Consider the following 72,089-nt stretch of genomic DNA (forward strand, 5'->3'; position numbering starts at 1 on the left):
TTAATTTATGTACATAAAAATTGTAAGTATATATATATGTATATACTCGTATATATATTTAAACATAGTAAATGTAAACTATTATTCACTTAATGCATAATATAAGTTTTTATATACATACACTATATACACAATATATATAAATGTACGTATTTAAACAAATACGTAATGAAAACTTCATCCCTCACGTATTCTAGACTTCTTCATTTTAGTTTTTCATTTTATTATTTCTTTTTTTTTTGTTTTTAATTTTATAACTACTATCTACAATGATATAATTTGTTTAGTGCACGTAAATATATAGATGATTGAGTTCCAGTTAGAGGTATATAACACTCTTAACCACTATTAGTTTGGAGAATTTTGTATGCATATAACCGATTTATAGCGTTCGAAGTCTTAAATTCAAATTTAAACAAAGGGAAAAATATTTTTGAAAGTTTCAAAGAGTTTCTTATAAAATTGTATACTCAAAGGAAACTAAAAAGAAAGACAAAAATTGGAATTTTATTAAAGTTCGAAAGCTTGTCTTTCCAAAAGTACTTGAATAAGAATATTAAGTGATATCTTGTTTTTCAGCTCTCTGCTACTTCTTTCAAAAATTATTTGACTGAATCTTCTTTCCTTTTTGGACCAGAAGTTATAAGCAAAAAAACTTTGACAAGCAAAAGTTTTTTTAACTTTGACAAGTTTTCTCAAAATTTCTAATATTCAGTGTATCTCATAAATGGTTGAGTTCTGACACTTACTCCGGAACAACAGTTTTAGACATTTTTGATTCCCCATTAACTGGTTTACAACAAATTTTTGCATATCTTTGTTAATTACCCTGCCTTTGTGGGAGTGAAAACTAATCTATAAAATTAAATTACAATAATATGAAATTTTAATACCAAAAATATAAAGCCATCTACCGGAATAAATAAATTGGTCCAGTTGGGTATTTCATAGATTTAGACATATTATATACAATTAGATGGAACGCAAATATAATGTACATGTACGTTGAGAGTATGTAGACGGCTCTCTCATAGTTTTCAGTTTCTATTTGAGAAACAATGGTTGTACAGACAAAATTATAAGTACATATATACATATTTTGACTTATATGTACATATATAATAAATATACTTATATATTTAAATTTTCCATATATAATTAAGTTCCATGACCAAAACGAATACGAAAAAAATGAAGGCAAAACAGAAATAAAAAGTAAAATAACCAAAAAATATCCTTAATGTACTGTTTCATGCACTCGAGGCTATAATATAAATTAAATAAGTAGTGAAGTGATGATGATACATTGGTGTCCTTTTTTTTTTATTCAAATTGTTTTTATTTTTTTTTTTTTGTTTATTGTTTTCCAAATGGAATTTATTATAATTTTTCTCATAATATTTTTGTCTGTCTATGCTTGTGATATTTTGTTAAATAAATTTTTTTAATTCGGCAGTCATGCACATTTTAGTTTAAATATTTAGTTTAGAAACCTAAAAATTTGAAATCAAAAAATTTAATATGTATTGCATATAAATTACTGCTACATCCACTCTATTGATTCACGGCAACTCTTAATTTTTATATGTTCACTGTTTTGAGAAACTATCTTACCTCTAAAATTTCACTCAGCTCTTACATATATGTAATTTAATAATTTAAAGAAATAGATAATGTCTAAAACATTAATAGGTGAGCTACATTATAGGCTCAACAATAATATCAAATGTTGAGCTGTGGAAGCTCGCAGATGAAGAGCCCGCATTAATACAGATAAGAAGAAGAAAATGGCGCTGGTTGGGGCACACGCTAAGAAGACCACAGGCTGCGATATCGCGCCAAGCATTAGAGTGGAATCCACAAGGAAAACGTAAAGTTGGAAGGCCGAAAATGACTTGGCGTCGAACAATAGACAAAGAAATCATTGAAAGCGGCAAGACCTGGGTACAAATAAAACATCTGGCCCGCAACCGAGTAAGATGGAGAGGCTATGTGGAAGCCCTATGCTCCCCAAGGGAGTGAACAATGGAGAAAAAAAAAAAACATTATAGGCCTCTCACATTTTTGCAACCTACGTCTCTTTGAGGTACAACGCGTTGTTATCGTTCATTTCTCTTTACGATACGTTGAGAATTGTAAAAAATCACAAAATCTTTATAATGGGGAAGGAGGCGGGGCAGTTTGCCGAGCTGTAATATTTCTGCAAAAAATGTGGCCGCCAAATTGAAAACAGAACGAAAAAGTTACTAGCTCATTCTTGTAAGAATTACCGGTTCCCAGTCATTAGCCAGAAGCGATTCAAGCAGTTTTTAATCAGACATTCTAGAAGTTACAACTGAAGATATCATTGCTCAACTGCGAAATCTTAGCGAATTAAAACTCAAATCTTAGCGAATTAAATAATGCAATCAAATTATTGCTACGTCCCCTTCTGAACTAATCTTGAAATTTTCAGTCAATTTAAGTTACGCTAAAATTTTCTTTTTATTATTTTGATTATGGCTAACTTTTGTTACACAAAGAAAAAAATGGATCTCGTATATTCTTTATTAGCGAAAAAAATGCGTGCAAGCGTAAACTTTATCAAATGTTGTTAAAACCCTCAAAATGCTTAAATTTTTAATAAAGTTACGCAAATTTTTCTGTTTTTTTTTTTCGTTTTACTTATTTTTCTGGTTTCTGTTTGTTTTAGTTAAAACTGAATTTTTTTTTTTCGTTTTTGCTTACATGAACTGACGAAAATGCTGACGGAATTTTAAAGGATCTTTGTTTCGTTTTTGCATATAAAATTTTTTGGTTTTTTTTCTAATATTTTGGACTTTCGGTAACGAAAAAAATGTTTGCATAAATTTGAGCTTAGAAGGTTTCAAAAAAAAAAAAATTTAGTGCATTTATCAACATTAGAAGATTGAGGTCATCTTTCAATTAAATTTAGATTTTTTTTTTATTTTGGGTTTTTCGTAAATCCTTAATATTTTTACGATATGCAATGTTTAAATTTTGTTCATCCTTGCAGAATATTCTAGTGAATTATTGAAATTGAATTTTTGGTTTTATTCCAATTCAGTTGATTTTTTAAGATAAAAATAGCTTATTATTATTACTGTCAGCAGATATTTTTAGGAGAAATTGTTAGCTGGGCCAATTGATTGGGATGTGATTCAAGGATATTGATTTTAAGAGGTATACAATAGGCAATATATCAAAACGACACCTTACTGGTACTAAATACCTAAATTAGAATTAAAGGTCTCTTAAGTTATTGGATATAGTAACGGCTTATCAAAATTGTCAGGTAAATATTTTCAGCAAATGAAAGCTTTTAGAATAATTTAATAAATAATGGTGAATTTTATGATAAATTGTTGCAGGGAAATATCAAAAACTATAAAATATTACTGCTATCACGATAAAGTTATTTTAGATCATGTTAAGATTTTCCGGAATGAAAAAATTAAACATAATTTTCGTAGTTTTCGAAAATTGTATTTTTTTTTGAGTTGAAGTCTAAGCCACCGATTTGAATGTAAAATGTTCGTTTTAAAATCTACCAAAAACTTTACATTAATTTTTCGTTGCACAAAGATTTCCAACCGTATTCAATTATTCTATTAAAGAAGTAAGCTTCATTTTCTGTCACTATATTTGAATGTACCTTACGCCTTGACTTGCAATAAAATGTGCTCAGTATATGAAATTTTGGATGACAACAAGAAAATAGTAAAAAAACACTTGTCGTTATGCTGTAATTAAAAGTTTAATGGAAGCCGTTTAAAAAGTGTACGAAAAATGCATGAACACATAAAGAATACCGAAAAAATAGTGTTGTCTTGCAATCTTTATATTTACTAATTATAGATAAATTACTATTTAATACGGAAACAAAATTAAAAAATTAAAAATTAATGATTTTCGATGTGTGACTAACTTTAAATTAGTTAAACAAAATATACAAGAAGTTCTGTGTTTTAAATTAAACTATAAATGTACACACATATGTAAATTTCTCAAAAATAAATTTCTGTACCTATATGTATATAATATTAATTAATAGTAAGTCAAAGTTTTTACCATAATTTTCTTTATTTTCCTTGTTGAATTTTCCTTCTATAACTTTTTAAATAAATTTATTATGATATGCACGAGTTTAAAAATTTAATATCAACAATATCTAGCGAATTAAACTTCTTCAAAACCATAAAGGAAAGCAATATACATAGTTGATGCACTTTAACATTATAAGTATAAACTCAACTCATGATAGTGTTGATATGTTGTGAGAAGCACACTAACATAGAACTTGCTTATTCATGTATTAATTAAAGTACTTTATAGTCTATTTTACACGTTAATAAACAGGAACAAGAAGAAAATTATTAGGATCGATTCAATATTATTAGAAAGTGACAAAAGAAATAATAACAGTTGAAGAAATTTTTTACATGACTTCCATATTGCATAAAATACAATTACTGTCTTGTGTTGTGCCACTCAAAAATTAGTATATAACTCTTGATAATTTATTTTATAAACAAGATATTAAGCTGCGGAATAGCTTATTCTACTTAATAATACAGTGATATTGTTTAATGTTATGTCATACTTAATGCACAAGAATCTGTGAATGGTTGACATATGTAATGTCATCCTGTGTCTTTATAGTCTCTCTTATAAATTACTTATTTCACAAAACTTATGACAGTTATAATACAATATTCTCTTATAATATTGGTAGCAGTGGGATGTGCTGCATTACAAAACGAATGGCTCAATTTTCCGAGCGTTGCAATTTAATTTTCAACGCAGACCCTGCATTCATATTCAAATTGCGATATTCGTGCCTGCTTCTACCCAAAATTTAAATTTTAAGAAAAAATCAGTGAAAATTCTAAATAAAAAAAAAATTCCTATATTTGTATAATAAATTTAAAGTTTAAGGATTAAGACGATACTAATGTGATACTTGTGATGTGGTTTCCAGAAAAAAAAGAGTAAAAATTAAAGTTTTGTTTCATTTTACTATTAATAATGTTGTCATAGGTAAGTATAGCGAAATGTGGGTGAACATAAAACGAAAAATTTGTCACAAAAAACTTAAAAGTTTCTCTTTTTGGTTTTCTTCCTCCTTTTTTATCATTTTGAGGTTAGGTTAAAAAACTTTTGCCAAAAAAAAAATTTAAACTTTTTTAAAGCAGAAAAAAAACAGTTTATAATTCTTTTTTAAAAGTAATTAATCTATAAAGTTAAAAATTACGTGAACACCATGTGTGTATTTTCAGCCATATTGAAAATTTTTAAATCATACAAAATTTATTTTAGTGTTTTATAAAAAGAAGAGAAGACAAAATCCATTTTTCTCTTTTAATATGATTAAGCGTAAAATTTAAAACATAATTGAAGTGATTAATTGATTTTATTATAACTCGAGAGGGCACACTGCTAGTTGTTTCAAATATATATGGGTGACGTTTTAAGCGTTACATCGTAGCCATAAAAATATCAAATTTACATAAAATTATTATTCAAACCATTTACTTTTCTAATTAAATTATTTTTGATTTTTGATTGCAATTGTATTTCAGGTCGTCCATTTAAAGGAGCCAATTTCGATCCATTTATTTGCATATAAGAAGGAGAATTTTGTCAACTGTACACTTTCAAATTTGATTGTAAGCTGTAATTGATGCCCAATAGCTGATAGAGACTTCAGTTGCACAACTTTAATTTAGTAATTACTAGATAGGTTTTAGAAGCGCCAGTCTCAGCATCAAGAATTATATAGGATAAAAATGAATAATCGGCACTAGAATAATGAATTTTTCATGTTTTATTTATATCCCTCCTTAATTAAGTATGATTTCTTTGTATTATTTGCACTATTTTTATATTCAATATGCCCTCCATTTGAAAAAATTCATAGAATTTTATATTCTATTTTTAGGTCCTCATCGAATTCTTGTAAAAACTGCATGGTTCCGGATATTAAAAACGTTTTGAATTATCATGACATAGAATTTATTGAAAATATAAAATTCAGCTTCTACCTGAGCAAAAAAATTTTTCTTAATACGGATAAAGTTGCGTCTTAAAAATATCATACGCATAGTTTAAGGCTATAAATGTCTTGCTCATGAAGAAAAAAATCAAGATATAAATTTGTGTAAAATGGATTTTTAGAAAACAAATTCTTATAAATTTCAAAAATTAGAAAAAGGAGTAAAATCATCATTCGCTTATCATACAGCTTAGAGCTTGGTCTTACAAGCAGAAGATTTACTAGTCTTAAATTATTAAGGGGCACATAGTAGATTAAATTTAGTCAGGGTGGTTCTCTGTAATTTTTTCTTTAAAATTTTCTTCAAAAATCACCTATATAAATGCGGAATAAGTAATAAAAATCATAATTTCAATTCAATCATTAATTTAAATTTTATTATTTTTACACATTTTCTTCTTATTTTTTTTTTTTTTGTATTTTTTCTTTAATTTCGTGATTTTTAAATTTATTTTTAATCATTTTTTTTTATATTTTTCCATATTTTGTATTTTTTTCTTCTATATAATAAACAAATAATCTCAATCATTGTGTATGTATGTACAATATTTTTATAATAATATTTAGTATTTTTAATAATAATAATTATAATAATTTTTTTTTTAATATTTACAACAATATAATATGCATGCGTGTATGTGTGATTGTGTAAGTGTAAATCTAAAATATTTTATTTATTATTGTTTTTTTTTTGTTATTTTTACATAATTTTATTTAATTTTCAATTATTTTTATTATCAATATATTTTCTTTGCGTTTTTATCTTAATTCTTTTAATAAATAATAATTAAATTTTGTTCTATTTCTTAACAAGAAAAAAATATTTTTATTTTGAAATATTCTATTTATTCTATTTATTAATAATAATTAATATTTTTATAATTTCCCTTGAATTTTATATTTAAAAACCTTAAATTTGTGTGTTTGGTGTGTTTTCGAATGTTAAGTGTGTTTAGTGTGTTTTTGTGTTTTATTTTCGAGGCAATAATGTTTTTTTTTTAATTCGCTTTTCAATCAATTTGCAAGTATGTTTTTTTTGTTTTTAATTATGCACAAATAAATATTTTAATTTTATTGTTCTTTCTACAGAATTTGTATTTTATTATTTAGTTTTTTTTTTATTTATAATATTTGAAATATTAAGAATTATTTTTAATTGTATTTGTAAATTTCACATTTTTAAGTGTGTATTGAAAAATAGTTATGAATGTGTTTTGTATATGCGGAGATTAAAAATTTTACGATAAAACGTGAAAAAATAAAATGAAAAATATTTGTTTTTTAAGTTTTAATGATTAAAATTTCCATTTAATTTTTTTTTTTTGTTGATTTCATTAAAAATTTATATTAAAATTTTTATATTAAATAAAGAGAAATGAAAGATAAAGCATTCAATATATTTAGTTGTTAATTAAGACAATTAAGAACAATTGAAAATCAGTGTTTTTTTAATTTTAATAAAGATTTTGCTGCCAATTCCAATTAATCGGACTTATCCGGTAGAGTAGATATTTAAGAGTGCCTACTGTGTATTTAATTAATATTTCAACTGTAACAACTCAATTTTTTATAAGTATTTTTAGTAGTCTGCTGCAATTAAAAAGCCAGAAAATCTCTATATTGTGATTAAAAGAACACTGATTATCACCTTTGAGAGCTTAATTACTAATATTTTGGTTATTTTCATAATTTGAACAAATACAAAGGAATATATGAAAATTTAATAATATGGCAAAAATATAATTTCTAAAAACACAAAAATTGAATATTGAAAAATTGGAATAAAATATGAGAGGTGTATGAGAAATCTACATTTAATTTAAAAGCAAATTCAATTTTAAAAGCGGATTTTAAAATTTTAATATTTTTTTTTTCTTAAATTTTAATATTATCTACATATTTATATATAATTTTTAATTTTCTTATTTGTTTTATATTTTTACATTTTATTTTAAAAATAAATAAATATATTTTTTGTAATTATTTTATTAAATTATTTTAATTTTCCATTTATAATATTTTATATATACTTAAATTTAAAATTATTTTTTGATTTAATTTCTTATTTCGAATTTTAGTTATATCAGTCTTGAAAAATATTTTCAAAAAAATTATTTAAAATTATAATTAAATTTACATAAAAAAAAATTATAAATTTGTGTTATAAAGACAAGACAATTCCAAATGGCGATATTTTACAATTTTACACTATTATAGTTATAAATTATCCGAAAACATACTTAATTTACTTTAATAATTCTTTTTTAATCTTAGAATTTTAGTAATACATACATAAATTAATTACAATATTAATGGAATCAAAAAATTTTAATTATTAAATTATTAAATTGCAATAGGAATTTTTCATTTTTTAAAATAATAATGACAAGATTTTGAAATTTAATTAATATTAATATTTTTTTGTATTATTACAAATTTCTTAAAATTTTGAAAAAAATAATAAATTTTAATTTACTTTAAAATATCAATAAAATCAATACATTAATTATTTTCATTTAATAATCTTATGAAATTTCTTTTAATATCAAGGCGTAACCACAATATCCGTACAACAATTTCCTTCCAAATTAGAATCTTGATTTTCAATTTTAAAATTTTTATTTATATTTAAACTATTATTAATATTATTACTATTATATAATAATATATTATCAGAATTTTCATTTATAACTAAATTTGAACTAATTTCATCATAATTATTATCATTTGTCATAGAAATTGGACAGGAAATAGCAACTATATTATTATCATTTAAATTATCATTACTATTTTTATTATTATCATGACAATCATTATTATCATTTGTAATAGTAATAGTATGATGATTATGATTTTGTATTGATTCAACATTTAAATTACTATTATTACAATTTTCGATTTCATCCTCGATTTTCAATGATGACGATGATAAAGATTGTGCTGATGATGCTAATGATGATAATGATGGTATATTTGATAATAATGATAATGATGATTTTATATTATGATTTTGAAAATTTGTTTCTTTTATTAATATTGTTTTTGTTGCTGTTGTTGTTTTTGATGCATTATTATCATTATATTGATGATTAGGAATAAAAATTGATGCAGGTGAATTTATTTGTTGCTGTTCTTGTTGTTTTTGTTGTTGTTGTGAATTTATTGATTCAATCATTTGAAATTCTTGTTGTTTTTTAGATTTTTGCTGCTGTTGTTGTTCTTGTAGTTCCTGTTGTGGTGAATATTTGAGGCACGATTTTATTTCAATATTTCTATATTTATATTTAGAATTTTCATTTGTTTTATTATTTGATTGTGAAATATTTTCATCAATTGTCGTCTGTTGCTGCTGTTGTTGTTCTTCTTGTTGTTGTTGTTGTTCTTGTTGATTATCTTTATGATTTTGATGCTGTTGTAATTCAATATTTTCATAAGGATAGTATATTTTTAAATCAATAGAATCAGCACTATTATTATTATCACAATTATTAACAGTTAGATTTTCACTTAAATTAAGTTGTGATAAATGATTTTCACTGTCAATCATAATGCTATTACATTCATCTTCTGCATTACCGTTATTGTTGTTATATTGTTGATTTAATGACGTTATTATAGAATTTTCAGATAAATTTCTTGATGTTGATGTTGAATCATTTATAAAAATATATCGAAATTCTTTATGTTTTTCATATTGATTTTCACATTGTAAACTTTTATGATATTGATTATTATTATGATGTAATAATAATTGATGATGATGATTGTGATGAGAATGTGAAATCGAATGATGTATATTATGATGATGATGATGATGATGATTATTATTTGTTGTTGTAAAATATAATAATGCTTCATCATAACTTGGTAATCCAGTTGCAATTGTATAACATGGTGGTGATTCCATTTGATAATAACCAGTTTCATTTGTTCCTGTTATTCTATTACCATTACATACTGTTATACCATTATTATTTGTTCCATATTGTTGTGAATGATAAAATTCCGTTGATGTCATTTGTGAACGAATATCTTTGTCTGTAAATATAGAAAAAAAATAAAAAAATATTTTAGAATAAAATTCAATATTACAAAAAAAATTTCGAAAATTCTTCAAAAAATAATTTATTTTTTTTTTATAAATAAATAATACATTGAATAAAAAATAAAAAAGAAAGATATTTATTTGAAAAATATTTATTTAGTGTATAGAAAAGAATATTGTTCATAATAATTTCAAGAATAGAAGAACTTAAGAATTTCCGAAAAAAAAACAAAGCTAGAAAATATTTGCATTCTTTCATTTATTCAAAGAATTTCATGAAAATTCTTTTTCTAATATTGTTCTGAGACGACACACAATAGAATTGAATTAAATTCAGAAATAATCGAAATAATATTAAAGAAATGAGGACACACACAAAATACTTGTACATATATGTATGTATGTATATAAAATGAATTGAAAGTTATCAAAAGATAATAAACGGCAGGATAACATAAAAAAAAAATTAAATATTTAATAATACCAAAGGACAAACAAAACAGAAAATAAATAAAGAAAAGATAAAATTAAAAATACAATACACACATACATACATTCTACATTTATGAATAGTTTTAATGTGTGTGCGTAAATTTACATATGCTTCTACTATATTACTCGTATACATACACTCTTCTCCTATACATTTTTATTCTTAATTTTTTTTTTATTTTGTTTATTCTTTTATTATTTATTTATGTAAAAGAAATGGCTCGGAAAATGTAAATAGTGTCCGGCTATCTTATACTTATATGGAAAAATAAATAGCAATTCAAAAAATCCAAATATTTTATTCAGAAGATTTTGCCAAAAAAAAAAAAAAACGAAATAAACAAACAAAAAATAGTGACTTATACGAAATGAAGAGGGAGTGAAAGAGTGAGAGATAGCAAAAAAAAAATAGAGGAGAAAAATACTTTTGTTTTGGTTTTATCATTTTTTCTTTTTATTTTTGTTTTCGGATTTTCATTTAAATATTTAAACAATTCTTTCTACGATTTTCATTTCTCTTTCATTCAATTCCAGTGTTGAATAAGCTATTAATTTAAGGTCTAAGTTAGACAATGTACCGAACAATTTTCGAGAAATCCAATGTGTACCAATTAATTTTTCTTGAAAATTTCCTAGTTAATTTTTCTTTTTTGTTTAGGAAAATTTACAATATTTTAAAATATACGATAAAAATTTGGTCTTGTAATAAGAAAACTCCAACAATTTGTGCGGTATATGAAAAATTTTTCAATGGAATCTAGTATGGGAAGAGCTATTGATTTGGCCAAATGTAAAATAAAGCGAAAAAATTGTATTGAAACCCGACGTTAAAAGTGACCAATTGCTGCTTTTTCTTGTAAGGAATCCTGTAATCAAAGTACTGAAAACAAGCCCGATAATCCGATATTTGTACAAGATCGAACCGAATTGCTTGACTGCTTGACCATTTCTTTATTCTGTCTATTTTTAATCAGTTCCGACAGTAACAAAAGAAGAAAACTTTCTGATTTTTCCTTAATATTTTTGCGCCATACAATTTTCGACAAACACAAAAGGAAAAACAATAGGAGACTTGAAGGACCATTCAAAAGAAACAAAAAAAAAAAAAAAATCACACACACATCAAAAAGGATTTTTTTTTTCAATTTTTTTCACTACAATATTTTTGGTAGAGAAAATTTCAAGAATTTATAGCTCATATCTATGAGCAAAGAAAATTGGAATTTAAACAGGAATTTATTTTATAACTTTATGGATATTGAGTTGGAATTTTTTTTGTTGTTGTCCTTTAATAAGGATTTTTATTTCTATATGAGTTTTTTTATTTGCTTTTGATTTTTTTTTTTCTGATTATTTTTGTCAAATTTTTTTTCGATTTTCATTCATAATCTTGTATATTTCCTCATACATGCGTCTAGTAAAGTTATACATATATAATATATAAAAATAAATTGCCCTTAAAATATAAAATTAAGGAAATTTTATAGGCAAATAATATAGAAATAAATAATTTAATTTGTTTAATGTTCAAAATTAATTCAATTCAAAAAATTTTTATATAAGAAACTCGTAAAAATTATTAGAACGTATGCACATCTTCTGATTTATTAAGAGTACCTCATCATCATTAAATTGGTAGTTTGACCCATCATAAACAACATTGAATATTTCTAAAGATATTTTTTTCAATTATATTTGAATTAAATTCAACATTTTTTAAATGTTCAGTGATTTGTTCAAATTTTACATTTTTTTTATTTTTTTGGGAAAAATCATATTTTTTTTTAAATTATATTTAATTTAATTTTAGAAAATGTTTTTTTTAATAACATTAAAAATTTGATTTATGTAAAAGATTTATAAAAAAATTCCATAAAAGTTATATTTAAATTTCAAATTCAGAATGGAAAAATATTTGAAATTCAATTGTTCAATAGCTCGTATGGGTATCAAAACTGGGTATAACAGCAATTACATCGAATAAGGTAGATGTAAATGGTTTCTTTTAATTTAGAATAGATGGATTGCGTGTTTTCGAAATTATTTCGTAACAATTTTTAGAAAAGATCGTTGTGAATTCCGTACACTTAAGGAAGTATTACGATTGTCATTATAGAAGAATTCAAATGTCGAATTTTCATGGTGTAAATGCATTTTTTTCGTATTGGAGAAGCTCATACGTAATACATAACTACGAGATGCTTTTAGTAAAACGTTTGCTAATCTATGTATTAAGCATTCATGTCCGGCTGAATCGCTGAAAATTTTTTGTCACATTCTGATAGCTCTGCCCAACCCTTATAAGGATCAGATCGCTATTTCACATTTTTAACCATGCTAAAGGCCATAATCAGTTATGTATATACTCACAATTTCTATGCAAATCCTTAAATGGAAATTTTATTAACGAAATTTTTAATTCAATTACCGATAAAATGCAAAATCACTTAATTTAAAAATTTCATTTACTTATAATTATTTTACCTAATTTTTTTCTTTTTTTTTAATTATTTAATTTTTTCTTTTAAATACATTTTAATCACATACAAATAATTATAATAAAATAAAAAAAAAAATATCTTTATGACTCATTAAATTTTATTCATTTGAATTCATTTCCATTCAAATGAATATTGCAGTTGCCAGAGTCAATTTGGTAACTGTTCAGAGAAAAATATTAAAAAAAAAAATGTTAATTATTTTATAATTTTTGATTCATAAAATTTTATTTAATTTTTTTATATATATGCAAAAAAAAAAATAACAGTTGATTTGAACAAACCGGATTCTCAGGATAAAAATTCAGTTTTTAATTGCTCAAAAAAAAATATGAGCACATTAATAAAAATTTATACATTTTTTAATTTCTATATCTAGAAAGCAATAAAATATATTCAGTGCCGGAATCAGGTAAATTGAAGCCTTAAATAAAAATAATTTATTCTTTTTTTTGAGAATATAAAAAAGTTCTTTGAGTGTAGAAAAAAATTTTTCGAAAATTTTATAAATCTATGACTTTAAATTTATGAAATTGGTTCGGAATCTGCCCACTTATGTACAGTTGACAATTCAAATTTATACCATCTTATATATATGTAAATTCTTTCATCTACGCTAAGAAAGAGTAAAAACTTTCAGTATTGAATATCTGACCTAGTATGTATATTTCATCTTACTAAATCTAAAGCACCCCCTCGAGATTCATTGTAATAAATTCAGTACCTTGCAGAAGGTCGATTCAGTATCTTGCTTCGAAATACCCAGAGACGTACTTCTTCTCTGGAACAATATTCCACACTCACCGAGAAGGTCCACTGAAGTCTCCTCTAGTGTGACGCCTGAGTCTGCGATGTTCCGTTAGGAGACTTGTGAACTTTCTCCTTGCCTATTATTGTGCTTTGTTGCTTCTGATCATAAGAACTCGTTGGATTGAAACAATCCAAGACGGCCCACTTCCTCATTGCAATAAAGCCGTGGCCCGACACTTTCTCATAGTAATGCGAATGCATGTAAGTCTCTGCAGCTTTTCTAAACCTCTCCTCATAGTATTGCGGAAAGCCCTCTCGGCTTTTTTCGGTTTTAATTAAGATAGAGCCTTTTTAAATTTTCAAATGAAATTTATACAATAAACATACGTGTGTTTTTATATCGCATTTATGTACATTTAACAGATGCACATATGCCAGAATTTTTTCTTTCTTTTTTTCCATGCCAATTTTTCTGATTTCCTTTCTTTCTTTGAGGTTGAGCACATGAAAAAATATATGTATGTACATATGTAACTTTTAGTATATAAAGGATAATATACATGAAATATTAAATATGGTCTTGTGTGTATGTATGTATATATATAAATGACAAGTATATCTATTGATTTGTTCATACAAATGGTATTCGTACATACATATGTGTATGAAAAATGATTTTAATTACTAGATCGATTTAAATCTATTGCAGTCATGAATACAGGGCGCATATACATACACACATGTGAATTGTACACCTTCTTTAAAATGTCAATTCCAGTGTAACCAATCATTCTTCCTATTTTTGTTTGTTTTTTATTGTTTCATTTTCCTTTTTTTAATAAAATAAATTATAAAATATTGCATTTTAACATGTAATTAAATAACCAATTCCGAAAATATGAAAAATAACAAAAATAAAAAATCGGAATTGACTGAGACTGTTGTACGCTTTAATGAATTCCACCTGCTTCGAATTGATATTCTTATAAATGTATGTATAAGTACATATTATGTGGTATGAGAGTATGTGTTTATGCACATACGCTACATGTAAACGTGCTTGTTGTATTTCTGCGGTTCTTTCAATTTTTTGTTTTTGTTTTTGTTGCCTTCCTGGTCATATGGTGCGTTTGCGTTACATAATACGTAATTAAAAAGGAAATAAAAATTTTGCAAAAAAATAAATCCGATAACAAAATATCAGCAATAAAAAACGAGAGAAAAGAAATTTAAATAGAGGTAATTATTATTAATGGCAGTCTCCTCATACTACGCACCATTTTCAAATGAATTTTATTGTAACAAGTTCAAATTCTTGTTTGACAAAAACAAAAGTTGTCATGAGAGGCAAAAAATTTATTGGGATAAAATTTCATTTTGTAAAAACTGGTAGTGGTAATTTTGAAAAATATCGGTAAGTCCAACCGTGTTTGCCCAACTTCAGTCATATCTTAATCTGAGTATTTCAGCCGGACAGAATTTTTAATTTAAACAACAGTAGGTTTCCCGATTTTGACATAGGTTGAATGGAAATACATTAACTTACGGTTCACATCTCCCTAAAATTCTGATGGCTTACAACATAGACCTTATCTACCTAAAATTATCTATTAGACCTAAAATTATCAAAAATGTTAAAATTTTCACTGATTTCTTCAAATATTTTAAAAAATATAGAATTTTTTAATTTACACATATAGCTTGCATGTATAAAAAGCCATAGAGTAAGTTATTATAGAGCAGGACACATTTCCTCTATAAAATAAACATGGTATTGGAGTGAGTAGTTTGTTTTTAATTAAAAATAAAACCATTTTTTGCAATATTTATTAAAATATATCAAAAACTTAAGTAAAAATTTTAATATTTGATGAGAATTAACAGTACAAATTTATTACTTTCTCTATGGTATAATCTAGGCTTCAATAGAGTAATTTTAATTTTATGTGTGGAAGAACATTAAATTATTCTCAATTCTCAAAAGTACTCGTACTCCAAAATAATTTAATGCCAAAATTTCATTCAACCCATCATAAGAACACCATCATATTATATAAGAATTAAATGCAAATTTGCAAAAAAAAAATTACTCAAATTTTTATGTTCATTAATGTACTTTAAGAAAAAAAATTTTTTTATTGATTGCCATTAAATGTGCATAATAAAAAAAAATTTTTCATAAAATAAGAAGGCAAAAAAAAAAATTTATTAACTCTATTTATTCAAAAAATTATTCACAATCAAAACTCATAATTTACAAAGAAAAAAAAAAATATGTAAATTACTCGTAACACAAAAAAAATTGCAAAAAAAAAAAAAGGACGAAAAATCCGAACTCATAATGAACTGAAAATAAAATTATTTACAATTCTCTTTTAATCTGTGAAGTAAAATAGGAAAAAAAGAAGAAGAGAAAATTGATTAAATAAAAATTCAGAAAATAAAAAAAAAATTAACTTAATTTCATTAAAATTAATTAAATAAAATGACCAATTTTCAATAAATGATTTTTAATTATCTTTAATATTTATAAAGCGAGCACTTTAACTAGATTTAATTCATTTCTATGGACAACATAAGCCAAAAAAAGACAAATTTTATGTAAATTGATTAATGAACTACTTTAGCCATTTTTTTGTGATTTGCAATTAATTTATAGGATATTTTTTTGATTTTCTTGCATATGCCAAATATTCCAACTATATTCCGTCAATTTTTTTAATTAAAATGTCGATTAAATTAAAAAAAATGTGTTACTTAACAAGTATTTGGTAGGGTCGTAACAATTTGTACTAATGGCAATTACGTAAACCACGCAAGTGTGAGCTATTCTCACTAAAAAGTGGGTCAAGCTTACAGTTTTTAAAAGTTAAATTTGAATGAGAAGTATTTCAAGTAGACTTGACACTTTCGCCCTAAAACTACTATTTTTCTTCTTCACTCCTAGGAAGAGCATAGGGCTAATACTCTATGACATCATAGATAGTCATGCCCCAGTTTCATTGCGTCATAGAGTTTTAAGTACAGGTGGGTGACTAGCTTAAAACTATTTAATACTAAAAAATGTTGCGTTGTACCGGGGTACTTTGACTTCAAAAGATTAAATAATCATTAAAATTATTTTATAATTAAAAATTTGCTTCTAAAATCGAAAAATAATTTGACTTGACATCAATAATTAATTTGAATACCAAACCATTAATCATACAAAACGCACTGGTCATTTTAAAGTTAGTTTTCCAAATTATATTTTTTAATATTTATCTCACATCCCTATACAGAAATCAATGGCAATAGAAGAATGGACCACTTAATTAATCAAATATTTCATATATCGGAATCATATATCACTTTGTAAAAATTAATTTGGCCAAATTTTTTAATTTGCCCAAACCCAATTGGGTCAAATTGAAAAAAAAAAATAATTTGACCTACAATAATATACGAATCACAGGGATTATGAATTTAAATAGCGAAAATCTAAATATTGTAATAAATATTTCGATTTTCTTTTAATTTGATTTATAGGTAGTTTTGCTTTGTAGCCACAGAAATTTTCATCTACATAATGCTTATATAACAAAAAATTTCAATTCAAAAATAATTAATCTTTATAATTTATATAATATTTCATATTTTTTAATTGAAATTAATAAAATTTTATTGAAAAATTAAATGATTTATGCAAAATAATAAAAATATATTTTTTTTTTTTAAATTATATTTGTTATTTGTTATAAAATAAATCATAATGTATGATTAATTTTAAATCACATTATATGTATGTATGTTAGTGTATACATACTTACATAATTTAAAATAAAAATTATTAAAAAAAAAATTATTCCATGTGAATTAATTTAATTGAATGTAATTAATAATGGTTCCAATCAATTTATTTATATTTGTCAAAATTTTTTTATAATTATGCATATATGTATATTAATGTTATTTAAACATACACATACAAATTTATTTCTAATTATATAGACAAAGCAAAATAATTACATAAGAAGTAATTAGAGTCCTGGTAATTTTTGTGAAATCAGTGATTTCTACAAAACTTTTACGATATAAAATTTGAGTATTGCAATAAATTAATAATAATGACACCTGAATCTCAATTAAGGCGAGAAATATTAACAAGATCTATCAAAAGCTCTACGACCTATATCTGTTAACTCTTATTATTAAGCAAACAGTATTTTTTTTTTTTTATTCCTGCTTCGCTCCTGGGAGGAGCGTAGGGGTGGTACACGATATTGTAGATAATCATGAACACCAGTTTCTTACGTAATTGAGTTTTACTGGGTAGCTGACGAGCCTATCGTAGTTTTATATTAAATATTTAAGGTTATTGATATTTACTATTTTATTTTTCTGGTATTTTTAATATTGGATATTTATTGAAATATGGCAATTAGTTAATATGTATATAAATCATGTAATTTGCATAAAGCTATATAATATTGAATATAATTTTTATAGTGACCTGACTGGGCTTTGAACCCGAGACCCTTCTGTTAAAGGACCAGTGCAATAACCACTGCACCATTGGCCAGATCAAGCAAACAGTATTAAGTAATATAAATTCATTCTCAAGACTATTATACCATTTCATACCAAGACTCATTGAATGTGATGTACCATAATGTATGCAGGGTTTTTTCGATTCACGTCTATTAAATTTTTGTTTCCCGCACTTATTGAATGCATTTCATTTCTTTCTGTTACAACGGCTGTCGAATAAATATTTGAAGCTTGCACTGCATTAATGTTTAAACTGCATAAGTTTTATTTTTATTAGATCTTCAATTAACAATATACAATTCGCTGGACGGATAACTCAGACGTGAGTTGAATTAATAAATTTTCACAAAATTTATAAAAACAATCCACATTTTTCATCAAACATACACATCAGATACCAACTAGGAGCTGTTAATGATTGCTTCTTTATCTTTAAAATAAATTGATTAAGAATTTCTCAATTCAGTAAATATAATTTACGAATACGGCTGTGTTGTCCCTTATAAATAGTGTACATGATTAAAGTCTTAAATCAAGGAATTCCTTATTTATTAATGCTTTATAACATTAGAACAGTTTTCTCTCAAATTATTTGAAATCCTATATATTTAATTTCTTTTTAAATACCTACATGCTAAATACTTAAAATTTATTTTTTAAAAACAACTTTTGTGTCATTTTAAAAATTTTCAGAAAATGTTCTTCAGATCAGTAACATTTTTTTAAGGTTTTAAGTCAAGTAACTGTTATACATTACTCGTATAATACGAGTATGTTATAATCAAAATGATTTTAAGATAAAGAAATAATGATGTCAATGATAATTTCATTTTAAAAAGGATTTTTATTTTTCATTTTTCAAACATTTTTCTTTCCATAAAATTACAATTTTTTCATTTTCTGATTTATCATCATCACCACACATACACACATTTTATATTTTATTCAATTTTGTTTTTTATTTTAGTGTTTTTGTTTTGTCGGTTGTTAACGCAAAAATTTTTTCTTATTTTCTTGTATTTTTCCAATATGAAATTCAGGGCACACATTATTACTTAATATTAAATATGTGTGTAAGTGTGTTTATATATGTACAAAATATCCTTGTTATTTTTTATCCTTGTTCGATTATCATTATAGATTTTCTTGTAAACAAGCTAAATTTTCAATATGTAGAAGAGCAAAACAAAACAACTACAATAAAATACAAAGAAAAATAACAAAAAAAAAACATGAAGATAAAAAAGCACAAAACAAGGATATTTTCAGGATATTAACATTATTTTTTTTTTTTTATTCATCATAAGCATTACGATTACTTCATCAAAAGTAAAACATGACTTTTTCGTTTTGTTACCAAAAAGAAAAATGAGAGCTTGGTTAAAAATAGAAGTTAAATTGGTTAAGTTTTTCGGTTAATCGATTAACAAAAAACAAAAATCGAAAAAATAAAACTTTTGTTGTGTACAAAAGCACACACACACAAACAACCATGAAGAAGGCAAAATTAACAGAAAAACTGTTACAGAAATATAGTGAGAGGGACAGAGGGAAAGAAATTGGGCTATATGTGAGTGAGTGAGTGAGTGTGTGTGATTAAAATGGTTATTGTTGGAAAGTAGGTTAAAAACAAAAATTTTGGAGTAAGCAACAAGTTATTTTTTTTGAAAATAATTTCGATAAATTAAATTTAATGATGCGGTTCATAGATGATAGAGACTTGGCTTTCTTTTCCTTTTTTTTTGTTAAAAAAAAAACTTTTATTAAATTCAAATACATACGATGGTTTTTTTCTTTTGTAATCAATTTTTATTGAGTTTCTGCTTCCTACACACACACTGTCTTCATCATTTAGCAAGTCATTAAGTAGGGGGTGATTAAAAATGTGATAATTTTTTTTTTAAATAAGTAAAAAATAAATTAAAATAATAAATTTGAATTGATTTTTTGTTTGGGTTCGTTACAGAATGTATGCAAGATAATCACTTATATCCCGAACTGAATATGTATGATATCATACTCAACATGTATGATATCATACTCAACATGTATGATATAGCAATTAAGAAGGAAGTGATCATACTCAATTTATATGGTAAGAACTATATGTATGATACCTGACATGAATTACGAGAATTAATTACAAAGAAATTAATGTATGACATGTATGTATGAAAAGAGTTTGTCATACTTAATATTATGTATGATAGAACTTGATTTTAAAATTTTGGTTTGAATGATAATGGTGCATATTAATAATTTTTACAATTTTAATTAATATTTTTTAATTCTTAACTATATTCTTGCACTTTAGTGGTAAATAGATGCAAACTTAATAATTCGTGAAATTAAACAAATAGTAGAACAGATAATAGAAAGTTTATTCAATAAAATTCTTTTACATAAATAAATGGTGTCTGCAACAAATTTCTCTTGGTAAATTGAATTACAAATTAACTCTATTATAATTTATTGTGTTCTTTAATATTCAAGTATCAAATTTTAGAATTCAGTGACATGCAAGCAATTTTTTGTTTTACACATGTTTGATTGCATATTTGTATATAACGTTAATTATTTATATGCAACTGTATAATTGCATTTGATCGAGTACACAAATATTTTGTAATTTTTTCGACATTCAATCAATGAATTGTATTGAACCGATAGTGTAGTTGCTTATAATATGTACTTATGATGGGTGCAAACTAAAAAATTGTATGAAGTGTGATGAAGACCACGATCATAATGACATACGATTAATGATAAAATTTTGCTTTTAAAATTAAAATTTTTCAATTTCAACATGAAAAGAGTATTGCCACCTTTAATTCAATTCAAATTAAAGCATAAGAATTTGATTGCATGCTATTATTAATGTGAATTGTAATTTTTGTAATAAATAATTTTATAAAATGAAACCACAATTTTCTCAAAATTTTTCATTTTGCCAGACATCTATGAATTAAGTGTATAGCAAGGAGTACAATAATAAATACGAAAAAAAAAATTTCTTAATTATTTTACGGCAATCCCATAACTTTATTATTCTTCTTTGTTAACTTCCTGCTTTTATTCCATACATACAATTATCTTTTAATAATTTCAATTTATCTTTACAATATAATCTTTTTTTAAAATGGTGTTAATCACAAATCATAATTTTATGCTAATTTTATGCTACCATCATTTTTTTTAATTTTTTAACGTGAAGAAAAGAGGAAAAAAACTTTCAAAAAATAATTTCCCAAATTATTATTTTTTTTTTTTTTTATAAATTCATAAAACTTTTTCTAAAGTATTTTAAAATTATGAGAAAATTTCATTTGATTTCAATTCTCCAGATGTTTTGAAAATAATTTTTGCTCCAACATTTTTCTATACACACAGATATATAAATAATTATATTGCACAATAAAACAAAAGTATAACAAAAGAAATAAAAATTTTAGAATATTTTTCAATGTTTTTGAATAGAAGAATAAGAAACGTTAAGAATTAGAGCTTCAAATGCTTATGAAAAAAAATAAGTCTAATACAATGTGCTCTAAATATTGCATGGTGTTCTTTTATGAAATTAAGAACAATAAGTATATTAAGTTATACTTGGCATAATAAAACAAAAAAGAATTGATAATAATTAAGTATTAAAAATTAGAAAAGAATATTTATTATTAGCTCACGTTTTGATATTTAAAATTTTATGGGTATTAAAAAGAGTATGAAGTTACGTATCACACTGTGATAGGGGGGAGGGGGGAGGGTGCATATAATTATAAATGAGCACACCTTTTCTATTCATTTTGATTTATTGAGTAGTTCATGAATTACTTTGCCAGCGCAGAGTTTAATCTAGTTTGTAAAAAAATAAGCGAATTTAAAATGTTAACATGGAATTGGGATGCGATTACTAAATTAAATAACTGATTTAAAATTAATTATTTTGAATTACATAAATTAATTCTCATTAAGAATTAGAAAAATGCAAATACAAGAATTCGATTCTAATTTGCGAATAATTGCTATAAAATCAATTTGAATGCTTTCAAGCCAAAATCTACGTCAAATTCATAACCATATTTATGATCATAACACCCAACCACACATAATATTACAAATTTATTAAATCATATTAAAAAAACAAAAAATATCCAAAAATTTGCTTGGCACGCAATAATTAATAATTTGCAAGCTATTCGTTTACGTTCTCATTTATTTTGAGAAGTTCACAATATCATTTTTTGTATACAAATGACATACTTACATATATATTAAATTGCGTATTGAGTATTATGTATGTAAATATATACACAACATAATCGTCTAATTATGTGTAAGTGAATTGCATTTTATATATATATATATAGTCTATATATATATATATATATAGAATATATATTATATAGTCTCGCACTGTATGTGCAATGGAAATCAAAAATGAGCTAATTGAAAAAAATTTTAATATTTCGATTTTTTTTGTCATTAAAGCTTTTAAAAATTAGCAAAAAACTTGGAAATACTTATAGGTCGAATTTGTTAAGAAATATCTGATGAATGTGACAGTTTGGTATTAAGTATGGCGAATCAAATATCTACGCGAAATCAATTTATGATGTGACACTAGTTTTCTAATGTCATAAAGAATTTTTTTACGATAATTTACATTAAAAAGAGAAAATGCTGCCACTGAGTAAAACAAAGATGATGAATTATATACTTATTCAGAAGAATACTAAATGCTAGAAAATTCGCCCAAATTTAGCGAATTAACCAAGTGCTAGCGAATTCGCCAAGTTATAGCGAATTCGCGAATGCTAGCTAATTTACCAAATGCTATCGAACTCTGAATGACAAGATTTTGACAATTTGATTTTTAGCTTTATATAAAAATATTTTTACAGCTCATTTACTCAACACCAACAATTTGCAGTTAGACCCAACAATACTCTTAATTCCACACAAAATGTTGCAACGGCAGAAATTTCATTTTCATCTTTATATTATGTCTCTATAAAACTATTATAATCGTATTCCGTGTACGTAAACTAACAATGAAATATAAGAAACGGAAGTTAAAGTAAATGAAAACCAAAAACCAAAAAACAAAAAATGCAAAATAATGAAAATTTATGAAAAGAACGTTTTTTTTTTTTAATTCATAAATGGCCAGAATTTTGATCTGCTTCAATTCTCATTTTTATCATTTATTTTTGATTTAATTTCACATACTTACATAATATTGTGAATGCAGTGATTTTTATGTTTTCACTTCAATTACGTGTATACTTAGATTGGTTTGGTTCAGTTTGGTGTGGTTTCATTTAAAAAAACAAGGAGAAGAATAAATCATTTTTCTTTTTTCTCTATAGCTCTTGCTATTTTGTTTTTTAATTTAATTTTAATTTTTCATCAGATTACAAATAATTCATTTGGAAAAGTAGGGAGTTTTTAAACCTTTTGTACCATAAAATTATTTTTTATTTTATTTTGATATTTTTACTAAGTAGTTTTTAATTGCTATTATAAATTTTGTCTGATATCAATTTCGTGATCGTAAATTTTTTTTTTTTTATTTTAAAGTTAGAATAAAATTTTTAATCGATTCAATTTTTATTTAAACTATAAAATTTTATCTATATTGTTGGATAAGGTATAAGAAATGAACTAAATTAATTTGTTGAGGAGGTAAGGATAAACCAGGAATAGTTAACGATTTTATGAAGACGGAATGGTATTGTAAAATTGAGAATATACTCAACCTATACACACATTTGCATTTTAAAGTAAATTCACAATAGTTTTTGCTCAAATAAAATTTGCAATCTCAATTTTTATGTTAACAATTTTCAAGGTAACTTTTCTCTCGAATCCTTTTTCTAAAAGTTCATAAAATTTCTTTCAAATTTAATTTATTTTAAAAATTTCTTGATTATAATAATTAATAGTTATTATTTGTTTTTTCCTCGTTTTTCTAATCAGATCATAATTATCAAGTCAAAAAAAGAGAAATGATAAACGTAATTTGTTCTTTGTGTAGAAAATTATGGGTTTCAAAGGCAAAAAAACACAAGAATGAAAAAAATTAATTCATTTGTTTTTAAAGCAATTAATTGTACTGACTTTGTAAAAGAGAAAGAAAATTATAAAAAAATTTTTTAAATAAAATAAAATTTTTCAACTGTAAAAAAATATTTTTTTTTTTTCTGTTAACTAGACATGATTAGGAATAAACAACAACTATAACATTTTTATTAGTTATTATGAAAAATATTCAAAATTTATTAGAGGTACAGCAAGGTCTCGGAGAAAATAGGCATTTAAAACTTGATATGAGTTTTTGAGAAACTTCGAAGCTTAAGCCCAATAAATGAGAAAACGCAGCAAAAATCTATTTTAGAATTGCTTTAGGCAGTTCCTGCCGACATCGACTACTACATTGCTGGCAAAAATGACATTCGGTGGCATTTAATTCAGCAATTAGATATGTCTACAATTTACGTGGCAGAGATTATGTCTCGACTTATATTCCACAGTTTCTCTAATGTGATATTTTGAAAGTCAAATTTTCGATCGTTGATTTTTTTGGTAAAAATAATGAGGCTCACAGCCTGAGTTACTTATACAACAAATTAAGAGTTTTTAGATCAAGAAAAATGACATGCTTTGGTTTACCCAAAAATAGCTACCAACTCATGAATCGCCAATTTTCATTGCCATCCGGGATTCATTAAATTGCACTTCTGTTAGCGAAATGTCTAGTGCTTTGTTTGTGTATCTCCAGTCAGCATAATGAGCTATCTTTATTTTTCTCTTTCTCTGTTAGTCTTGCTAATTATAATTGTGATTAATGTTAATTAGAAGAAATATGTTAAGTTCAATTATACTTAATTCGACTGTAAATTAAATGAACGGGTATATTTTAAAATAATTCATGATATCAAATTCCTTTATAGTTTTTGTACGGTATATGTAATACAAGTATGTGAATGTTCACGTATTCAGTTCGTTTTTTAATATACAAAAATTTTGAATTTAGAAAATTATATACTAAGATTTAGTCCATTATAAATGTCATTTCCTTTTCTTTATAATTTCTAAAGAAATGTTTATTTCCCTACCAGAAATTAGAAACTATGAATGTTGGTATAGGTATTGTTTATATACAGTTACACATATGTATGTCTACAATTCGTATATGAATAATAATGTAGGGTTCTCTTTATACCGTAGGGTTTCTGAAGAAATTTTTCATATTTTCCTTTTGCGCCATAGCTCATTGTTTTCTGAAGTATTCGGATTATTTTTGTTCATTTTTTCTTGTGTAATTTTAATGTGCACAAAGACACCCTTTTTCTTTCCAACTTATGATTTTTGTATTTTTTGTGTAAAACCTAAACCATAGAACCTTTTATTCATTTCTTTTATTGCATTGGTGTTCAGTTTGCCCCTCATTATTGTTTGTTATTTGTTATGTTCCATTTTTAACTTTCTGCGAAGACTATTGTTTTTTTTTTTTGTATAATAATTTGACCAATTTTCTTGTCTTTTAATTTTTCTTATGATATTTTTATAATTTTATTAATGTTCATGGTCACTATCCCAGAACGGAATTCTTTTTTACTTTTTTTTTGTATTTTTTTTTTAATAAAGGTTCCGTTTTTTTATTCAATTATTTTTTGGTGTTTTCTTATGGTTTGTCTGGTAAAATTAACAAAATATTTTATTATTTTATTTGTATGTCATTCTTAGGGCTGTTGTTTTTTTTATACAAAATTTTTTGGAGAAAAAATAAGAATTTCTTTTGTTTTATATTTAACACGATATATAAAAATTATAATTGAAGACCAATGGTAGGTTAATTATGGTGTTCTGTATAAGTAAAATTATTTTAATTAGTTAAAAACAAAATTATTAACGTGAGACTGTAGGATCTTATAAGAATCTTAAAAATTATTAGTAATATTTTATTATAGTAATTAACCGTGGAATATTTTGTATTCATGTTACTTTACTAATTATTTTGATATTTTTTCAACACTATTCTTAATTAATTGAAAACAAATATGAAAAGACGGCCGGCTATTCAATGGCTTAGAATTTGCAGTTTTTTTTTTATTTCAAAGAGAATCAACTGTAGCAAATTGTGTAGAATTCACGAAATAGAATTAATTAGAGCCGGTATTTTTTTGTACCAAAACAAGACAGCTGCTCTTTTACAGCAAGAGAAACAAAAGAATTGAGAGTAAAAGTGTGTATATAGGTGAGATTTAAAAGTGAACTGTTCCAATTTTTACAAAAAAATGAGATAACAGTTTTTTATAGCTCTACATGAAATCCGTCTCAAAACCCTCTATTGCTTAATCGATTTTTTTTTCCTTTCCTGCTTTCCCTGGAACATTACGTTACGGCCTTCCACTAAACTTTACAGTTAAGCTCTAGTTTAAGTCATTAGGGTAACTAAGTCGTGATCAGCCTTCCGTAGTTTTTTCTCTTTATTAAACATTGAAGGTTATTGGTATTAATTGTTCATTTTTGTTGGTATTCAATATCGAATATCGTTCGATTAAAGAGCCGGTAGCATAACCACTGCCTTATTGATCACATCACTATACTCGATGAAACAGTGCAATCAATCAATATACTTTAAAAAAAGTGGTACATACAACTACATTACATTATTTTTGTACGTGGTGGCTGCTGTAGCTTGCTGGTAGACAGCATAATCTGTTAAGTTTATAATGTTAATAAAGTTTCTAACCTGAAAAAATCTATATGAAGATATGCTCTATATGCAGTATACTTTCATCCTATCCAAAATTAAATGAAACATGGTTGTTGGTGATTTTTTAAGAAACAAAAAAAATGAGAAGATTTTTCCTCGGTTTTTATATAACAATTTTTTTGTAATTGTAATTAAATTATTAAAAATATTATTTTTTTCATCCAATAATAATTTCTTTGGACACAACAATTTGTCACCAATGTTCCTTCAATTAAATCTAATTTGCATACTCAAACTCACTTTCCTCATATTTATAAATATTTAGGTACATACATACATATAACAATTAATTATAATATAAGTTTATGTCCAGAAACAAAATTTGTATACAAACAAACTGTAAACAACTATGTGACAGTAACAGTTGTAGTACTATCGTGTTGTCTCAAATTTTAATTTAATTAAATTGTTCAAGTTTTTGTTTTTGATAAAAATCTTTAAAATAATTTTAAAAGTAACAAGATATTGTTAACTACTTGTGTATTTCCACACATATAGAACCACATTGTGTTTAATATTAACACCATACTACACACACCAGCTACTTATTACTTGATTATAATTATACATTTATTCTTACACAATAATATTCATTAGCATGTTAGCAAAAATTTGTTATTCATATACACAAAATAATATAAAATGTTTCAAAAACAAAAAAAAAAGAAAATATTTTACACAACAAAATTTATGAAAACATGTAACATTATACATGCATAACGATAACACCGAAAAAATATTATAAAAATCTAAATTTCTACACCTAGAGAGAATGTGGTGAGCATAGAGTAGAGAGGACATTTTGTTTTTTCTCTCTTTTTTTTTTTGTTTATAAACAACATGTGGTCAAAGTACTTTGTTGTCATTTAATTTTTTATTCTTGTTATTCTTTTTTATGCTTCATAAATCTTGTAAGTTTTATACACAGATTTTATCAAAAATACAAAAATACAAAAAAACTCGAAAACTTTCCGGATTTTGCACATAATTTTATTTTTGTTCTTTTTTCTTTTTTTTTATATATTATATTACAATTACAACATAATATGCATATGACTAGTTCGTAACGTCTACGTCTTCTATAGCAATATATTGATAACTGTTATACATAAGTATATTACTTATGAAATTTTAATGTAAGTATAAAAGTATATGTACAAAATTTTTGTTATAACCTAATTTATTTTCATTTATTATTAAATTAAAGATTTTCTCCATATAGAATAATGCAATTTGTTGTGCAAATAAGTTGTCAGGATGTTGTCAGTTCTTTATCCGCTTATTTTATTATTTTTTACATTTTTCTCTTTTTATACTTAACATTATTATTTTCTATAGAATAAATATGAAAACATGTTCCACAATTGGGCATTTTCTTGTATATAATGTAGGTATATTAGAGATTGTATAAACGAAAAGGTCTAAAATACAAAAAAAAATACTATTTTTGAGCACATACAAACTTAACATACGTCTAGCTACTTAAATATTTAAGTAAGAATAATTTATTACAGGACTTTTTGTAAAATAAAAATTTAACTAATTTTGTTCTATTCTGTGTGTGTGTATAATTGCTAAATAATCTCCACTTTTCGACGGAATTAAAGTTTTGATCACATAATTATAAATGAAAATTCTTTCAAATGAGAAAAAAAGGTCAAATTTATAATAAAAGGAGAATTAATAGAGCTAAAATAGTACTATTTCACTTGAATTTGAGATGCTGGAGAACGAACTGGGCAAGAACGGAAGGTCAGTTGGCATTAAGGAGGGGAGATCTCAGTATTTGAGTTTGGCATTTTGAATAGAAGAAAGATCACGAGGCGCTAATGAATCATCTTCTGTAATTTTTTAACGAACTTGGATGGATTTAGGGGTAAAGAGTGCGTCGCGGAAGGATGTCGATGTGCCTAATAATATTCTAGTGCTGAATAGCAGCGTTATAGTATATGTTTGCTTCACTAAGATATTTTAAGAGTATATATAAGATATTTTAAAAGTCTTTTCCACATATAACAACAATAGATAATCAGTCATATTAACAAGAATGATTCGGCTTGAGATGGATACGCCTAAAAATGCAATATAAATGACATAAAATAACAATAATTTCAAAAATAATTCTTTGTACTTCATCACATCCAAACGTCAATTTAAAGTATAAAATAAAAGTTTATTCATTACCCTTATATACATACATATGCACATACAATAAATGTATATACATACTCGTACATAAGCACCTTTTAAAAACCACATTAACTATAATAAATCTTAATCTAAAAAAAAAAAATGAAAAATAAATAAATCTCTGCTAATGTCACGATGAGACGCTACCGTTTAAACTGCGTAATAAAATAATCCTCCTAACTCGTATTATACACATATGTATATAAAGGTGTACATACCACTTATAATCAACTAACTAAAGTATTTTAATTTATAAAAATCTGACGGGAAATAAAAACAGACAACATTAAAAATAAAAACAAAGTTTTTATGTGATTCTTTTTTGATTCTTAAAAAAAAAACTGTCATACGTGTTAAATGACAGTGTCTTTTATTTTAAACAACTTATATTTGATTACAAAACAACTTTGACAACACTGTCACATTGTATTTTCTTTTTCCCTTTCAAACAATAACAAAAAAAGAAAAAAACAAGAACTAAGTACTCTGTAAGTATCTAGTGACAGACAATAGTAATGCAATTTAAGTGTTTGCAATTCTACATACATACAAAATATTAATATATATACATATATATTAAATGATATGAAGCATGAAAATAAAATATAGAATTAGGTATATACATAATATTTGTACATACTATATAGGATGAGGTCATGTTGAAGCGTAGACAAGAGACAATAGCAACATTTTAGATTTGTACGAGTATTATCCTAAAAGCTGTATTTATGCTTATATTGTGTCCAATATCTTATATATTCCTTTTTTGTGTAAAAATCGGGCTTTCTATGGAGAAATAAATAGTGAAAGAGTATAAACACACGCAATATTGTGACTCTTATTTGCTATGGTAAGCAAATTTTTTAAATTTTAATATTAATACTCAGACTTATCAATATATTCGATTGTAAATTCGCAAATTTTCGAAAATCGCAAATTTTCAATAACTACTTACAGGTTTTTACTATAATTATTCTTAATTATACCCACTAGATGAAGGTGCCCTTAAACGCCACTGACTTGTGACGAAAATAAAGTAACATTTTGTTTAAACTTTACATTACTGTAGCAGTTAAGAACTCAACAATTCAAAATTTTTGAGCAAAAATTCCATTTATGGTTATTTTCTCTCAAGAAATTTGCACATATTTACATATATACAATTATACAAAGTGACTGAGTATTTTACTCACTTATCTGAATTTGACCTTCTCTCAAAAATATTATTGTTACTATTTTTTCCCCTTAAGTATGGATTTATGTGTTAAAAAAATGAACGAATATTGATTTACAATAGAAAACGAAAAAAAAATGTAAGTACGTAAGAATATGACATTTCCACTTCCTGTTTGTCGTCATATACACACACATTTTGATCAACTACTTCTCTTGTCATTCACACAGAAGTTGACGCACTCACTCTCTTGTCTTCAAATATAAACTCAATTTAAGAATAAATGCACAAATAATTATTTACAAACATACAAACTATTTTAAAAATATTACATATGTAATCTTTATAAGTATTTTGTGTATATTTTTATATTTGTGGGAAAATTTTTGTTGATGTCCTTTTATTTTTTATGAGTACATACTACATATACGTATGAGAAAACGTGTGATAAGTATGTAAGTATGTTAAGAATCTAAAAAATAAAAAAAAAATATAGAAAAAAATTATTTTCATTTTTATTTTTAGATGATAATGGCACATGACTTGTAATAAAATTTTTGAATTTACGTGTCCTTTTTTAAAATATTTCAAAAATAAAAAAAATAAATTTTATAAAATAAATGTACATGTAGATGCATAAGTTATATTGAACACTTAGATACTTGCTTATATGCATGATTAGTTTTAAAATTTTTCTACTCATGTGAATTTTATAATTTAAACACAAATCCGCCTGTGAGCTTTTTGCCTTGACGGAAATATTTTATGAAATTTTTTAGTAATATAGTCAAGAGATCGATAGTTAAAAATGAGAATACAAATGCAATGATAATAAATGAAGAGTTGGTAAGTGAACTAGGTTTGAAGCTCTGCTAAAGTTTTAATTAAATCTCTAATTTAGGTATTTAAAATAAAGAAATATTGTATGTAGTATATTTGACTAATGGTGCAATGGTTATGGCACTGGCCCTTTCAACAGCGTGTTTTATTCTTACATATGATATCATGCACCAGCTCCATGTTGCTCTTAATGATGCAGAAGGAAAAAAATTTTTATAGTATAATTACGAGAATATTCTAATTTTGTAGGCTGATATTATTAGGATGTGTTCTGATTTTTCAAAAAATAAATAAGTACTGTCGCACGTGTAATAGAGCCAGTTCTCTTTAATTTCTTATCGGAAATAAATTTTGTATTTCTATAACACTCAACAAAAAATACTGTTGTTTCAACAATGAAGTTCTTTGTATCAAAGAAAAATAAAAAAATCAAATATTTTTATTACTGATTTTATTGTCAATAAGTTTGTTGAGATAAAATGCGCCTCAACTGTTATAACAAAGAAGAGGGGTGGGAGGGCTCAGCTCATTGACTATTTATATTTTTAGTTTATAATATCAAATTTTCATGATATTCATCGATATACAGCGATTAACGATAGTATAACAATTTTTAATTCTTTGAAACAAACAAAATACTTGACTGGTCCCACACAATCAGCTTTAATTAATGAATAATGAATAATTATTTATAAAATTTTAGACATTAACAAGTTTTCTATATAATTATAAATTTAAGAAATTTTTCAGCTAAATATAAAAAAATTATTGTTAAATTTAGAAATCGATTATTTCGTATAATAGAATCAATCATAATAAAATTTTCAATTAAATTATTTTTCTCTCAATATTATAATTATATAAGTATAAGTAAATTTAATTAAGTGTTTGTCAAATAATTAAATTCCATTACAAGGATAATATAAAAATTAAAAATAAGAATAAAAATACAAAAAAAAAATGGCAGAAAAATTATAATTTTATATACTTAAGTTTTAAGTACGTACAAAATACTAAATAATGCGTATACACACACAATCTCACTTCACAATAAATTTTACATAGATCCGCAGAACATTGAAAACCAAAAAAAAAATAAAAACGAAACCCAAAAACGAAAACATAATGGAGCCTTCAAGGAAAAGTTAAAAAAAAAAGAAAATAAAAAAATACAATGATTTTTTTTTTGGATCTCTTTTTCGTTGGTCTTCAATAATTTGGCTTTTCCGTAAATATTTTTCATTTCTGTACAAAGGAAATAAGGATAGGAAATAAGAATGTTTTGCCTTTTTTAATTTTTTTTTATAATTTTTCGGTTTTCTTTATTCTCTAGGACCGTTGCTTTTTATATTGTCTACAAATATTTTTTTATTTAATTTTAAAAACTTTAAAAAATTTGAATTTAATGAATTATTTTCGTTTAATACTGACTGTGCAAGGTCTTGGGCATGACTATTGAGTATTGAGTATGTAAATCTCATAAATCCAAGCAATTTTACACTGACCTGCAATGACCGTAGACGAATAAATATAAAATAAGAGAAGGAAACGGAAAAGAGAGAAGTAAAGATTTTGTAGAAAATAGAATAAGAGGAGAGGCTCGGCACACTGAAAAGGCTAAAACAGCAGTTCAAATAAGACTACAAAAATTCAGTATTTGACAAGAAATTTCAGACTTTTAGTTCAAAATTTTAACATATTTTACAATTTCAAGGAAATGTGCTTCAAGAGAATTGGTTTTTTCTTCTTTATGGTACTGATTTTTCTCATTATATTATCATTATTATATAATCAGTAGTAGTAGGAGGAAACCGTAATGCAATAAAAAAAAAAAACAAAAACAGTAGCATAACAACCGTTATCGATTGAGAATTTTTTTTCTATTCTTAATAATTATTTTCTTACATGTTTTTAGTACATTTAAATACACTTGGAAAACAAGAGTTTCTCCGCCTGCCATAGTCTCCCCCCCCTTCTATGTCAATTTTTTTAAGAAACAAATAAGAGTGTAGGTATAGAGTGCGCTGGTAGTGTTGGTAAGTAAAATTTTTTTTTGCTATTAACAACTATGAGTTTCCAAATTTTTTCTTATCATCTTGTTGTTTTTTTTTTATCTACTAAATTCCAAACATTTTCCTTATGACTTGTTATGCTATTTTTTTTTTTTTGCTCCTTGTCCCCTATATTTTGCCTCAATATTATTTTTGATTTTACTCAAGAGTTTATGTGTTCTTATTATAAAAATTTTTTTTTGTTCGTTTTTTTAGTTATTCTTTTGTTATCAATGACTGATAGTATACACTGTACGCTTCTGATCCGTTTGCTTTTCAGTGCTTTACACAAAAATTATTGAATATCGTAAATACATTTTTGCTTTGTGTATTGAAATTGAAAAGTGATGGAACGAAAAGTTAAAGAGAGAAGAAAAAATAAAATGTTATCGATGATGGGAAAAAATAAAGAATTTTATTTTCATTTTTTTCTTTTCTCTACCATCGTAATATTTCATTTTTCCATCTTATTAAGTTTTCACATTTTCTGCTTCTTCTGTTTTTCTTCTATTTTCATATTATATGTGTGTGTGTGTAGGTATTCATGTAGGATCTTCTATAGGTGTATGTATTTAAATTACATTAAAATATACAAATTATTAATCCTTCGAGCACTTTAAGATTCCCAAAATGTAAGGAGGTTATGCGTTTATATGTATTTAAGGTACTATGTAAATATATTTATTGAAAATTTAATTCTGATTGATATTTAAAGAATCGCGTAACAGAACCCATTCACCTTTAAGGATAAATTCAAAAAAAAAAAAAAATTTAGGAAAAAATTATGAATTTAATGTTTTTGGTAATTGAATTTCTAAATTTAAAAAATCTTTTGGATTTTTTTACAAGTTCTTAAGTTGTAAGAACGTTTCTAGAACAAAATATTTTTTGTATGAAATTTTACAAGAATCTAGACTTGAAAATACCCTAGAGTTATCTAATTATTTTTTTTAATAATTTCTTCTGAAACGATGTAGTTGTGTACATACTACGTAAGTTAGGTTAGGTGAGTACGGTAAAATATTAAAAAATTATTAATAATCTTAAATTATTTATATTATTTGTTAAATATAGAAAGAAAGACCAATAATTTTCATTAATTTTCATTATATTAAATTTATATTACTAATAACATCCCCACCCCACAACGAACTACTTCCAGTCCGTACGCGGCATATCATCAATCAGATTTTAGGATAACATCTTGGTAGAGTAAAATACACAAGAATTTGCAAAACAATCAATTAAATAAATATTTTTATTATTGCTTAGCAAATAACGCAAATTTTGCAAGACCGTCATTGGAACGCATGCCAATGATTGGAATATTTAAGAAAGTAAGTATTAGAAAAGAACTTCAAGCTCCACCATAACTCAAAATAAAATTAGTATGTGGAGAATCCTAGGAAATGCTTAAAACAAGCACGCAGAATAGAGCAAAACTAAAAAATAAACCAAAACCAAAGAGCAAATTCAATACAATAAACATGCAATAGAGAAATAAATCTATACCTTTTAGTTATTCTGAATTTCGATAAAATAATTTTTTTTCTCAAGAATTTACTTTTTATAAAATTTCATTTTTGTTCTCAAAATATTGTGAACGAAAATTTTGTGAATCATATTTTAATGACATTGAACTCGTATTATTTGCGAACTATGACATTATATTTAAGATTATGTGCATGACTAATACAGTTAATAATTGATTTCCAATGAAAATTCAAGATTTATAATAAAATAATTGGAGAAAAAGGATTTATGCCAATTAACTATAAAATTATTTTATAAAAAATTCAAGCTAACAAATTCCAATAAAGAATTAAGAGCAACCGCAAAATATCAGATTTTTATTTTATATCATTTTGAGTACATACATATGTACATTAATATACTTGTGTACATACATAACAATTTTAAATTTATAAATCTTATGATTAACTCTGAAAAGAAAACCAAAATGATATTTAAAAAAAAAACTAAATCCCAAATTCAATTTAAATTATAAAATTCAACAGAAGAATAGCCCCGAAAAACTTTAATTATAAAACGGAAAAATAAATACTAAGTTAAAAATTTCAAATAAAATTCCAAAAAAATAAAAGAGAAAAAAGAGAAATATTCGAAAAACGCCCAATCTACAGAGTAAAATTTTTTTGAAAATGTCCTAAAGGAGATTGCATTGTTTCGCATAGATTTTTGTGTTTTTTTTATGTTTTATTATATTGAATTAATTGGAATGACATTTTGAAGGTTTAAGGTAGAAATAAAATGAAAAAAAAAAAACCAAAAAAAAATATAAGAAAATTTATAAAATATTTTGACTGTTTGTATGAATGAGTGGTCGTACTTTGATGGTTTGTTTTCGTTATTTCTTTATTAACGTGGGCAACTTTTAATTGTGGGCGTTTAATAAATTGAAAAAATTTCGTTTTTTATGATTTTTAGCAAATCATTCTTTGGAAATAATGCGAAACTTTTTAATAATTTAACACAAAATTCAGACCTAAAATTCATTGTGTCCACTGACTGTGGAAGCCCGAAATCGAATGGCTCGGGCCGCCTTGAGAACAAAGTCGCCCAGTATTTTACTTCTTCTACAATCGAGAGATGCACACTCTTCCAGAAGGTGTACTATCAGACTTTCTTCAGGTCTCCAGAGAATTTACTAATGCCTTTCCAGGTCCGTTCTGCTGAAACTCTCCCATAAAACACTATTATAATTATAAGCCAAATATTTTTTAAATATTTTATGAAACTTTTTTGTGAACTGTTATGTATGTACTTTGGATAAAATTAATTATTTTAAACAAAAGTAATCAATTGATTAATTATTATACTGATTACATAAGTAGGAGAGTTACAAGCTAAATATATATATATATTTTTTGAAAACTTTTAATTAATTAAATTCTAATAAATTTTTAATTCTAATAATCTATTCCAAGAAATAAAATTTCCACAACTTTATTAGAGTCATTACATTTTATTTAATAATATCATATTTAATTAAAAAATTTTCAAGGTGATATCCAAATAATAATTATAATAATAATATTAATTACTATAAATTAATAAAAAAAAATATAAATGAGAAAATTATTCAAAGAAATTTTAATAAAATACTAATCAATATTAATGAAATTAATAACCAACCCCGAGCCAGCTGCCCCCCCCCCCCCCCCACCGATATTCTTACTCAAATATAAAATTAATAAGTTGTAATAAATTTTCGATATCCTTGAACATTAAAAGTATATAGTTGTTTATGGTACTGTTACTGCTAACCATAAAAGGTTTTCAATGTGAATTCATACTATAAAATGAGAAAAGAAATTAAAACCTACCTCAAAGTACAGAAAAAAAATAAAAAAACTGAAATGTACGAGAATTACGGGAAAAATTTGACCATCCCATAAAATTTTTTTTTTTATTTTTTTAGTTATTCTTATATTTTATTTCATTTCTTAAATCTTCCAAAACCACTTTAACCAAAAAATATAAAAAAAAATTAAAATATTAAAGAAAAAAATTTTTTTTATCCCCCCCCCCCCCTTTTTATTTTAATTCTTTCTATTTTTATTGTGTTCATAATTATTGTGTGTTTGTATGTATGTAAGTACCAATAGATTGTTTCATTTCTGTTAAGGATAACTTGATGGAGAAGCTACCTACATATTTACGTTTACATTGTATTATACCTTACCATTTTAATTTTAAAATGTTAAAGCATATTAAAAAACATGTGGGGACTCTGAAATAATTTTTATGAATCCTCAAATTTATGATATTTCGAATGTTTGTACAAATATATAAAAGTATATATATACAAATATTTTTCTGTACGCATGCATGTAATTTGTGTTCTCCAAATAATACGAGTATATGAGATATCATTTTTTTTTGGGGGGGGGGCCACGCAACAAAGTTATTATTACTTAAAAATTAAAGAAAAAAGAAATGAATTAAAAATTAAAAAAAAAAGTCCTCCTTCACTTTTATTTTTTGTTCTTGAAATTCTCAAATATAGACCGTGTATTCATTTACTTGGGGGCAAATATGTAGTTATAATAATATTGTTATGAGAGATACGCTTTTACAGGAAAATAAAGAAGGTGTGTATAGTCTGAACAATATTCCAAAAATGTATAAGAAAAGTTCCCGTCTTCTTCACCCCGAAGCAATGTTATAGCTATATACGGTTTACTTCGTTTTATTTATGAATGAAATTTTGCAATTTAAACACTTTTTAAGATAATTACTATTGTGTATAACTACGGTTACTTATTTGCATCTCGCCCTGCTTTTATTATCTTATATATTACTTAGTTTTTTTTAATATTATAAAAAAATTTAAGTACAAAGTATAAGTAAGCGAATAAATTTATTTTTTATTACATTTTAAGATTAAACTTTTAAGGTTTTGTTTTTTTTTTCTCTTATATAAAATTATTTTAAATTCTTTGTTACATACACCTACACATTTAATATTTTCAATAAAAGTAAGTGTATAACACAATAATTTTTGCCAGGAAATTGAATTTTTATATTTTAAAAAGAGAGCGAGATAATAATCATTAAATTAAAGTTAAATATCTTTAAAGAATTTAAAAATTTTTTTAGACCTTATTTTAAAAACCTCTTTATTTTTGTTTAACAAAAGCACATTTATACATTGCTTAACAAATAATAAGATTTTTATAAATATTGCTTCTATAAGTACTTGTATAACAATTGTGGCGGTAAGAATATTTTACACGAAACAAATTGAAATTTTCTATGAAATTATTATACTTTGTACATTCACTTAGTCATATACTTATACTTATGTAATATTCCAACTTTTTGATTTCAAGAACTCAATTATCATATATATTACAATTTTAATGCCTCCGGAATTTTATGATAAAATAAAAAATTTTTGTGCTCCTTTTTTTTTGTACTTACTTATATAAAATATCAAAAAAAGAAATTTTAAAAATCAAAATCTAAGATATTGTTATACATAGAATTATAATATAATAATATTTAAATAACATTATGTATATGTAGGTAGAGTAATAGTAGTAGTAGTAGTAGGGAGTTTAATGTAAGTAGAAATGTAATTTACATACTTTTACTTAGTGTAATGCAAATGAACACAAGAAAAAAAGAAAAAATTAAATTTTATAAAAAAAAAATCATCTTTTGTTTCTTTTATTAAATTTTTGTTATACTTTGTATAATACATAAATATTTTAATATTGAGACCCTTAGGTATGGTTATTTAATATAAATTTGAAAAAAAAAAATTTTTTTTTTGCATAAAATTTAAAAAATTCAAATTTTTAAAATTAAATTTTTGGGTTTTTTATTAAATTTTTTTATTTAAAATAAATTTAATAATTGTATGTTTTTTTTAGGAATTTTATCTTTTCTGCTTAGGGAAGCTAAAAGAGACATGCAACTGGTGTTTATTAAATAACTTTTTTTTCCCCATACTCAACTTGGGAGTATTACGGCCATACACTTCACTTTTTCCTTTCAAGAGTTTAGCTTCAGTTCTACAAGTTATTGGGAGTACGTTAGGCGCTGACTGCAGCCTGTCATAGCGTTAAATAATGGTATATTTATAAGAGATCTTTGACAAACCATAGGCAGACTATTATAATTTAGTGCAAAAAGAAATAAAGGCAGTCTTATAAAATTGAGATACAAAATTTTGTCTAATATCAGCTAAATACCACTTCTTCCTAGTCTAATGCTTTGTCTAATTTTTTCTCTAATGCTTTGTTAAACTCACATTATACAAAAATTTAAAGGGCTTGCATATATTACCCTATGATTTAAAGTACAAACCAGTGATTATAATTGCAATAAGTTCACAGACACAAAGAGAAGATAATTTAATAATTACTTATGCTTATTAATTTAAAAATAATATTTTAAAATTAAAAATTATACAATATTTATTAAGAAATAAATTAAAACTTACTGCATTTTTTCCATTCTTTAAATTTACGATAAAAATAACATGAGAATATTATAAATATCACTGATAATATTATTAATGATGTAACAACACCAATCCATAAATAATTAATTAAATTTTGCATATTTATATTACCAAATAATAAATTTTCTAAACTATTTATATTATTATCATTTAATAAATTAATATTATTATGATCATTATGTACATTATTAAAATTATTTAAATTAAATAAATCATCAGTTAATGAAACACTACCGCCATCATTATCATAATTTGTTTTTAAATCAGCTAAATTAATAACAGGACTACCATTTGTATCAAAATGTGTATTAAATAATAATCGATTATTATTATTATCATAATTATGATAATTAATATTATTATGATTATCAATTATATTATTATATTCATGATTTTGATGTTGTTGCTGTTGTTGTAATTGTTGTTGTTGCTGTTGTGCATTATTAATAATACGATGAAATAAATTTGTAAAATTATCTAAATTATTAATTTTTTCTAAATCATTTGATGATGGTATTTCAAATGTTATTTGTTGATCACTCCATAAATCTTGTATAGCTGATGCTGCCGATGCTGATGCCGATCCAGATGAATTAATAACTGATTCAATTGTTCCATCACCACTTATATTATCATTAATATTATTATTAGTATTTGATAATTCAGCAGCAATATTATTAAAATTAGATGTTGTATATTCATTTGTTGTTTTCAATGTTGTTGTTATAATATTATTATTATCATAATTATTAATAATATTTAATAGTGACGATGATGATGGTGATATAATTAATTGTGATGTAACGGTATTATCATTATCATTATTATTATTAATTAAAATATCTTCAGTTCTTGTTTTTATTGGTGAAGAAGTTGTTGATGAACCGAATATTAATGAAAATATTGTTGAATTTTCCATTTTATTAATTTTGTAATATTTTTTTTTTTCTGTGTGTCAACTATATTTTCCCGGCTTTTAATTAAAAATGAAAACTTTAAAAAATTTTAAATTAAATTTTTTATGAAAAAATAATTTTTTTATTTTACATTTAGTATATTTCACTTTTGATATCCTCGTTTAAATATTTTTAGTGCAAGTCCTTTTTTTTTAATGTATATACGGTATGTATGTAGTTATAATCAATATTTTCTTTGGTATTTCTATAAATTTTTTATAGAGTTTAATTGCATTTCTCCAAAAAAATAAATAAATATTTGAATAAAATGATTTATTTTTATAACATTAAATTGAATTTCATTTTAATTTTATTTTTCATTCGAAATATATTCCACAGTTTACCGTTCATTAATAATGAATATTATTTAAAGTTTTTCACTTTTAATAAATTATAAAAATTCAATTGAAAAAATATTCTGAAATATTTTTCAATATTTTTTCTTTAAGAGCACATCTGCACGCGACGACCTTCCGATACTAACTGAATTTTACGAAATAATGTTTGTTCTCTCGAGAGATTTTTCAAAGTATACATTCGAATCGCAGTAAATGCGTGTTATTTTTTTATTATTTTTTTCTTTTGTTATTCTTTTTTAGTTCCTTTCCTTTTCCTTTCTATATTCTGTTTTAATTGTTCACCGTTATACTATAATCTACAGACAGAATACAGACCGTAGTTTTTCTTCTGTTCATTCTATTCTGTTATAAAAATTCTGTTTGCTTTATGAGAGAATATGAGAAAGAAGAATACAATTTGTCGTATATCTTCTTTAATATGAATGATGACGGTGGTAATGATGAAAATGATAATGATTAAAAAAGACCGGGCATAATCCGTAAAGAGTAGTTCCTTTTCTTTCCTCTTTTGTGATATCATCTCTTTTCTGTAAAGATATAATAAACAATTAAGTAAACCGACAGACCATGTGTCTTATTATTTTTTTTTTTCAATACTTGTATAACATGTTTTGTATGTATACGTTTTAATAGATAGATTCGGGCTAAATGCACGTATATTTATGTTTATAAGTAAGTTTAGTAGAACGTATATAATGTTATATAACATTTTCTGTGTATGAAAGAGAACACAGTTTTATTATATTAAAGTTTTAATATTAATAACCATGTCAATTACGAATATATTTAGAATAATATCTTTGATAATTCCATTACTTAAACTGTTATATTATTATTTAAGATGAAAATACCGAAACACAATGTATAAATTTATTTCGCTTGCAGTTTTGTAAAACTGTTATACATACATCAAGTTAAAATATTGATTCGACTATGTAATATTATTTATAAAAGACGCAATCATATACGGACTAAATGTCCGTAATTTCAGGCGTATGTGGTTTTTCAATATTCAAATTAATGTAGAAATTAATTATGATGCTTGAATGTTATGGTTGGTTTCAGTTCAAAATTTTACAAGTAATTTGTTGCGATCAGACACTGATCTGATGTCTCATTGGAGCTATGAATCCGAACATGCCAGGAGAATGGGAGACCCTGCGAGCTACCTCTGTAGGAGCTTCTGTGATGAGGAGGAGACCACGGTGATTCATCTTTTGTGAACTATACCTTGACTATAGCTTATATAATTTTAATGAAACAGAAATTTTCAAAATTGTTAATAAAAAGTGCTAAATTAAAATACGAAATTAAAAGAAACAATGTACATTTTTTAAATATACAAATTAAAAAATAAAAATCATTGGGTTCTGTTGAAGAATATTAATAAAATTATCATACACAAAAAAGCTAATACAACATTCATAAACTTCATAATAAATAAATTTTACTGAAACTTATATAACTGTATAAAAACTATGCATATTTTTAAAAATTATTTTTCTTAAGAATGCCCTCTATAATTATTTATTTTCAATATCCTTTTTATATACTTGTAAATATTTATTCATAATTTTTATTTTATTATTCCTAAAATTATGATATATTTTAAATAATAATTATTAATATTCAAATAAAAAAACAGATATTCCCCTTTTTTCACCTAATTCTTTTAAATTCGGAGTAAAATTTTCGGAATTAAAATCTGCAAATAAAACATATTATAGTATTTAAATACATTCAAATAAATTATTTCGGATGTGTATAACATTTTGTATTGTAAATCTTATAAAATTAAAAACACATGCATAACAATAAATAATAAACATTCATTCATATATTGAAAACTGTGCGTCTACAGAAATTTTGAATCTGCATATAAAAACAGCTGATTTAATTGCAGAATTGTATATTTATATATTTACCTGATTATCTCTCTTATTCTCATTATCCATATTATCTCTTTGCAGATTTTGTCTCTGAAATGAATTTATTGCAGACTATTTTCACAGTTCAATTCTTTGCAAGTAACGTGTAATTTTTAAATAAATTTTTACTATTTTAGTATTGATGAGTACATTGGTATGATAACAACTTGATGAGCTCGGATACAGGATACAATTTATAGATCAATTCGAATTTTATCAAATAATTTTGCGTTTTTAATGCGTTACATTCATGGAGAGGTTGTAATCTTTACAATTATAAGAATAAATTATTTTTATTTTGAATTTATATTCCAAATCCACACCCACATACTTGTGTCAAACACTTCGCTATTGATAACTTTAAAGTATAAATACAAATAATTCAAATTTTTTATTTTAATAAAATTTTCAAATTCATTTTTATCTCACATATTAATAATGCAATAATCGAAAAATAAATTCTTCTTTTTAATAAAAAAAAAGAATATCTTTTGTTTTTTTGCTAAGAAATTTCATTTCGCATTAGTCACGTTCATGAAAATTTTAACTAAATGTGTTGGATAGTCACAGATATGTTATGCGTCTATACATAATATTGTGATATGTGTATTAAATTCTGTAGAACAATAAAGAACTCAAATACTCAGTATTGAAAATGAAGCACGTTTTAAAATATACATATATAGAACGACACAAATAAGGCAGAAATAAGAAGACAAACATACACACTTCTTCATAATATTACAAAAAGTTTTACTATCACCTTTTGATTATATGAATTTATTATAAGGATCAATACGAAATGAAACCATTATAGATCCTTTTATACAATTTTTGATTGTCTTTTATATTTTCTTATGTCCTCCTATTGTATTTATTATATGTATGTAAGTATATATAGATTTAATATTTTATTTTATAGGTCAAGAGATTTCTTCTAAAATCACATTATTTTTATAGCCATCTTATAGCTAGGATTTTATTCTTTTCTCTACCAATTTCCGTATAAATTTTCCAAGTTTATGAAAATTTTTTCATTTCTTTTTTTTTAAAAATGGAAAATAAAAGTTTTTCTATTTTTGTTTTTTACTTATATAATGCATTATTAAAAGAAATCGTGACGACGGTCGTAAATTCTTCTATTCACATTTCGATTGTTCAAACTTCATTTTGAAAATTTTGTCTGTGTGTATTTTCCTCTTTAATTTTAGGATTTTTGTTTTTAAAATATTATAAAGGGATTTTATTGTTATTTCCTTTATATTATTAAATTAGAAACTAACTTTATAAATTTAAATTTTTTTATGTAAATTCCTGTTTTAAATAGCAGTTTGAAAATTTAAAAAACTAGTAATAGATTTGTAAATTGTAAATAAAATTGAGATGATAGCGCATGACTCCTTAATTCTGCCTCCAATTAAATAAGTATTAAATAACCCGAAAAACACACATAATATCGAAATTCACTGTTAATAAATATAGGATATAATAACAAATTTTGAATATTAAAGTGCTTTTCTAATACATCTGAAGATCATGTCAATCACATCAATCAATTTTATTTGCAAATGACAGTCATATATGCAAATTTAGCAATTTTGTCAGCTGTTGTTTTTGTATTTTAAGATTTTCATCTGTTTTTTTCCTACTGCTTTCGTTTTCTTCTGTAAAATCATCCATTTTTAACAAGTTTTTGTAAATGCGATAGGCCTTATGAATAAATGCAAACAAAATCAAATTTTCGGCGCAAATAGGATTCTTTGAAAAGTTTCTATATTCCAAAATATTGCTCCGGCTGATAAAAAATGTAGTTTTCCACAATTGACTGATTTGTTGTATCTATAAAACTAGAATTAGTAACAGACCGTTTGTGTAGATTTTGCTGCGAGGAGAATGAGATTACCAAACATATTCTTCGCGAACACAATGATCTGGTGTTGTCGCTTTACTGTTGATCGAATATCACAATCAATTCTTAAGTAAATTTATGGCCACTTCTGTGTTAATAACTAGGATATTTGTGAATCCTGTCTAAAAATAAGTAATAATTTAATAATGTTAACAAAACAATTTAAAATTTAATAAAAATTTAAGAGATTTGCAAAGTGCAGCAAAAAAATTTTGACATACCGAAACTATTTCGTAATATTAAATTGAGAAAGTTATAAATTCTATACAGCGACTCAGGACTAATATGAAAATTTAAGAAATGTCGGGATATTTGCTTCACTTTGGATCTTTCCCTCCAATTAATAGCATTTTCTCCACATTTAACCAGCACTTGAATATTTTGTATGTGCGACAGCAATCAAACAAACACATTTTAAGGAAACACAATACGTACTAGGTCAATTTTCCTTGAATTTTGATTTTTCACACAAAATCTGATTTTAAATCAAAATTACTCTTTCTTTTTTATTATATTAGAATTTCAAGTTTAGGGTCAAGCTAAAATAAATAATTTGATTGGTTTCCCAAATTGAAATTTATAAAAAAAAACATAAAAAATAATTAATGATTGTCCTTAATTTAGAAAAATAAGAGAAAAACCCTTTTAAATACCTGTAAGTACAACAAAAGCAGAAAAAATATTGTATAAATCCTTCAACTTTTGTTTTAGCAATTACTGCAAAAAAAAGAAAAAAAAAGAAAGAATGCCTTCCATTTCCTTTAACAAAATAAAGGAAGGTCTTTTCTTTTTTTTCCTTTAAAATTAATTTTATTCATTTCTCTGCCAAAAACCAACAAAAAAAACTATGGGAAAGCATAAGAAAATCAAACAACAGTCAGATAGGATAAAAAACACTCAATACCACATTTAAAGGACTCTAAGTATATTTAATAATAATGAAAGAAAAAATAAGAAAAACTTTTAATTGGTTTTCACAATTCCAATCTTCTTTATGGTTTCTTGTATATGTACTCCAAGAGGAGCCAAGAAAATAAAGAAAAAACAAAAAAAAAAAATTGTTCTTAATAATTTAGAAAAGTTTTAGATTTTTTCTATAGAAAATTACAGAGAAAATTCTACAATGAAAACAACAATAATAATTAGAAAAACTCTTAGTTTTCATTTCCGGTAGATATTTATTAAATAATTTATACAAGCCCACATTCATACAAACACAATCTATAAAATATTCTTCTTAATCAAAAAGTTTTTCTTTTATATTCCAAAGTTTTATTTTATTTAACACTATCTATTCTTCTATAGGTACCTACCTAACTTAAATTTCAATCAAATTAAATATTTTAATTTCAGATTTATTCTAAAGCATAAATCTTACAGTTTTGTTAAGTATAACAGTTTTCTGTTAATTATATAGGAGTAGAATGTAAAGCAAAATGTTTTCTCAAGGTGCTCATGTAAGATTGTGAGTGTGTTCCTCAACACACAAAAGCGATTTGATGCATTTTTTTTACCCCCTTTAACGATTCTTACCCAGGGTTTTGTAATTTTGCGTTAAATATAACAGCTTTCTGTCAATTAATGTAAAAAAATTCTTCAACTTCCCATGCGGAGTACATGCGGCTTTTGTTCAAGGATTTCCCTTAAGAATTCCGCATATTCTCTTCAGTTTTATCAGTTTTGTGCTATTCACTTGGTTTCCGACCACCTATATACCGGCCCGCTCACATTGCCCTCTTTTAGCTTTATAAAAATTTATGATAAATACTTCAAGTTCAATTGAGACTATCAAAATACTTTAATCAACTATATGAAGGCTCAAAGCTATGACTGAATTGCAAAGCACGGTTCAAAATCTTATATTTGAACAAAACAGAACATTGTTAATTTAATTTAATTCCTGAGAATTCCATTGAATCGTTTCAGAAAAGAGTAGTGCAAAATTGTAGTTCTCTTACTCCTATTTAATAATTCCATTCAACATGACCAAAAATTTCTTTGAAATTTCAACAAATTAATTTTATTAACTTTTATATGAATACTATGACAATCAAATAATTGTTGAAACTTCTGAAAGCAAAGTAATTAGAAATTGTAGGTTTAAAGGTTTAATATTACATTTCCAATAATTCACCAGTTTCTTTTATATACTTAGGACCCTTTAGATTATAGATTTGATTGAAAATAGATTAGAATTTTATGCCATAAACCAATTAATTATTTATTACCAATTATTTATTATTTTTGTACAAAAAGAAGCTAGCGATAGTCTCTTTATAGAAAATTTCAACCTAAGACATAGATTAAATGTTATATCGTAGGTTATAATAATAATAATATCAAAATTAATGTGGGTTCAGAAGAAAAATAAAATTCATTATTGATAAATTATATTGGAGCATATTAACCTAGATTTTAACGCATTCAATTATACTTTCCCCTATATTTCGTTCCTTCAAATTCATTACCAAAGAGAAAATTTTTGTAATATGGGGAAGAAAATTGTCGATTGATGATCCAAGTGAAAATAAAACCATCTTGAAATCAAAATATGTTTATAAAATTCTCAATCCGAAACTTCTTTTGATAGATCCAAAAAAACTTCATAAATCTCTTTTGTTTCTCTGTATATGTGTGTGTAGATATACGAATAAAAGCGAAAAACCATAAATTTTATGGCCTCTAAATGAAAAACTTTGAATAAAATCTTTGATTTACCTTCTATTTTTTTTTTTGGTTTTGCTTTTGTAGTTTTGTTTAGCCGATAATGAATATGAATTTTATTTTCCGCATATTTTTTTTTATTAAATAGGCCAAAAAGATTTACGAAAGGTAATTAATTAATGATTTTGCTAATAATGATTAATGATTGATTGCGTTCTTTCTTATTATAGAATGTAAAATGGGGAAAAAATTGATCTGAATTGAACAAATGATAAACTTCACATTGATATTGAAAAATATTGGAAAAATCCTCGAAATTTTACTTAAAGCACAATTAATTTTTTCCTAAAGATCTTTAAGGGGAAATTATTTGAGTTCATTTTCAAATGCTCGTTTAATTTCATCTAAAATTCAATATGGGATCAATATGAAAGCGATATAGGATTATGACGACGGGTACCATAACTAAATTTAATCCTTGATAATTTATGTATGTATGTACCTGTATTAATCTTAATAAGATCCTTAAAGTAAAATCATCTGAAAAATATGAAATTTTAATAAAATATTTTATTTAATTTTTAATAAACAAAACGAAAATTATAATATATTTTTCATTTATTATTGAAAATTTAAGGAAAACAAACAAATTCACATAATAAAACTTCAATATCCTTAAAGGACATTAACATAAAAGAAGCTCTAAGTAATTCCAATAGTTTGGAAAATAGCGCATTTCTCTTCAACAATTGAATTTTGTAATTTATTATTTTATATTATCTTGTTGCATAGTTTCAGAAGAGCCAAAATTAAAAGAAATTTTATCATATCAATGTTGGCATTGAATGGCTGAATTTTACTTGAAATGTAAAATTTGTGAGTAATGTATTTTCTGCCCGGAAAAAATATAAACTATTAGTTCTTCTAAATAATTTCATGAAAATTTGGAATAAGACTGCATTTCAAAATATTTAAATTTTACCAGAATTTGATTGGTGAAAGTTCAATCTGCAAACAGTTGGAATTTCAGACTGGTCGAAAATTTGATGTTAAATTTTTTGAAAAAAAAAAAAAAATTGATGACTCCAGATAAGGGTTAATTTGAATGATTATTCCGCCTCCTATTACTGCTATTCTACGCTAGAGGACTTTAAGTTGATTTTTTCGAAGAGATCAAATGAGCAAAATACCATTTGTAGGGCTAGGGCTCTTATGTCTCATATAGGCCGTTTGTGTAGAATTTTTACCGAGCAAACGCTAGAAGAAACAGACACAGTGTAGTCAATAAACATATTTTTTTAAAATATTATTGGAAATGTGCTGAAAAATAAACATCAAAAAGAAAAGCAGAAAACAAAAACATCTAAAAGTTTTCCTTATGTTTTCTTTTTTCTGAAAAGTAAAAATTGATCTTATAAAACTTTCATATATAAATTTAACGAGGAAAATATGAACCTTAAGTAAACACAAAAGAAACTTAAAAGAAAAACAAAAATATTATTAACCTTTTAATTTCTGTTGGGATTTTTAAAAACTCATGACAATTTCATAACTTTAGCATATTCTTTTTCTTTTCTTGATCCTTACTCTTCTCTACCCTGGACTTTTAAATTTTATTGTTTTTAACATGTATGTGTGTATATAAAATAAATTTTCATAAAAGTTTTTCAAGTAGAATATTGAGAAAATTTATAAAATATTTGTATTTTTTCAACTATGTAGAACTTTTTGATGATTTTGGTCCGATTTTTAAATGCAAAAGTTGACGTCAAACTGTTTTTCAAAAAGTTCTTCGTTTGGAAAACAGCAAAAATTTTAAAATAACTTGGGAAAAATGAAAATAACAAAAACAAGAATAGAGAATGCCAAATATCTAAAGGTTAAAAAGGATCAAAACGAAAGAAAATTACTTATGTAAAAGATATTTTAATAATTTAATAAAAATTCTACAAGAGAAAAGAATGGATATGGCTTGGAAATCTTACTTTGTTATATGAAAATATTTTAAAAATTCCAATTTGCTACCTCATAATCTTCATAATTTTATTATTAACTGATAAGACTTTTGTTAAATAATAAGAAAAATATACTATTAAGTCGGGATAACGAGTGATTAAGTTTCAGTTGCTCTTGCTATTCTTGAATATTTTAAATAGAATTTTTTGGCAAAACTAAACTCAATACAATTCCATTACAAACCATTTGGAATTTAATAAACATTCCTGAATATAATTTAATATGTTAAAATTTTGCCAATAAAACCGATTTCCTTAGATTCTTTTGTACAACACCAATTATTATAACACGTTTCGCGTTCTCAACTTTATTACTTTTATTGGAAAACTTTAAACTTAAGAAAATTATTGAAGTACATAAAACTTTCATTGGTAAAATTTTCTCTTCTAGTTTGTTCTTTCCACTTTTTAAAATATCACCTTCTCTCACGAGCATTTTAACAAAAAAAAAAAAAAACAGGATTTAGTATTTGAAAACAACAAAAAAATTTAATTTCACTTTTGATCCTGTTATTGTTATTGTGCATCTCAGGTTCACCAAAAATAAATCGACTGGAATCCTCACAAATATTAACAAGAAATTTATTACTTAATAAACTCAGTGATTTGTTATTTGATTTCATTGGACTTAAGAATTTCATACCTATACATACTAGGACATAAACAAAACTAAAAAATGGAAAAAAATAAATAAATAAACTCGTTCCAAAAAAAAAACAAAGAAAGCTCTTCTGTTTGCACAAAAGAATTCTGGAAACTATTAAAAGAGTCAAATTATTAAAAAAAACAAATTGTCTCATGGTTAAAATACATGTACACACACTCACTTTTCCTTTTTGGTATCCTTTCGACTTTATTTAATAAACGGACATCAAAAACAATTTTTATGGTCAGCTTCATAAAATTTCGATTAAATTTGTCTGACATTTCCCTTTTCTTTCATTCACTTTTAAAAACAAAAAAATTTTTTGTTCTTATTTGCACACAATTTCACCGTTTTATTAATTTTTGTCTTCTGTTATGGCAGGAATGGTAAACTTTTTATATGCGTACATTGTTAAATGAAATGATGGCCCTTTAAAATAATAGAACTGAGTATTTTTTTATCTTTGTGAATTAAATTTGAGCACAAAACAACTTTAGTTAGAATTTTCTAAAAAATCTTAGAAATGCATAAATTTAATTCAGTTAGTTCAAGTCATTTTTCTCTAAAATTTCTTGCAGACAAGAAAACTTTGTTTTATTTTTAATAGAGTCTTATATTTTTTTGTACCATATTTCAAAAAAATAACTTTAAGCATAAATTTATTGTAAATTATTGAAGGACAAAGGAATTTCTCCACTCCAGCCACAGCAGCCAACCCTGGTTTATTGTTGCTTTTGACCGCAGAGTGGGGTAGTCACACACAATTTGTATGCCAGTTTTTTTATCGACCTGGCAAAACCTACGCAAAAGGAAGTCCGATTTGCGTAGTTTAAGTGACACTTCACCGGATAACTTTTAATCAAATTAATAAGAATCTAAATTGAATGATTTTAACCTTTAAAGTCTAGTAATGAAAATGGTTTCTTGGATACCACGATCCCATTCTTGCAATATTTTAAGGATCAAATAATCCAAATAAAATATAATATTCGAACTGAGAGAAAAATTGCAATAAGCTCACCTAAGCTTTGTGTTTAATTCAAAATTGAGCGGATTACAGTCATACCACAGCAAGTTTGCCCCCACTGTCTCATAGTGGTTCACATACTCAAATGTATATGTACTTATATGTGCATACACAATATATAATATGTATATTTTATAGATCCTTGTGTTTTTTTTTACTTTTTCCCATTATTATTTTTGATATCAATAAATTTTATTTGTTACACAAGAACAAAAAACAAGCGAAACAAAGGAGAAATGTCCTTATTGAAACGGATACAAGAGTATAAATATATTTTTTATCGTTTTATAATCAACTATCCAATAAAAAATATATAATATATGAGTATGTATTATGTTCACATATACGCACAGTGCACACACATTGTGTGCTACATACCGATTCATACATAATTTCACCTGATTATAAGATCGAGGTCAAATTACTTTGAGCACAATTCAATAATCGATTATTATACTTTTATATTTTTTACGTATACATATGTATGTGTTCTCATTTTAACTGAAAAAAAAAATAAAAAACCTGATCGGTCGGTCTATTTGGGTCCAATATTTATTATATGATATTTATGAGTTAAAAAACAGAAATAAATTGAAATAAAAGAGAAAATGAAAGAAAATTAATATGTCAAAACCTTAAATAAAATACAAGATAAAATATTATTCAATTGAAAAAAAAGTTGTTCTTGGTAATTGTAAGATTTCTGAACAACTCATGGACTACATAAACATTTTATGTGTTTGAAGTGTTTTTCCCCTCTGCAGTTAAATTATTTCAAACGTATATTCTGATAAAATTATTTTAAACGTATAAGCAGTGTAAGGGGTTCTACGAAACTTCTGTTCACTGTTTTACAGCTGTTTTCCGAGTGCTAGGTGTCAGCACTTTAGAAACATTAGCTTTAAAAAATTAAAAATTTCAATAAATTCGGTATCTTTTCTTATCGCTATCCTTTTTAAAATTAAAATTATGGCCGTCTCATTTCTTTCCATATTTGCTTACAAATACTATGTATTACCCGATCCATCATTTATCGTCTGAATATCATTAGCGGCCTGATATTCTTTTGAACGGGAAAAATTGCCAACCAATTTTCAGAATAGCTTAATCATACAAAAAGAGAATGTTGTTCTTCACGAATCGTTTAAATAAATAAGATGAAAAAATAAAAAAAAATTTTAGAATTCTTATGAGGTTTTCGGTTTTTATAATATTAATTCAAATTATAAACTTACATTTGGAATGAATTTAAAAAAACACAACTCGAATAGGTTGTCATATGCTTAGTTAAGCGAATATTTTAATGATATTCTCTTTAAATAAAATTCCACGTGCATGTTAAAAGTGATTTCTGTTACAGTTTCCTAAAAAAATAAAATAAAGAATCAGAAAAACCAAATAAAATTAAATTAAAACTTAAATTCTAAACTATATTATATGTATATTAAATCACTGGTTTCCCAAATATACGCTAGGGTTAACTTAAAAACCACTCAGGTTTCCAACAAAATAAAATACCAAAAATTAAAGGTAAATTCCAACTCCTTTTTTGTTTTTAATGGCTCCGGTCATATTTTATTACCGCGTATACTATTTTTATATTCGACAAAGACATGAAGAAATAAAATGTGCTCTCACAATACGAAAATAAATTTTGAACGCCAACGCGTCGAATTTATTCGAAAGGACTCACTCAGTAGGATATTTGAAAAAAAGAAGTAATAAAAATAAATATTTTTTATGTGGCATTGTTACTTTTGTCATTGTTGTTATTGTTATTATTATTTTTCGATTAACTGATGTGCAATATGTGAAAAAATAAAATATATTATAAGGATGTTACATATGTTAACATTACTTGTTTTTTACATAATTTATTACTTACTGATATTTCGACATTGCATTTTTAAAGTCGAATTCCTACGATGCAGCAATGCAGAAATGAGTTTTATTTTTTGCTGTATTATGTACTATCATGTACTATCCTTTCTTGATTAAACGTAACATTCTCTATTCGAGCCATAGTTCATTTCCGAAGGGGTCACAAAACCCGATGCATCTCAGCCTTAAGCGGACTATAGTCCCATACTCGCACAGCAAATACTTCACCGTCTCGTTCTCTTTCAAGCAGAAATGATTCAGTTCATTCTTCACCTTGCCCTTCCTTTTCAGATGAACCATGGAGAAATAATGTTCAGAGAGTACCTCAACCAACAGTCTCAAGTCTAGATGACTCAAAAAGATTAACTCTCTCCAGCTTGCTGGAAGACTCCATAAATTTCTTAAAATGCGCCTTTTCTGGGTACCGACTCCACTAGGCTCTTTAGCCCTGCTAACACAACCATCATGGGAATAGAAGACCGTCACCTCCGGCACCCCAAAGCTCAGGTGCAACATGTGTTGTTGCCTGAATAAGCTTGAAAGTAAGTTAACAAAACTTTAAATTGAGTATTGACAAAACTTAATATAATGCTTAATTTAATTAAAAAATTTAATTTATTTTATTTATTTTCTTGTATTAAAAGGTTAGAAAATTTATTTTTAAAATTTCACCACAAGTCGTACACATGTTATATAAAACATTAGTTGCATAACTATAATAAATATGAGCGAATTTACCTACAAAAAATGTGCACTTCTTGAGCATTCCAATAAACAAAACTAAAATAGTACCACAATGGGTCCAACAATGTTTTGCAATATACATATAGCACTTGCATCCTTTATCATATAATCAATGTATACGCAGGAAATACGTTATATTGTCAACACAATATTTTTTTTATTTATAATAATAGTCATGAGCACTGTAGATGATGGTAATTTGTGGTAGGTGGGCTATAATGGCTTTTAATTTGGATTAAAAACTTATGTTTTTTCTTTAAAGAATTTTTACGCTTTTCTGGTTATTTATAACATTTTCCGTTTAAAAATTAGCTTTCTCATATGGACGGGGGTTGGGTTATAAGCATTGCATTATATACAGGTCATTACGTTGTATAAGCTTCATTGAAATTGATTTTTTTTTTCAGTCTGAACTTTAGTGAAAAATATTAAATTTTATATAAATGAAAATTTTGCGGAAATGAAAAGCAATGGAAATTGAAAAAAAAAATTATTTTTTTTCAACAATTTATTGAAATGGTTCGCTTTTTGTCATAAACATAAGTACATGAGGGAGCAAAAAGAGTCAGAATTAAAAATGGAAAAAAGCAGGTTATAGGTAAATGAATGGCACAATAAGGAAACAAATTATTTTACGAAAAAAAAAGGATATTTATTACGATCAATTTGTATTCGGAGATGATTTATTAAAATGCTTTTAATGGAGGAAAAAAAAATTAATTTTTTTTATTTTCCGTATTTTTTTGGAGTTTTTTGTTTTGTCCTCTCTTGATTATTGAATAACAGGTGAAACTAATTTTATAAATTTCATAATTGCCAACCATTTACAAAAAATTTGGGAAAAAAATTTCTAATTTTAACTTTCATGTCTTCCTTTTGCCCTTTAAGTGTATATACGAGTACATAAATAAGTTTGAAGGGATATTTTAAAACCATTTATTGAAATTAAATATCGATACTTTAAAATTCCGGGGTAATAGGTTGCATATAAATTTTAATGAAGTTTTTGTTTTATTTGTACCATTAGTATAGTAAGTAGGTACTTTATTTAAGAGTATAAATTCAAAAAGAAATTTGTGTTAATTGATCAAAAAACAAAAATTTTAAAATAAAAAAAAAAAAATCAATGTTTGCAGTGCACTTAAATAAGAGGATGAAAAAAACAAGAGGGTACTTTGTGAAATTTCTTTTGCACGATTCTTTTGCTTTTCTGTTTAACAATATAATGCTCAGTTCTTTCAGATAACAAAATTTTTTCATTTGATCAGAACGACTTCTAACAAATTCGAATCTCTGCGGCAAAAAAAAACAAAAACGTTCATTGAATATTGTCAAATATCGATTGTATCGATTATTAAAAATTCCATATTACCGCTCTATGGTATCCAAAGAATTTCTGAGGCACCAAAACCGGAACAATAATAAAAAAAAATTTTTGAAAATAGTTTTTAGTTGCAACAACGCATATGCGATTTAAATCCGAAATTCAAAGAAAAGGCGATTACAGAACAGTTTAGTTTTTACTTTTTGATAATTGGCCGTTTATTTGCAGAAAGCCCCCATAGTTGATGTTCGAATAAATGCTGAAACAGCTTTTCCGTGCTTTTTTCTAGTTCAAGCAATTTATGATCACCTATGTGCGTTGTAATTAAAGTCCTCATTGCCTATCTTTGGCTTTCGATGTCTTTTAACACCTGCAATATAAAAAAACAATCAAATATGTTACTATCAAAAATTAAATTTTCTAGAAAGTGTATGATGCAAAAATTGCCTCATTTTCTTGAATAGAGAAGAAGAGCTTGAACATACAAACAGCCCAACAAACAGATCAATATTTCACCAAAAGTAAATTTCTTTATGTGCTCCTAACACAAAAAATTTAGTAGGGAGCAGTTTACGTTATCTGGCAATATGTCTCCTATGATATATTCCCTCCCAAAAATTAAAATATTGCAGATTAGAATATTCTTCACATATTTTGAACATTCTTACATTACGTTCTTACAATTTTAATTCTTATGAACACTTTCTAAAAAATTTTTAAAAATTTTTGAATACCATTAAAAACTATGTTTCAACATTCCCAACATAATTTATTAAAATAATATTTTAGATAAAAAATTAAAAAAATTTTTCAATATTTTAAAAAAATTTTTTGAATTTATATAAAAATATTTTGCAGAAAACAAAAAAAATATGCAAAACTATTTTAATAATTTTAGAAAGTAACTTTTTTTTTATAAAGCAACAAATAAATATTATTAGGAACCTACTAGATACCTATATATTTTCATTTTATGACAACGTACACACGACTCTATTTATAAAATATAAATAATAATTTTAAAACAAGGATAATTTTTATTCTCTAGTTATGCATGTGTGTATTTTTGCTTTAATATCATAATGCAATTTAAGGATTGAGGTGAACTTTAAAATTATTCTGTTGTAATTCTGTTCTACAAAAGATAAAAGTTTTCGTTTTCATTTTCGTTTTCATTGTTTTTTTGCTTTTATTTAATGTAAAAATTATTATCCTTTAAGTAGGCAAATATATACATAACCTTTAAATAAATCTTTATCAATGAGAATTTTTTGTATGTATACAAAAAAAACATAAGAATAGATTTTTGTATATACAGTAGAATTCGATTAATATCACATTGAAAAATTGCAGTGACCAAGTTTTGAAAAAAAAAAAATTCGTTTAATATCACACTTTGTGAAAATAGGCGAGTTTACTTGAATTTCCGATATTTTACGAAAATGGAATTTAAATAACGTTTACAATTATGTTTTAGTTTATTGAATATTTGGCTGGCAATAAATTGAATTTGACAATTTAAATTAAAGATTAAAATTGTCATTATTTAGAAAAAAAAATATAAAAATAATGGTAATGGAATTTTGATGTTACATCTTTATTAAATTAAAATTAAATTATTAATTTTTATCTTAGCAAAATTTTTAAAAAGGAGAATCGATTGTGAAATTAAAAAGAGTGGCCGTTATCCGATAACAAATACATGGAACACTGTAGAAATTTTTGCATCATGACGTCTATTTCAAAATAAGTGGATTGTGATGCTATACGATGTGATTTTACTCGGATTTCACTGTATACATTAAAAACGTAATCTTTATGAGTGTGTGTACGTTTGCATTTTGTTTCTTTTATATATACGATTATATTATCCTTAAATCCTTTGAAATTTTTGTATTATAAAAAAAACAAATAAATGATTTCTTTCTTGTAGACTAAAAAATATTGCAAAAATAAATAGAGAATTTGTCATAGAGAATTAAAAAAAAAAGAAAAATATTATCCTTTCTTAGAGCTTCGAACACACACACAACACAAAATAAATACCTACATAAAACGTCCATACTTGTATATTAAAGGGCTTACATTATATACATATTATATACCTATATATAGTAAGTATGTAACATATATATAGGGAAAAGCCTAAATATAAATCTTAAATTTTCATTTTCTTTATTCTAGTATTTTTTTTCTAGTTTAAAGAAAAATGACTTTTATGTATGACGCACCTATGTGTTTTACTTGCCCATATCTTTTATCTTCTTTCACATAAATCCTTCATAATATTTTTTGAATTTAAATATATATTAAACTATGTATATTTTGTATGTCCTTATATTATGAAAAAATATTTTGATTTTTTTTTTCGATAAAAATAAGCCACTCTTGCCATATATCTATATATACACTCTTGCCGACTGGGGTCATTTCATATCTTTAAAACTTTATAAAATTGTATTCTATATAAACAAATAGTTAAGTAAATGTGTGTGTCTGTTTGTATACTACAGGTTTAACAGTATGCGTTTGTAATAGCAAAAATATTAATGTAAAAAGAAGAAAAAAAAATATTTTTTCTTAAAATAAGGACAATTTCAATATTAAAAAATTTTTATTCTCGTCTCTTCTTTTTAAAGCACTTTAAAATTTATATTATAATTTTTTAAGAGTTTAGTTTAAGACTTATATATTAAAAGTGCCCTATAAAATATGAAGTAATTATAAAATTTTTTAAGTATATTAAAAAAAAAGTTCGATTAAAATTTTTTTTTGTATTTTTAGGTCAAAATGGTAATTCTATCAATCGACATACATTTTATTTGCTTGGCAATCTGATAACCGCACTTTACGCATTTAAGTGATGATTGTTTTGCTCTTTCGTACAGTATTAGTTTTCATGGTAGTTGGTTCTTGGCCCAAGCAATTCGTCTCATTATGATATTATGTAAATGCACATGATGTAAGTATCCTAAAATAGAAAAAAAAACGTATTTAATTAAAATAATAAATAAATTGATGAAATTTAATCTTTAGTATTTTTGATCTTCACAAACATCCTAAAAAAGAACTGCAAGAATATTGTAAAATTTTATTTTCAGTTGAACGATTTATAAGCTATTTGTAAGAATATTGTCTTTAGGGAAACTATACTTATAATTAAATCGCTTCTATATTTAAAAAGTATTAGCTCAACGCCCAACTAGTACAATAAATTTCAATATATTTTAATACAATCTAAGATTCTCAATAAATCAATAAATTTCAAGCAAACTGTACGGCTTTTAAAGCAGAAATCTTGAAGTGGAGTGAACTTTTTCATGAAATTAGGAATAAAAAAGTTAAAATTCCGGTTCTTTCCAATCATAAATTGTTACCGCAACAGGAAAAATTTTTATATATCCTTTTATAGTCTGATGTAAGCATTTATTTATTTCAGGAATTTTGTGTAACATCGAATTAGCTTATGTAGGTATATTAGTTAATTCAGTTTATAAAGCACATATAGCTCTTATATTGCAGTTTTTATCAAAAGCAAAACAGCAGTTTTCTAAAAAATGTATTTAATAGGCCCCATATGAAATTATTTCAATAATCAATCGAATAATCATTTAAAAATAAAATTGAATTGCATAATAATTCCTAATAAGTTCGCCATTATTCATATTTAAAATCGAATCACTCCTAAAACACTCGTACATCACTCCTAAAAAAAAAATTTTAAATCACTCCATGCAAATACTAAATAAAAAAATTTCTATATGTTTAAAAATTACCTTTTATGTTTAAAAATTAAATGAAAAATAAAAATAAACTAGAATCCACAAAATTCCACAAGCTTTAACCTCAATTTAGTAATTTAATTTTTTTTTTTCAAAACAACAATAACAAACGACACAAAAAAAAAACAAACCCCAAAAACTTTCCAAAGAATTTTAATAAAATTTTTCAAATTTTTTCTAAAATTTCTATAGAATTTTCAATTTTTTTCATATTTTCCTTCTCTATTTTATTTTGTAATTTAAATTCATTTAAAATTTAATCAATTGTTTAAAAAAAAGAGTAAAAATCATAACTCAAACATAATGTTGAGTTGGGAAAAAAAAAACTGCATTCTAATTAGTTTTAATGTTTATAAAATTTTCTAAAATTTTTTTAGTAATTTTTACAATTTCCAAACTAGAAAACATAAAAGAAAAAAAAATATCCTAATTACTTGCAAAAACTTTTTCATTTTAAATGACTCCTGATCTTTGCCACCCCCTTTCCTCCTTGCAATACTTTGGGATATTTCATTTTTTTCCTTTTGTTCGTCCAGTAAGTGGGATGTAATTTCAACTGAAAAACCTAATTTTTGTAAAAAAAAGTTAAAAATCTTCATTCTGGAAAATTTATATTTTGGCATTTATATAAAAAATTTTGCATAAAAATTAATGGTGGGGGCAGAAAATTTTAAAGTACAAAGAAGAAAGAATGCAAAAAATGAAATATAATTTATTCGAGTGCTTCTACATATACTACATGTGATTTTTCAGACTCGTTATTAAACTGAAAACATAACCTCAAATAAGTACACTTAAATTACATGACGTATACAACATAATTGGATAATAAAAGATTAAATTTGTGTGCATTGTACGGTAGTTTTTATCCTTATGTATCCTTTCATTGTTCTTACTTTCTGTTTTTTTTTCTCTATTTGCCCCATTATACCCTTGACCCGATTTTTAACACAATTTCTTTAATTTTTCTTTTTGGTTTCTGAATATTTTCGTTTTTTGGAACTTAAATAATTTTAAATGGAAATAAATACTTGTACATATAAGGTTATTATGGTTTTATTTCATTATATTATGTATAGCGAACTCTGAGCACATAGAAATGAATAATTGGATTTTAACTATTTGAAGAAGAAATTTTAACTGGATTTATTTTGTACCCTATAGCTAAAAACCCATCACACTTTCATAATTTTTTTAATGGAATGAAAAATTAAATTTTTTTAAAATAGATTTTTGAACATATGTAATTAATTATGTATTTTTATAGTAAAATTTTCAAAAGAACTAGTAAATTTTAAGAGGGAAGCTCTAGGAACATTGCAAATTAAGGAGTGAAAGTCAAAGAACGAATGCAGTCAAATTAAAATCATTTAAATAAAATTGTTGTTCCTTATTTATGAAATTTGTTGGAAAAGTTATTGTTTCCGAAATTCTTGTTATAATTTATGGCCTTTTTGTCGGTTTAAATAGAAAGCTTAATTTTACAATTACAGTAGTTTTATTTTGGAAATTTACTTAATATACAACAAGAGTTTTAAACTAGTGTTTCTTTCAACTGGTTCAAATGAAAAAAAAAATTGTTTGAGAATCTTTTGGCATATAAAAGCTTTTATTAAAAACGTTTTGGTAGACACTAGTTTATTTACGTTCCCTCATTTCTTTAGTTTAAGTTTATTATGTTCCCTCATTTCATTCTAACTAAAATTAGTTTTGCGAATTGTTTCCGATATTTCATTCGAATTAATTAAATTCTTTTTAACAAACTGATTTTTAAATTCACAATTTAAAATTGAAATTAAATTTGCAATTTTCTTCCAAAAAAAAAAAAAACCAATGACCTTGTAAACTAATTCTACTCCTCAACTATGTGATACCTACAACAAAAATCGAAATCGGCACATTTTCTCCGAGATGACTAAGAAAAAAAAGAAAAACAAAAATACAAAAAACACTACAAAGCCGTACTACAAAAAATTTTATTTCATTTAATTCAAATTGCAACAAAAGGAAAAAAAAACGTAAAATTTAGCCAAAAAAAAAATTTATGTGTAGGTTTATTAAAAAAAAAAAAAGAACAAAACAAAAACCCAAATAATAGGAAAACTATGGCAATGCTTTTTATGCTATAGGAAATTTTTTATTAGAAGAAAAAGCGAACAGTAGTTTTTCTTCTGCTCCCTGTGTAGGGGAAAAAAGATCTATTTAATTTTTTCATTTTTAACTGAAAATACAATATAAAAAATTCTATATAAAAAAAATTAAGTAGGAGATTTTTTTTATTTTATTCGAAAGAATTACATTGTAGGGGTTGTGAATTAAAAAGATGATATTGTATACTTTTGCTTTATTTATATTTGAAGGCTTGCATATCACTAGGGTGGGAAGTTTATTATTATTATTAAAAATACACTCAGTAAAATTAGCTAATGTCTCTTATATAAATTTTAATCAAACAAACTCAAATTCATATAAAAATTTTGAAAATGACCTAAAAATTTTCTGAGTGAGACATATTTAATTTTTTACAGGACTATGGCTTAAAACGTGAATGTATCGGCCGACCCAGTATACTTCAGTATAACACGAAACTCAATGTATTAATCAATCGGACTATACAATTTAAGAGTTGTTAAAAAGCAACGCGAATATGTTTGGGAAATGTTTTAAAAAACGTATCAGAAAAATTTCACTTGTGATAATTTGTAATTTTCAATTTTTTTTAAAAAATGTATTCAAAAGCATTTAATAAAATTATTTTATTAGCCTTTCAGAAAGGAAAATAAGAAAGAATCTTATTCTTACAATGGATTTGACTACCTATATTTGTATACCTAAATTTGAACAGTTACCAAATATATTTGCAATTATATTAACCAACGTAAATTATTTTTGGGTAAGCTACTACGACTTTTTTAAAAATTTCCGTAGGAAATGCGAGAATGGTCTGGTCTGTAATAGAAAAACTGATCTAAATTGGAAAACTGTCAACAGAAGTATGGATTCTGATACGGATTTTAAAAATGCATTATATAATTAACTGTTTTTACTGCAAGAAAACTATAATAGGTCCGCACTTTTGCATGCATATTGCATATAAAAGAATTTTTTTATATGTATGCATGACGACAAATAAACTATGGTTTTCTCATTTTATTATTATTATTATTTTTGTTTTTTTTTTGTATATATAGAAACATAAGAGCAGATAATATTTGAGTTCGAGTGGGATTTCACTGTATATACTGCGATGATAATCGTAATGCAGTAGGATTTTTATTTTATGGCACTATAAAGGATAATAAAATGGATTTATTATAGAAAATTATACAAACCTACATAATATAAATTTAATATTATAAAATGTAAAAATATAAAATATTGTATAATAATAAAATATAAAATTACTTTATATATTATACTTATTATAAACATACTAACTATATAGAAAATGTATATAAAAGAAGAAAATATGTGCAAAATAGAAATAAAAAGTATTATAAAATTAGGTCAAAATTAAAACCTACTATCAAATATAATAGAGATTTAAGATTATAAAAATGTTACATACGCTTACATTTATATTACAACATTAAATAAATTTTTTTTTTGAATAATTACTTGTAACAATGCTTATCTATATTTATATAATATTATGTAGATTCTTTGGATATAAATAGGTAATTCATTATATGGGGTGCATATTATTGCTTTAGTATGTTTAATTGAATGATGTGCCGCCGATGAGAGATAAGATTTTTTATAAAATTCTTCTCTTTAATTTATACATTTTGTTAGATTCGATTAAATATTAAATTTTCTATAAAAATTAAATTATTTTATTAACTGTTTTATGAATAAAAATCTAATGGAAAATTTGAATTTAATAAATTCTGCAAATTAAAATTTTGAAATGACCTTGTTAAAGAAAATTGTTTCCAAATTATTAAAATAGTATAATATAGCATTTGAAGTATATAATGCTATAAAAGATTACAGATTATGAGTTAAAATGGTAGATCAGTAAATATGGAGCTAAAGCTGGGAAAATTACTGGAATATTCAAATTAAAAATTAAAAGAGTACTATTTCCTAAAAAAGAGGCCTATTTTTCAGCTTCTATCAAAATACAATATTCTATTCAAATATAGAACAACGTTTATAAAAAAAAAGATATAAACTTGCTAGAAAGATTACAAAACAAGACGTTAAAAAATTTGTACTGATATAAGAACTTCAACTTCAAGGATTCAAATGCAACATAACATTTCGACATTGAACGTCTTACAAAAAGTAAGTTGGTAACGCTCGTTAATTACATCACAACAGAATAAAAGAATAAAATAAAAGAATAATACAATATCAGAATCAATTCTTCTACAGTATGGTGGTTCCGGCACAGTATACAATCTAGCATATAAATACTATAATAAAGTATCTACTGATATAAAAAAATTTGATATAGATTAGAGTGAACTGCTATATAATTAAAAATTACATTTTATTTATTTTTGTAGAATAACTTAAGTTTTAGTAAATGGGATTTTGTATATATAGATTTTTGCACATATCATTGTATTTAACTCAATCGAGTTAACTATGAAATTTACTATCAATTTAAATTAAAAATATACTTATATACAAAGAATATATATACAAAGAACCACAAAAAACCCAAGAGGTAAATAATAGAAAATATAAAACCTATAAATTTGCTGGAACAAATCTTCAATAATTTTTCATTTTTCATCAAGAAATGTTTATGTTCAAACCAAACTATTTTTCTTCCTTAATATTTATTTATAAATCTCGTGCTACCAAAAGAATTAAAAGCTTGTTTAAAACTAATTTTATTATCTAAAAATTTCCAAACATATTTTAAGTATAATAGTTCATAAAACGTTGTAATATTTTCAAAACTGAAAATAAATTTACACAACAAAACGGATTAACGTATAAATATCATCTAAGGCTATAAAAATAAACACAAATTTGGCTATTAAACAAACCGATTTGATCTTTTTTTTTTGTTTTGGTGATTAAAACTTAAAAATTCAATTTAACTCATTATTTAACACTTTATATATTTTTATAAATTTAATACTATATTGGTCTTTGTTGTATTGTTTAAATCCCACGCATAAATTTTTTAAAGGAAAATCTACAATAAAATATGAAGAAAATCTATTTGTTGTAACATTATTCAAAATGCATAATGAAATCAAATATTATGTAGTTCCGTTTGAACATCAATCCTATATTATTGCTGCAGACACAAGGAAAAAAAAAACTCATAAACTCAGAATTATTAAAAAAATAGAATAGAACCTTCTTCCCTCTCGTTAATATAGGTAAAAAACATTCATTTTTGTATTAAATAAAGCTCCAAGAAAAAGAATTACACCAACAATGTGAACCTATGAAGAACAATCCACTTTTAGAAATTTTGAACTTAGTCAAAATTAGAAAAATATTTAAATAATTTGTAGTATGCAGTTAATGAAATTCTATTATACTTTCTTGCTTGATTTACTACAAGTGGAGTAGAGAATGCATCGCCCAGGATCTAGCTGACTAAACATTTTCTAAAAAACAAATCAAGAAATATATATTTTATGTAAAAGATAACATCCAGGTAAATAAATTTGAGCAATTTGAATTCAATTACAATAGTTTTTATCCTAGTATAACATGAATCATTAAAAATTTGTAGCCCAGAGTGTTATGTGCAAGAACGTTTATGAAACCTATCCCGATGGATTTTCCTAATATAAGAAGAGAATTAAAATTACAAATAGTTTTTATCACAAAAAATAAAAATTTTGATTTGTGACAGTGGCGCCTCGTTTACAATATTAAACGATATAAAATTTAAGGAACATTTTTTATTATCAGTTTATTTTTGGCACTTTTGAGTTATTCCTCTTATTCCTCATATTCAAAATTCAATAAATTTCTAGGAAACTTGAAAAGTATTTATTTATTTTTGTTTTCATTAAAAAAATACATTCAAATTCAAAATAAAAAAGTAGACAATTAAACTCTTCTCACGTACAAATTTTTTGTACCTATTAAAAAAAAGGGGTATTTAACAGCTCGTTTTTTAATGTTTTCTTCAAATAAAAAAAAACTTGATGAACCCTTACAATTGCTTCTTATTTTTCGGATATTTCTCTCGCTTTTAAGAATCACAATTCCCTAATATGATTTAAGCAATGAAGCAGAGGAATATCATAATAATTGTTGCTACCTTAAAATTATTTTCATAAAGATAAAAATTAAGAACAAAAAAATTTGTCTTATGAATAAAGAAAATATGTGCTTAATACTTGCTATAACCGGAACACATCCAGATGTGGATGTGATTCTTATTTTAATTGAATTAAGCAATTTATGGGTTTTAATTAGGTTTGAGATGGGGTGTATCGAATATTTTTAACTTTCAATTCTTAGTTTTTAACATTACAAAACCTCTCTCATTTACATGCTAAATTCTTACATGCTTTCCAAATTTTGCGCGCAATCCATTTGTATTAACTGCAATAGTTTTTTGTGAAAATATTTGTCATTTAGCTGGAAACATATCGAAAAACATGTTTAAAAAAAACACATCGGCATTTCCACATTGAACGTTCTCTGATCGTCCATGATATTTTGGATTATAGACCTAAAAAGAAAATATAAATTTTTAAAATTAATAAAATTATAGTTATTAGCAAAACTTAAGATCTTTGTTAATTATATTATTGTAAAATCTTAGAATTTAAATTTGCCATTAATGAATAATTAACTCTCAATTTTCTTTTCAGTTCTTCTGATATAAGATAGGGTATTTTTTTAATCAAAACTTAAATATAGTTTTAAGTTTTCTTTTGTTTCCATAAATCGGAACATTATCTTACATCTTCGGAACAGTATTGTAGACACACTGAAAATAGAAATTAATGAAAATTATGAATATTTCAATTTATATTTTAAAAGCATAATTTTCGTTTCCCCAATTTATTAAGAGTGCTCTAATGTAGCGCCACATTTCTAAGAATAATTTAAAAATTAATTTAAATTCAAAACAAATTTAAGGTGTAAAGAACAAACACACAAGAAAAAAACGAAAAAACAATCCTGGAAAGAAGAAGCCTACTTTTAACAATTGAGAAATAAAAAATTTAATAAGGAAAGTATAAAGATAATTTTAATAAAAATGAAAATGGAATCCTACAAAAAAAAAAACGGTAGCAAAAGATGAAATATAAAGTTTTTGAAATTGTTATGACACTTTGATGATTTCTTAAAATTGAATTTTTTTCTTCTTTGATTCTTTAAAATTTTTCATTGAATATGATTTAAAGAGAAGTTGTTCTTTATCATTGTATAAGATTATGATAACAATTTAGAAGGAAACCAATTCTATTATTAAGAAAAAAATAAATTCTAAGAAACATTAAATTGAAATTTTTTTTTAGTATAACAAATAAAATTGAATTGTCACAGAATTTCATTTAAAAAATTTAATTTTAAAAATTATTTTCATTAGAATTTTAAGATTTTGTTGAGTAGAAGACATCCTCTTACGGAGATGACAAGTTACTTTAATTGAAAAACAAAAATTTTGTTGTTACTTTTTGGATTTAGCTAGAAATATAGGTCTTATACTTTATATAAATATTAAATCAATTTTCTTATTGTTTTAAAAATAGTAAAGTTCTGGAAATAATTTCAAACAGAAAAAAATGACACTTCTGCATTAAAGAGATAAAGGATTTTTTAATTTCTTATTTAGTTATGGGAACAAGCTTACATAGCAACTGCAACAACATTAGAACAGTATAAATCGATTTTTGTTAACTGAAACCCTGTAAAAGCCATTTAAGACTCTAAGAAACCAAGAGTCTTCTGGCGTCTATGACAGGAAAAGTCCAAGAAAACTATCAAAATAATTAAAAGTTACCATTGATGAAGACTTGGAAAATAAGAACTGATACTTTCAAGTACTCTTAACTTTTCAAAATAAGTAACCAGTTTACTTTATAACAACCAGAAACTATCATGTATGTTAGAGCAAAGCCGAACCAGTGAGCTTATTAACTAAAATGTTTGGCAATTTAAGTAGACGCTATAAATATAATTAACGTAAGATTTTTATAATTAAGATTCAAGTAAAATGCTACTAGCATAAGGCATTTAAGAAAACGTTTAAGATGATCGATTTTTTTATCTTTTCCATTCTACATTTTTATCAGTTCCATAAAATTTAATTCAAAAACCACTCTATACATTATATTACATTTATTATATTTTCGGAACCATTCATATTTCTCAAACCAATTAATTTTATTATATTTTTTATTTTACTACAGGAAATCTGTAGTTCTGAATTTTTTTATACTCATAAGTATGTATTATAGAATTTAGATGTTTATTAAAAACTTCTTAAGCCAAAGGATACTCTAATAAATCTATAAATTGAAAACTAAAGCAAGTGTGTGCATTATAAAAAGGAAAAAAATGCACTTTTAAGATTTTTTTTATTATATAATACAAAATAATAGTTTTTTTTTTGTTTTAATATCTTAAAAGGATTTTTTCATAAAAAATTTTGCTTTGTATAATATTTATTTCTTGGGCAATCCAATTGCTTTAATTTTTGATTTACGTAAGCTCTTTTTGCTGGCTGTCTCTGTAAATTGGACTATTGGGGTTCCAATAGTCCAATTTACAGTTATCAAGTAGTTTTGTTCCCGTACAAGCATGTAATATCAATTATCGGTTACCCGTACAAGTATGAAATACCAATATTCGATTGACAATTCACCTGTCAAGTAACTATGCCTTTATTTTCATATATTGCTAACCACAATCCGTTTGTGTAGTAGTATAGCAGATAGAGGAAATTTTTGAAAAAACTGAAATATAATATTGTGGAAAATATTCAACCTTTATGTGAGTTTTCATGCCATTGCTTTCATGGCAGTTTCTAATAGATTGCCGTCCTTAGTTCCTAGATGACCGCGAAAAAATTTTAATTTAAAATATTCTTATATAAAATATTCTTATATTGGATTTTAAATAATTAACTTTTCAAAAATTTCATTATTTAGAGGAACTTTAATGATTGTTTCCAATTTGGTATCCAGAAACTAACCCCATCTAGTTTGTCTTTATTGATACTAAAGACTATAGAAGCCGTTTAAACAAATAAATTCCTCTACCTAAATTCTAAACGATTGTACATCATTTAGCTCCGGGTTGGTTCTTACTATACATGAGAACTTTGAAAATTACTTTTAACAATACAAAACTTAATCTCAATGATTTTAATTCCGCTTACTTAAAATGAAGAGAAACTCTATTTTAAAATCACTTAAAACCGTCTATATTGAACAATAACCATATAATAATATACTAGCAACAACAAACTATACGCGAAACAATTTAGTGTGATACTTTGTAATTTCAAAAAAAAAAAAAAATCCTTGAGACACTGTTACATCGGAGAGTTTTTCATTCAGAGGACAGCACTATTTTTCGTGTGTGGATGCGTGTGCTCCACATTATTTCATGTTCTTATTGTTTTTGCTCCCATATTCCCTTTTTATTAAACTGTCAATTGCAATCAATAAAAGCGAAAATAATACATAAAAGAAACAAAATAATATTTTTTTTAAATATATATAAAAAGGATATTATAAAGGATTTTTTATGACAAAATTATGACAAAAGAATCTAATATTCTACTTTTATATTATATACAATGTAGGTATGTGTATATAAAAATATTTATAAATTTTATGGACGTAGACAGAAATGAAATGACTCAGCTGGTGGCCATAAAAATTTATTTGTTTATTAAATGTGTACACTTTAGGACGGCTTTTCATTTTGTTTTTGTTTTATTAAAAAGTCAAGAAATTCACCAACTTTTTTATGTTTTATAAGAAGAAGAACGAACTTTAGATATTTGTGAATCTAATTTTCAAAAAATTTAAATAAATTTTTACCTTATAAATAAATATTTTAAATTTGTTGTAAAATTTTAAAGGAAAAATATTTTTTGAATGAATAATACAAAAATTTGTTTCCTTTTATCTTTTTTTCTATGCAAAAAAATCTGAAATGTCTATGATGGCGCCATATTGTGATATTAAAGAATTTTTAAAGTTAAACGATTTTGTTTTTTTCTTTTGTATTTAAAAAATATTTTTTAATTTTCATAATTTAAAAGGAAACATTAAATGTATTGGACATTTTAATTAGAATTTTTTCCATTTTTATAGTTTTATCATTTTTTTTCTTTATACTCGAAAAAAATATTAATCGGAAAAAATTTAAGAAACAAATATCATGTCCATTTGTAGATTGCAGATTGGAGCGATGATGCACCACGACTTTAAAAGATTTATTGCGCCCAAAACAAGTATACTGTGAACAGACTGGAGCAGATCCCTGAGACCAACATATCTGATGAAGCCGAGCAACTTTTCCAAAGAAATATTGTACAACGACGAGCAACAATTCACAATCTAACAATCTAGTCGTAAGTATTGAAAATTCTAAACATAAATATTCGGAAAAATAAAGTTTTCAACAAATTTTAAATTTCTTTTCATGAATTAAAAACTAAAAAAAAAAACATTCTAAATGTTCCTTCCTAGTTCTTCGTCACATCCGAAAATATTGTTATTACTATGATTAAATAGATTCAGTTCAAGATGCGTTTTTGCGAGAAAAAATTAACAGCAATTTCGACCTTTTTCGTGCCAGACCTTGTAGCTTAAGCGATCCTAATGAAAACGGATCAAGACTGCAAAACCTAGTCCTAGCAAGTTTAAAAGTGAAGCTGTTTTAAAAATGTTTTGAAAACCATTCACATATAAGAAAATTTCAAATTTTCAAATTTTTCGTTCTTTTGAGAACCTTTTTTGTTTGACCTAAAAATAATTTAAATATTGTCTTAAATTTCTTAAAAAAATAAAATTAATATCTCCAAAATTATCATATTACCGTTATCAAGCCTTTTCTTATTACCGTTATCAAATACTTGAGTATATTTGTATTGAAAAACTATCCTCTGTTATAAAGGATTTTCTTTTATATAGACACTTCAATTACAATTTATATATTATGCAATTTAATACAAAAACTATGTTATACCTTGTCAAATCAAGATCCTTAAAGAAATATGTTCCTTTATTATATATAAACATACGTACACACTTCATAATATATTGATATTTGTTCTTCGAAATTAAACCCCATATCAATTATATTTTCCTTTGTTTAAATTTAAATCCATGTTAATAAAAGAAATATCCTTTTTATTTTTCTAAATTTAAATATCTTTATAAATATTTTAAAATTCGAGGAAAGTGTCAAATTCACGTGAAATGAACTTTTTTTTTTTGAATAAAATAAGAAACTTTCGATTTTCTTTTTTAAGAATTAAATCAATATCCTTATTATTATTCAAAATAAAAGTATATAGAAGATTTTCATCAGATATCCTTTAGGCTTTATAAACTCTATAAAAAACAACATATCCTTTCCTTAATATATAAAATAGTTTAACGGGTATATACATATAGAAATACTAAGGGTTGACATAATTTTGAAATTTCATTCTGTTTTCATTTTTTTGTGTTTTTTCCTATTCCTTCATCTTATTTTTCATTTTAATTCCTTTAGTATATCGAATCAATCGAATTCTTTAAATAAAAAAAAATTTGAAAAAAGAAAAATACCAATTCTTCTACTTTTATTTTTGGCACAATGTCAAATCACATAATTAAAAAAACAATATGCTTATCAATTTTACTATGTTTGTCCGTTCTTCCCTCTTTCTGTCAATTTCATCGGAAAATTTCATTCTTTTCGTATCTCTTTTTCAACTAAAGTTATAGTTCTTCAAACTCTTTAAAATGTAAGTTTTTGACAAAACACTAAGACTGAATCAAAAACAAAGTGTAAATTACATAAACGTATAAGCCTCAAGAATCGCTATTCCTCTTCTACAATAAAAAAAAAATACAAACATAATGTGAAGCTTTCAAGCTGACTCTTCAAATTTAATTAATTATTAATTAGTTCGTATGCCAAACAGGTTTTTCACCTTCCAAATAAGTTCCTACGGGGAAACTCGGGCCAAATCTGATATTTGGCTAGTTTATGGATATTAATATATGTATGTTTCATTTTATTAGAAATCTTTTATTTTTTATGGCTTCTGTCCCCTCCTAGTCGAGTTCTTACTCCCAAAAATTTGGAAAATGTCTATTTTTGGATTAGAATTTCAAAACTTAAAGCAACAAACAATATTAAGCTCTACTGAACTTCTATAAAAAGTTCATTAAATTCTTCCTAAACTAAATGTATTAGCTATACAATTCAAGCTTAATGTTGGATTTTCAAAACGATTACTTCAAGAATTCCCCTAAAATAAAAGCAAGATAATGTGGTAATAGTTTAATTATTTGGAGCTAACGCTATTAAGTTCTAAACCCCACTTGTTAAAAGAAAATGTGCCATTTTACAAACTTTGCGTTTCATCGAGTTCATCTTATACATTTTTCATTTTAAATGATCCTTTTTTTTGACTAAATGAAAATGTTTAAAACAAATACATTTACACAAATTCAAATCTACTACATTCATTCATATATGAATGAGCTTCGCTTACGTATTGAATCATCAATAAATAATAACGGATCATTTATTTCATTTCAAATGAAAAACAAAAAAAAAAAAAAAAGAACAATAAAGAAATAAAGGATAACAAAATACCACCCTAAAGGTAAATATTGTGATATTCATTTTTTCTTTTGGAAAACTTTCAAAAAAAAGTTCACAAATACGAAAAGTGGAACGGAAGAAAAAAAGAATGAAAAAAGAAAATTTCATTTTATTAAAGAAAAACAAATTTCGAATCCTTTTCTTTTCTCTGTTTTTCTTTTTAGTAAAGTTCAATATCAAAGTTAAAAGGAAATGTAATAAAAAAACAAATAAGGATTTCATGTCCTATGTCACTGATGAGCAAAAACTAAAGCTAAAACAAATTTCACATATCACAACATTATATTTAGAAAACATTCAATTTAAAACAAATCAAGTGTAATCCTTGTAAAAAAAGAAGCTTGTATTAAATACAAGACCATGTAAACCTGATGGAAAGAATGAAGTTATTTTTGTACCATAAAATTAAAATTTTAAGTCTGCATGTAGTTTCTAACTCTATAAACTGAAATATTCAAACTGTTGCAGAGGTAGATAAGATTTTTATTTATTAGAATTTTAATTAGGTTATTAAATTGCTTAAAAAAATTGAGAAGAAAGTTAGTATTTTAACTGAAATTTGAAAATCATAATTGTTACTCTAGTTGGAACTTCTTATTACACACTCTCAATGGAATTGGAAGTTTTTTTTTGTGCATTTGGCCATCAATAGTGAATTAAGCAATAGTA

At 24.6% G+C, this 72,089-nt stretch overlaps 1 protein-coding gene across 1 annotated transcript; it reads right to left on the reverse strand.

Annotated features, from left to right (window-relative positions):
• Positions 1 to 8,600: 8,600 nt before the first annotated feature.
• On the reverse strand, positions 8,601 to 40,817 carry LOC129613608 (putative uncharacterized protein DDB_G0286901). The gene is made up of 4 exons (XM_055527739.1): positions 39,382 to 40,817; positions 9,524 to 10,093; positions 8,936 to 9,004; positions 8,601 to 8,650 (listed from the first exon to the last, which is right to left on the reverse strand). The coding sequence occupies exons 1-4, from the start codon at positions 40,319 to 40,321 to the stop codon at positions 8,601 to 8,603; spliced, it is 1,629 nt and encodes a 542-aa protein (XP_055383714.1). The 5' UTR covers positions 40,322 to 40,817.
• Positions 40,818 to 72,089: the final 31,272 nt, after the last annotated feature.

The sequence above is a fragment of the Condylostylus longicornis genome, unplaced genomic scaffold (assembly GCF_029603195.1).
Source record: "Condylostylus longicornis isolate FDR11 unplaced genomic scaffold, ASM2960319v2 ptg000084l, whole genome shotgun sequence".
Lineage (NCBI taxonomy): Eukaryota > Metazoa > Arthropoda > Insecta > Diptera > Dolichopodidae > Condylostylus > Condylostylus longicornis.

What these genes read in the sequence shown, in the direction of transcription:
- LOC129613608 (XM_055527739.1), bottom strand. Translation starts at nt 40,321, where the DNA reads ATGGAAAATTCAACAATATTTTCATTAATATTCGGTTCATCAACAACT. An exon ending in TAAAGAATGGAAAAAATGCA is followed by an intron (nt 10,094 to 39,381) that starts GTAAGTTTTAAT and finishes CTATATTTACAG; the next exon opens with ACAAAGATATTCGTTCACAA. An exon ending in TAATTGTGATAATAATAATA is followed by an intron (nt 9,005 to 9,523) that starts GTGCTGATTCTA and finishes TATCATCATTAG; the next exon opens with CATCATCAGCACAATCTTTA.